Here is a 72089-nt window from a genome sequence, read left to right on the forward strand (position 1 = left end):
CAACAACAACAAACATCAGAAGTGGGATACGGGAGAGTAGTATGTACGCAGACTTTACCCCAATCTTCAAGAAAGCAGAAAGACTGTTTTCGAAGACCCTCGCTTAGGAAAGATAAAAGGAAGGGCAGCAGAATCACATCAATTATAAAATCGAAGCAAAAATTACAAAGATATAAAACTAAAATTGAGTATTATAATCAGAAGGCCGAAACGAAAACAACAATAAGTAGTCACATAAATCAAGGAATACATAAATAATGTTAACTCATGTACTAAAACTGCTGTTACAGACGAGGACAACGCTTGGGGACCTATTCTAATCATTTACCTTTATTCTCAACTTCTATACCTTCTTATCCATGGTCATGCTCTCGGTGAGCTGGAACAACGTCATATTTTATCTAATCACCTTTCCCTAATACTTTTTCGGCTTACCTCTACCTCTCACTAGGCCCTCCACGGCCAACCTCTCACACCTCCTCACTGGTGCATCAGCGTTTCTCCTCTTCACATGTCTGAACCATCTAAGTCTCGCCTCCCGCATCTTGTCCTTCACAGGGGTCACGCCCAACTTATCCCGAATAACTTCGTTTCTAATTCTATCCAACTCCCACATCCATCTCAACATCCTCATTTCAGTCACCTTCATATTTTGAATATGGAAATTCTTGACTGGTCAACACTAAGCCCCATATAACATGGTCAGTCGTGACCACCGCTCTATAACCAAGTAAACAGTTAATACTTATGTGGCCAGATGTCCCAACCTTTCTGAATCCCAGTATATTTTACACCTCTATTTGTCATTTCAAAAAAGTTACATATAGTATAACTAGATGTATTAGCATACAACTAGATTAGCAGCCGAGTTAAGCTGGGACCACAGACAGTTTCAGCAATTCATATTGTATAACGCTTTGCGATGCCGTGACATACACTGTACGTAGAACGTGAATCTTTCGAATAAGTTGACAAGAAACTAAGGCCAATATGTTTTTAATCCATGAAACATTGAATTTAAATTCAATTATTCAGACCTGAACTAACTAAGTGGATTTAATATCTCATTAAGAATATGTTGTGCATTTAACAATTCATATAAATCTGACATTTTATTACTGTATCCATTACCGATATAGATTCTCCCATCAACATCCACGAAAGAGCACTACCATTAGTTGCCTTTACCGTCAATCATCTTTAGCACCAGCCAACCAGTTTTTACTGCATAACCATAATCACAATAAGATCAGTATTTATCTCGAATTAGAACTTTTATTAAAAGCAAAAAAGAGAAAATAATAAAAGAGAAAAGAAAATTCTGGCGAATTCCAGATTTAAAAATTGTGATAGAGGTGTGCACCAATCATACTAATATAAACTTTTTCACTTGTTGTTTACACCAAACTATACTAATTTATTATAGTTGAGTGATAAACTAAGGTGAGAATGTGCATTAATTAAGTATTATTTGGTAATAACTATATTTGTAAAGACATATGCCATGTATTTATTAGGTCAGTAAAAACATGTACAGAGCAAATATTTACCCTACTTCAATGTAGACATATTATTGTTATTTCACAAAGTCTTGATAGAGTTGTGCATCCCATCAGTTCTGTCGATCTAAAATGAGTTTAGTTCAAATTAATCTATATTTATATCTATATTATTATAAAAGCACGAATATCGAAACGCTAAATATTGAACGACAAAAATATCCTTGAATTATTGACCGACTTTTATACCCTTTACAATTGAATTATTTCTTCAAAAAAAATTAGAATATGGGATAAAATTGCAATATTTAGCGCCTAAAATATAGGAGTTTGATACCAACTAATACTAGAAATTTTTAAACCATAAAATAACGTGAATTACGCTATAGTGCCTAAAATATAGGAGTTTTTTACCAACTAATAATAGAACTTCTGAAATGTCACAGGAAAAAAAAATTCACAAGCCATAATATAACGTAATACCAATGCCGTCCTAACTCCTTATTCAAACACACGAAAGAATATCTAAAAGATAACAAAAAAATTAGAGTAAGTTTAAAAGTGGAGAACATATAAGTAGCAGCCTGTTTTTTCGGTTTCAAAATCAGAGATAGTCTTAAACGTATCCTTCTAATCCAAATATTGAATGACTTTCATATATTCTTCATTTTTTGTTCTAATCCATTATGATATTCACATATATTTAGTAACAAGTAGTTTTCGAATATATACGCAAGTGAAAGTTTATAATTTTTGATACACATTTTTAATATTTGACACAAAATATTTCGTGTAACGCATGAACATAGAGATTAATTATTATAAAAACATGAATACCATGTTGGAAGACCAAAATAGCCTTAAACATTTAAGTTATATAAGGACGGAATCGTAATCACTTCTAATGTAATATTAAATTTTGGATGAGTTATATATAGGATAGGATGTATGATGAACCGAATATATATTTGCCACCAATTATGAAGTAAATTGAATCCAACTTTGACTAGAAAGGCATGTCTATAAAAAGTTTCTTTTTAAGAACAAAAAATTTTGCACCAAATCTTCCGGATTTTTTAGGAAAAATATTCCTATTCATATTAATCGTTCAACTTTTGCTTCTTCTCAATTTTTATCTACTAAATTTTTAAAAGCTAAAGTGTTATTTCAAACAGATAATTTTTGTTGGATAAAATTATACGTTTAGAATTTTACTTAAAATTAGAATTTTGAATTCCACTAACAATAATTCTTTCTTATCTATCTATATTACAAAAGTATGAATACAATGTCGGTTTATAAAAATACCCTTATAATATTAAGCATAATAAAAGGATATAACCGGAATTCTAAATATTAGTCTTATAATCTTATTAGTTTTAGGACATAATACTATATGTTAGGAATCTTACATAATTACCTTTAGGAATACTATTAGTATAATTACTTTCGGGCTGTCAACTTCATATAAAGTTGAACAAATAAATATCTTTTGTCATGTACTTCTACTACTTTCAAGATATAATTCTTAAAAATTCCTATTACTAATTTAATTTGAAAACATATTATATTGTCCTACTACTAATTTAATTTGAGAAGGTATTATATTGTCCAAATTCATTTAGAAAAAGGAGAGTCTGTATTATTATAAAAGCATAAATACAATATTAATATACCAAAATAGCCCTAAATTATTAAACGGAAGAACTCGTAGGAAGAGGACATAACTGCAATAGCCTATTTTCTAATATACCTTCTATGCTAATTTTTAATATTTAAGATTTTAAAATTAATAAAATTTTATCTATTAAATTCTTATTAAAAATATGTAGGAAGATTTAATAAAATCAATTTCATAAGAATCCTCCGTATTAGTAATACATTATTACTCCATAACGTCCAATACCAAGAAAAAATAAAAATAATATTAAATAGACTGCATAAAGAGTTGAAATTGAGGAAAAATACACCCACGATAATATATTATTATATTATATTTAAACTATTTTCCTACTAAAATAATATATTTTTAATTAATTTTTCGTGTAATATAGAAAAATACCTAATTATTAAATAACAACTAAGAAAATATTTAAGGATATAAATGTATGAGAAAGAGAAAAAAATGGTTGGTAAGAGTCAATACTACTAATGATTCTACAAATATAAAGATCTAAAAGTGAAATGTCATATCAATCTTTTACTCTTTAAAATTAAAATTTATAGTGGATAAAATTAGAATTAAGATTAATATTCAAAACAAGAGATGAACTAATATTAAGATCTGAATCAACATAGAATAAATTATTTTTTATGTTAAAATTGAATAATTAAATCTTTAATTAATTATTTAGCAAGAGAATCAAATTAAAAAATTTTTTAAATTCATCATATGAATAAAATTCTTATTCAAGTTAAAAAAAAATCTTAGGGTACATAAATGTATTTCATAAAAAGAGCGTTAGAACACAAAGTAAAAAGGTTGGTATATTATTAACAATCAAAATGACATACAAGTGTCTAAGGAATGGCTAAGTGTCAAACGGAGTTCTAGGGATATATTAAATATTAATGAACCGTTTGGTGAAAAATTAATGAATTGGGAGGTAATTTATGTCAAGTACTACCAGTAGTTCCAAAATCAATAAAAGCAGAGAGTGTAAAAACTAGCTTTCCAAAGTTATACTTCTGACCTCAAATGAAAAAGATTCAATTAATAAGAACTATAAAGTAAGAACAGATCCAGTATTCATTGTCTTCTTGCTTCGTGTTGGAAACGAATAAGAGAATCCAATAAAATATGATTTGGTTCTTCCTAAACACTTGATTGTCAATTCCAATGGTAATAGTAGTGCATTTAATAAGAGAAATATTTCTATCATTAGATTAAATCGCAATTTGTGCATATCACATGATAGAATTAAAAAGATATCTTAGTAGCAAAAATGAATATGTTGATCAACTAAATAAAAAGTTGATTGCAAAATTTTATATTAAAAACAAAATATTTTTCTATTTTGACTCACTAGAAAATGATACCAATAATTACTTCCAAGAACAATACTTAAATACTTTAATACCAAATGTCCTTTCTACCAAACATGTTTGTTGTCAAGTTGATTAATTCTTACGTATGTTAGTGTCACCATTTATATAATAGACTAAGTTAAAATTGATCTTCCATTGCATATAAGTTGATTTTGAAGAAAAATATGCTCGTCATGCTACTAAAAAACTTAGATGCGCCGAATAGATTATGTAATAGCACGCATATGTTATATAGAAGTTTTGACAATAATGTCATACATGCAAAAATTATGATATAGGTCAATGTGATTCTAAGTATATTCTTATCCCTGAATTCAACTTTCATCTTCCGAAACTAAGGAATATCCTTTTAAATTTGTGAAAATAATTTTTAGCATGTTTATGGTTTGCAAATATAATAAATAAAGCATAAGGACAAACATCCTAAACATTAGACTATATTTACCGCAATTTCTTGCACGAACAACTGTATGTTGCACTTTCAAGAGAGATATCAAGATGGACAACAAAAGTTCTGGTTAAGGCAGAGTAACCAAAGCATTGGGAGGAAACATACACACAAAAATATTGTCCACAAAGAAGTGTTCGTTAAGATATCATCACATTAAATACTTTTAAACTATAATACATAATTATCCAACTAACATGACAAAATTGATCATTTGTGTAAGTTTTATAATGTCCTTTTATTTTAAATTCATGTATTATGCTAATGTAATAATAATTTTCGGTATTTAGATAATTATTGTATTATTATACATAAAATTTCTCTCATTAATTAAATTTTTTTGTTCCTTCATATAAACACATGTTTAAATCATCACGCGCTATTATTAACGTGCAATGCACGTTCATACATATATATATATATATATATATATATATATATCTTATTTGTGAGAAGTTAAAACAATTTGTCCGCGAGAGAAAAGAATGCATTGAGATGAAATAAGAGGAAATGAGGAATAGATGATGGTTTCTCATCTCCATTCAGCCAGTGATAGTCCCGAGCTGATTATATTCAAAACACTGTACAAAACAAAATATTATTTCATGTAATGTGCCTATAAAGAAAAAAAGTTTAATTTTAACTCTCAAGAGAGAAAATGAATGTTCCTAATATTAAAATGGGAAAATTCATATTAGAACAACTGAGCTCCATACTTTTCAATTTTATAGCTCATATTTTAATTTACAACCAACTAGCCCAAAAATAATATGTTTAGATTCAACATCCAATTCCAATAGATTCTCAAAATTACTATTTAATTTTTAAAAAAGATTCCTTAAGTTTTTAAATTAATTTTCGAATCAGTAACATGACTCAAATATTAATTCAACAAACCAAATTCATTTGGGTGGTGAAAATTAGATTTTTAACAAACTTAAATATGTGGGTTTAAATTCCGAATTTGATTTTGTGAGAAATTTGGAGTGGGTGTTATTTAGACTTGTTAGAAATAGTATAAGGATGTGTATATAAAATTTGAAGTCATTTAATGGAAATTTGGACTGGTTTTGAACAAGAATTCTTGCTCAAATCTACTCCAAATCACTTCAAATTTAAATTTTGAACTCCTTTTGATATTTTCAATCAATTGGAACAACACCCAATCCAAACAACTAACAAATTCAAAAAAATCCATTTTCAAAAGCAAAGCTTTGAATGGTCTTCAATGGTGGACTTCTACTCTTCAATTTTCTTACATTACAAGCAGGTGACACAAAAGGAGAAGCAGAAAATACACGGCCCCTTGAAGCATATGCAGAAGATGTGAGAAGAAAAGAGAGTGAAAGCAATGGTTGTGAGAATAAAGAATTAACTCCATAGCTTTTAGAAGCAATGGTTGTAAGAACACCGATTTTGAATTTTCAAGTGCTTTCAAAATATGTACAATGTGGATTAGGTGGGGTAAAACTTAAAAACATGAGTCATTTTTTGTTATGGTGTGAAGTCATGTGTATTTTCTTGTAATTCTTTCTATTAAAATTTATATGAAGTTAATAACATCTTCCTAATAATACTAGTTAAGGAAAAAATCATCTTAGTTCTCAAATACTTGTAATAATTCTTACAAAACAAAAAGATTCAATTCTACTTCAGTCGCGCGTTTTCATAACTATCAGCAAATTTTTTCTTTAAAAGCAACTTGAATTTTATTTTTGCCATAAAAAGATCGGATCCTGATTCGGTGATGCCAATGGAATAATCCGATACACACCCTGGGTTATGTTTAAACAAACATTTGAAGCTAACACAAATATAATAAGAGTTTGACTTCAAGTGCACCAGAAAAGATTTAATTCATTTAAAAAAAAAAAAAGAAGATTCAAACTTAGCATGAGGAGAGAGAAATAAAGGAGTTCGTTTTTTACTTATTTATTCGATAGTCGAAATTAATTAATTCAATTAATCTAAATTCATGCCAATTAGTAGGCTCAGTACAAAAGTTAAATTATTTTCTATTCATTAGTTAAAAGTAATGACAACCATTTCATCGAGATCTTATTCGGGGAAGTTCGTATCTGATTGTGGGGCCCACTTGTCTTTTTTAATTACCCATTGATAAGAACAACACAACAACTTCAATAAGTCTGGGAACCAAACAAAAGGGACTAATTTATGGCTAGTGAAAGTATTTATTAAGATTCCATCAACTGCGGAAGTAACGAAGAGAAGAACTCAAGTAGAAAAGCCAAAATCCCATAAGTGGCTGTATTTTCACTGTTTTTATAGATGGGGTCAACTTTTCTTTGTTTTTCACTTTTTGTTACGTATCCGCTTTATCGAGTACTGGATTGAATTTGTGCTGAAAGTTGGGATAACGCACCTAACAAAGATAGATTTAGTTTAAATCTTGAATTCAAAATTTCTAATTAAAAATGAAAAAATATTTAGCACTCCAACACAACTTTTGATCAATAGAATAATTGAAAATTTCTAACTTTTTCACAATCAGGATATATTATCTCTTAAATTAGTTTTAAAAATATCAGAATAAATATGTAAATCGCCAATAGTTCGTGGTTGGGAAAAATGTGGATTACCTCCTAACCAATCATTGCATGTCTTATTCCTTGTTTTTAACTATCATTATTTTTTGCGTACTAGTAAGTGTCGAATTTTTACTTGCCAAAAGCTTCTCTATAGCTTTGCCAACTAATAACGACAACCACACTGTCAAAGCTTCCATATTGTAGCCAACCGATAAAAATACTTCTTCTAAAATAGAATTGACGTACTTTTGATTTCTAAAGTTTCAATATTTTGACATTTTGAGAAGGGGGTATGTAGAGATTTTATTTCATTTCATTGATATTTCTTGCGATCCATTTTTGCACTTATTGCATTAATCTTGCGTATACTGCCGAAAACAAAAGGGGTGATTACTAGTCAAAGTTTACAAAATTGGCCGTGTAAATTAGTAGAAAATTTCTGAATAATAAAACTTAAAATGACATTTTAAGGAAGTGCCTTTTATTTGATCAATCTTATTTAATTAAAATTTTGAAAATAAGTTATATGAAGTTATTAGCATTTTCCTAATAATACTGGTTAAGGAAATAATAAATCCCAGCTCATAAATACTAATAATAATTCTTACAAAATAAGGATTCAATTCTATTCACATCGTGGGTTTTCGCATATTTTCGAAATTTTAATTCTTCCCCTAATTTCAAAATTGTTAACTGGAATATATATTTAAATTACATTACTAGGAGCATATGCGCTCCGTGGTAGTTCTCTACTGTTTTCTACCAAATTACTATTAGTATAATTTACATTATTTGCAAACACGGAAGAAACTACCAGAATTTTAATACATTATACAATCAAAAATTTCTTCGTAGCTCCTTTAGGTTCTGCTAACGGAGAGAATTCGAGAGAAAAGGGAAACTTCGACTAAATAATAAGTGGCTCAACAGATTAATAGCATGTTTGGCCAAGCTGGAGAAAACATCTTATTTTGAGAAGTATTTTTTTCAAAATTGCTTTTGAAAAAAGTACTTTTGTAGAGAAGCATTTTGTGTTTGGCTAATCAGTCTGAAAAGCACTTTTGAGAAATAATTTGTGTTTGGCCAAACTTTTTAGAAAGTGCTTTTAAGTGTCAAATTACGAATAAGGACATGAATAGATTTACTTAATAATTAATATTATAAGTAAATAAATAATCTCAAAATTTTATTATTACATGCAATAATTAAAAAAAAAATCATTTTATTTAAGTAAAATATGAAAATAAAATTAAAAAGTACTTAATTCTTTTAATACAAGTTAAATATATTAAAATTCCTTCAACAAATATAAAAGCATTCACCCCTGAAGTCACTATATCTTAGAAAGGTTTCCTAAAAATAAGGAGAAATATTTATAAATTAATATCCTAAGTATTAGGTTTAAGGGTTATTTTGGTATATACTATATTTTGTTAAGGGTATTTTAGGTAAGAAGAAAAGCCAAAACTGTTTCTGCTTCTGCTTTTGGAAAGAAGCTACTTTTTTCTGTTTCTCTGAAACTGCTTCTGCTTCTTCCCAAAAGCACTTTTTTCCCCAAATAAGCTTGGCCAAACACCTCAAGTTAGGAAAAAAAAGTGCTTTTGGAAAAAAAAAAACACTTTTGGCCTCTTGAGAAGCTTTTTGTAAAAAATAATAAATGTGTTGAGCTATATATTTTTTGCAAAAAAAACAAAAAGGTAAGTTTAATTACTTTGAAGATTTCTAATATCAAATTTTCAAAATCTCAAAATTGAGTTTGTAAATTCATCATCTACGACTCTCCTTTCCTCTATTGGAGCATTGTCTTTTAATTAATTTCCTTTCTGTAGAATCTTTTTTCTTGCCAACATACTGACATAGTGACCCCTTACTTTCTCATAATCAAAATATATCAGTAGTTCTTAACAAAGGTTTAAAAATATGAGAATAAATATGTGTCAAGTCAGCTATATTGTTTAAATATATGAGTAAATACGTTTTAAGTCAGCTATATGTTTAAATATGAGGAAAAATATGTTTTAAGTCAGCTATATATATAGTTCGTGTTTGGCATGAAATTAAGCTCCCAATTTCAATCATTGCATGTCTTGTTCCTTGTCTTGCTTCTTCTTTAATGTCTATCATTTTGTCCCCATATTTGTGTACTAAATATATGCCTGCTCAGAATTTTTATTACATAACAAACCAAGTTTATATATTATTGACCAATAGTTTTACAAAAAAAAAAAAAAAAAAAAAACTTTTGAGTGCCAAATTATGAAAAATAACATACGAAAATACGCTTAACAATTATCACTATATAAATAGATTATTGATTTTAAATATTTATTATATGAAAGAGTAATTAATTTTTGTAAAAATAAAATCACAAAAACACTAAAAAAAAATCAAATCAATATTTATTTCTATACATATGTAAACCCCACCGCCCAAATCTAAGATTCTCGATACGCTTTGCTGTTAATTTGACATGGAAAACAAAACATATTCCCCCTTCGTACGTCCACTAACAAATATTATTCGCAAACATGAAACCTGTTTGCTTGGATTCATGAATCCAAAGAATATCTTTGATTATTTTGGCTAGTTTTTATTATTTGAAATATACATATTTAATGTATTGTTTATGTTCTTCATCAGATAAGCCAGGAATCTAACACTAAATATTAAACACAGCTGTTATTGTCCCCCCCTTGCATCTGGGTTGACCTCCGCAAAATTAAATCTACTTATCAATAAGCAACAACAATAATTAGGTCCTAATTCTAAATTAATTAATGTACTTTAGAAATTGAGTACATTCTAGTTCTAGTAGAAATAGATACCATTAAATGACCTGTAATTTACGAGGCATATATATATTTCAAAATTTTTGAATTTATGATGTCCTCCAATGTCTTGGAAAACAATCATAAATTTGTATTCCATTTTCCAAGAGTATTGGCATAAGTGGTACTGCAGTATGATAAGTAGTTTTATTTGGGGGGAACAAGAGTAGGATTCCTTGAACCTCTGAGTTTGAGTGTTGACCTTATCCACATTGTTGTTAGGAAATGGGAATATATAATTGACGGGCTTGTGTTTTTCAACTATGAAATTTTCTCTTTTGCCTACTTTAAAAATCTAAAAACAATTTTCACTTAGATTTTGTTGTATATCTATATCTATATCTATATCTATATCTATACTTATACTATATTATAGGTATGAAGACCTTTAGTAAAATATTATTTGTCTTTTTTATACTTTAAAATTATTTTTAAATTGAACAAAATTATCATTTAATTATTTTTCCTAATATTTAGGCCTTTGAAATCAACTAAAATTTTACATATTAAATCTTTCCTTATTTGAACTAATTAGTAAAAACATTATAAGAATCATTTCTTTATTTAAACTTCGTAACATAGCTATCACACTAATTTGTGAAGTTTAAATGAGTAGTGTATTGGGGAAAATGGAGTTAATATTTGAATTAATTATGTGGCTGACATGTCAAGATATGTGGATTAATAGAAGAGTGACAGCTGGCAAAGAGTACTCAAAGAGACACGAGTCTTAATAGGTACGGGCAAAGGGTCAAGAAAACAAGAAGGAACGGTTACTCGGGTCTCTTGATAATTTGAAGAGACACCAGTGGAATGAACCAAGACAACAAAAAGTACAGATACGTAATATCTGCTATTAATGAGCACAAATGATGGGGAACATTATAAAATCTTCACGAAACAATTACGATTGCCAATTATAACGTTTCATTAATGTCATTAATTGCTCATAATGGCTCTATTATGAGAGGAAAGAAACGTAGTACTTAGAAATAGCTATTAAATGGAGAGAAGTAACAATTGTATGGATACACTGATTATTATTGGAATATACTTATTTACATTGCTTTATATTGCTTACTCTGCTACTTCTCAGTCCAATTTTCCTTTCTTGTTACATAATTATTTTCTTATTTGATTATCAGTAACCCGAGTTCTTCTAAAATTACGCTTTGACCCGAATTCCTATTTTCTGGTTAAATAAATTGGTTCCGTTATCGAAAATCTAATAATCTTTTACTTTCTAAATCAATTCTTTTGTCAAAACAATCATGTCAAATGTCAACGACAACAACCAACAAAATTTACAACACCAAGAAAATCAGTAACATCAGGAGAATCAACAAGGTGATGAAACTCCAGTCCCCTCACAACGAAACTCTCCTCGACAATGTCGAGAGGGAACTCTTGACGGGTCTGAATCAAATATGAATGAGCAGTTTGAGAATGATTAGGCTATTGATGAAGCTTTGAAAAAATTAATCGCTCAACATGTCAGTAATGCTCTTCAGGATTTTGCTAGCCAGTTGCCAAATATACCACCGACACCACCTCCCAACAACAATGGAACAGTCGAAAATCTTCGCTCTGAACTCGTTAATTCAAGCAGCGGTGGAATTCCCAGTGAATCTTGTGATGGAGGGATAGGTAACCCAATTAATTTTGATTTACAAAGTTTAGTACTAACTTTGTAGAAACAACTCAAGAAGCAAAGTGATCGCATAGAGCAGATACCTGAGGTGCAAAAACTTTTAAAAATCGGGTCCATCCGCGAGGTAAAGTATCTAGATTGGTTGGCTAATACTGTAGTAGTGCCCAAAAAGAATGGTAAGTGGCGAGTTTGTGTAGATTATACTGATCTAAATAAAGCTTGCCCTAAAGATTCTTTTCCATTACCGTATATAGATCAACTAATTGATGCTACTGCATGGGACATGAATTATTATGTTTTTTAGATGCCTATTCAGGATATAATCAGATTAAAATGGATCCTCTAGATGAAGAAAAAACTTCCTTTATCACAGACAGGGGGACTTACTGTTACAAAGTTATACCGTTTGGTCTAAAGAATGCTGGGGTCACGTACCAAAGGCTAGTGACCAAAATGTTTCAAGAATATCTAGGAAAAACCATGGAGGTGCATATAGATGATATGCTGGTCAAATCATAACAAGCAGGGGTTCATATCCAACACCTGTCAGATACATTTCAGATTCTTTCTAAAATTTAATATGAAGTTAAATCCTGAGAAATGTGCATTTTGCGTGTCATCATGTAAGTTCTTGGGATTCATTGTTTCTAACCGTGGCATTGAAGTAAATCTAGCACAGATTAAAGCTATTGAGGAAATTTCGGATATACTTAGGAGCAAAAAAGAAGTACAGAGGTTGACAAGAAGAATAGCAACTTTGGGAAGGTTTATTTCCAAGTCAATGGAAAAGTGCCTCAAATTCTTTTCAGCCCTAAAAAAGCAAAATCAATTTGAATGGTCTGAAGAATGTCAACAAGCACTGGAAAATTTAAAAACGTACTTGTCAAATCCACCATTGCTAGCCAAACCAAAAGATGGGGAGAAACTACTCATCTACCTTGCTGTTTCAGAAGTAGCGGTAAGTGCCGTATTAGTTCGAGAGAACCAAGGTAAACAATCTCCGATTTATTATGTTAGCAAGTCTTTATTGGATGCTGAGACTCGATATCCTCATTTAGAAAAACTTTCACTAGCATTAATTATGGCATCTAGGAAATTAAGGCCTTATTTTCAATTGTAGACATGTAATTTTTGACCCGCACATTAGAATAACCTTTAATAGTCCTAGTATTTTTAGGATATTTATTTGAGTTTATTTCTATAAGATTTCATTTTATTTTCTATTCTTTAAGGCACAAAAATTAAAAAAAATACAAAAAAAAAGAGAAGAGAGAAATAGTGTCATGTTCTATCTTATTCTATTTAGTTTAGGTTGTTAATATTTTTATAGCAATATATTTTTGTTTTACCATGATTATCACTTTAATTTTAAATATAATAATTTATATAAAAAATGATACATAAGAAATATAGTTTCATAGTATGATATAGTTTATTTAATGAATTGGAATTAATTTTATTTCTTAATAGTTTAAAAGATTGGGTTTGTTATTTAATGGATGATCACGCCCAACTATGCCTTATAAAAAGGACAATGCGGACGTTGCAAATATAACCTGAGTATTCCGCCCAGGGTCGAATCCACAGAGAATTAACCTATCAATCACAATCTTTAGAACTACTAAACTCTTGAGAACCAACTTCCCCAGACGTTTGAATCACCGTTGATGGTTTCTTTACTAACTAAGATTGCAAGTAAATAACAAGCTGTAAACTAAAATGCTAAGGTTGTAAACAATAATGAGAAAATGCTAAGGTAATGACTTCCCCTATTGATGGAATCCCTTCTGTTTATGCTTGATACAAATTGACCAACACACCTCTATCAATCATGAACACTTTTCTTACCGTAAATCTCTCCCGAGTAATCACAGTAAAATACTATTACACTCTTCCGAGATACACCACCTAGCTTTAATTAACACAGTTCACTTAAGATTGCACTCAAGGCTTCGTTATCCCTAATCCCGCCTTTAAACCCGCAGTTATAGATCCCTCTTATACTTTGGGAGTAGTGTTGTTCAACAATAACCTAAATATGCACTCTCTCCCGAGTTATGCACACTAAATAGGCACAACTAATTGAGGATCCTGTCAATTAACTACAACAAGAACATAGTTGAACAAATAAAGATTGAAACTAGCAATTTGTATTCGCATAAACAAGAAGTTCATCCCCCAATAGGTTCCATCAAAACCTTAGACAAAAGATTTAGCTACTCATAACTATGGGTAAACAAACTAAGATAAGATTCATCATAAACTAGCAATAAAAATCAAAGAAAAGAAGAAAGATGTTTTGGGTGATCTCTCACAATTGTTCTTCTTGCAAAAAAAAATCTCCAAAACAATACATCCTCTCTTGGGCGGAGTCTAGTGTTTAAAATAGGGTTTTGGGCTAAAAATCCCGTATTTTGCACTTTAGTCCCTGAAATTTCCGCCTCCTGCCGCGGTTCTACCGCGGTCGCGGTCAAACCGCGGCCAAACATGGCCTCTGATTCTTCAATTGTCTGCGTCTGCACTCTGCCGCGGTTTTGCCGCGGTCGCGGTGAAACCGCGGTTTTTCATCCTGTTCCGTTCGGAATTTGGACAAATATAAAACATGAAATTTGTAGCCCTTTGAGTTATCTTTCCAACCATATATTATAGAGCCAACATGGAGTTTTGAGTAAAATGTTATGTGTATTTTACTAGACAGTGCGCAATATGCCTCATCGAGTCTTCGTTTGTTCTCAACTATCAAATTTGACTCCCGAACACGATCCCGGCTAAATTCCTTGAGCTTTTACTCAGATTTCAAAGCTTCAAATCACTTAAATTCATTCCATAACATCTATATGGCTTGGAATTATATCTACAAGGCATAAAACACATAATTAGGGCAAAACACTAGCGATTAAAGCGCAAACTCAACTAAAGTGCAGTAAATTAGAGTGTAATAATCAACTAAAACACGGAATTATAGCCTATCATCAACACCCCACACTTAAACTATTGCTCGTCCTCGAGTAGTCAAACTACACTTTATATAGACACGACCTTTTTAAAGCAATTTTCCTAACTCATGACACCAAGAATATTTAAAATAGACTAAGCACAAAAGCGTAACATCTTCACCTCAAGATTTGACTCACAAGTACCACACATTATTCACAACTCACCCACTTACTCTAATATAGAGGTCACTGACATTACCTTTCCTTCATGAATCAAGTGCCCTTACACACACAAAAAAAAGTGGTTCCACACAATAAAATTTAAGAACACTTAGGAACTCAAGATAGAAAGAATTTACTCACTCTCAGAAATAATATTCATATGCCACAAAAGATGCACCATAAGCTTGCCCGTAGTATACTACTCCACTAATCGAGCTCATTCAATCTAGGATCAATTAGGACTTTATTTGGTTGTAATGTAGGCTACGGGACGGGTAGGATACATTTAGATATAAGAGTGACTACACCTCCCTAAGCACTTTAATACATATAATTTAACATTCAAACCCCATACTTATATCAAACCAAACTCCACATTCACATCAATATACATCAACTCCCAAATTATTTAAGCACAATTATATCAAGAGTCACCACTATCAAAGAATATATTTTTTTTACAGCAATACAACTTTTTTTTTCTTTTTCAATTCAAGAGACTCTTGCTTTTCAAATCAGTGCACCCTTTCTCCTTATTTCATTAGTTCCACTCAAAAGCCAAACCAACCACCCCACACTTTAACTTTTACAAAGTTCATAACAATTCAAGTGCTCATGAGAGGTTACAATGGTTCAATAGATGGTTAATTCAAACAAATGGGTAAGGCTTGTAATGTGATTGCCAAAGAAATAAGATTATAGGCTCAAAGGGGTTAACTACGATACATAACAATTAGGTGGGTAAAATATACATATCTGGCTCAACAAAGATATGCCTATATCACTTCCTAGACTGAATAAAACTACTATTTCGCTTTGCAAACACACGGGGAAAGTTCTAGGCATCAAATGCAATGCACAGAATATAACAAACCTCACACACGCATGGCACATAACTCACTCAGGATTGGATTCATCAAGACACTCTAGTCAAAGCAGTTGAGCAAAGTTAAGATAATACAATTTAAGGTACTTCTACAAGAGTCAAAAACTGAGCCTAAGCGTCACAACCAAAGTACTCACTATTCTCAAGGCATAACAAAGTCAAGAGATATTGCTTCACTTCAAAACACAACACAATGGCTCCTACTCCCAAAAAAAACTAACTACAGCCGGTTCAAATAAAACCCTTGGAAAAGAACCGTGGTTTAAAGAAAACCAAGGGGGAATTATTACACTACCTAACAAAAGAAAATCTTTTTGTACTTTTTCTTTAGACTTAAATCCCTCAAGAAAATTGTCTAATAGATCCATCGTCGGGGAAAGTCCAATCTTTTCTATTTAAAAAAAATATTATTCAATTAAACTAACACAACTAAAATAGCATAGAAAGTCACCCAGACAATCTCCTCACCTCACACTTAAAATTGTGCATTGTCCCCAATGCACACCATACTAATAAGAGGGTAAAAGAAACTCCCTGGTAGGCCAAAGGCCGAAGCATTAACAGCTCATGGGGTACTCAGACTTCTCCCAAGCTTGGTCCTTTGTGCGGGTACCTCACACTTAGTTCCAACCATTTGGTTTGCTATTGCATCCTTCCAATACCTTTGCTTTCCATGCTCCTAGAAAATAAAAAAATTGACACTACAAAATAATACAATTAAAAAAAAATTAATACAAAAAATAAAAGAAAGTAGTAAAACTGGGTTGCCTCTCAACAAGCGCTTGGTTTAACGTCGCGACACGACGTGAATCACTTTCTGCCTCCACTTCGAACTTATGAATCACACCCCAAATTTTGCTTCAAGCTTATGATTATGCTCTTGGGGCGGTACAAATTCTTGCGAGCCAAAAATTAGATAGAGTCTTATACACTTTTTGGCTCTCAATCGAGGAGTGTCACCTTGCCTAGACGGCCTTGAGAATTTCAAAATATATGGCCCATCTACCTCTTCCTTGGACTCCTTTTTATGCTTGTAAAGATCCATTCCCATTTCACCGTCTGAACATAATGTAGAGAAGTGTTTGGAATGAGGTCCAACACGCTCCAATACATGAACTTCAAGATTTTCGACCTTCTCAACACCTAAAACACTAGAGTCAACTAAATTTGTATCTTCAACGTCCCTGGTTGACTCTAGTATTACTTCTTCAACATCGGCATCCTCAAATTCTAGATGGTTAGAGTGTTGGGGTTCTACTTTGGACCCCTCCATTGGCACCTCAATTTCCATCTCTAATGCAAACTGCTCCTGGCTACTATCCATAATATTGACATATTGAGCATTAAAAGCTTCAACTAATTAACTCACTTGAGCCTCTAAGTTGTAAATAGTTTCATCTTGCCTTTCTATCTGCAGCAGTATTTTACTTTGTTGTTCTATAAGACACTTTAACATATCTTCGATCTTCTTTAGGTCAGCTTCCTGAGGTTCTTTGTTCCTATTATCCTCATAAGAAAATATAGAATCATCATAATAAGGGGTTGGGGGAAGATAAGAAATATAAGCACAACCATGAAAGTGACCATCTTGACCACCACACATATCACACATATTCCACACATAAGATTGAGTTGGTGCACATAACTCGCTCTCGGGAATACTTTGATAATTTTGCCAAGGGTGGTTTTCATCACAATATAAGGAGGATTAAAAGTAGAATTACAAACATCAAAATTTTCATAATTCCATGATGCCATGTTTTTTTTAAATCAACAAGTAAAACAAAAAAAATATCAAATACAAAAATAAAAATAAAAATAAAAGTTCAAACTTGAAACCTAGCAATATGTACACCTACAGCTACATCGTTAGTTCCCCAGCAACGGCTCCAAAATTTGATTACGCCCAACTATGCCTTATAAAAAGGACAATGCGGACGTTGCAAATATAACCTGAGTATTCCGCCCAGGGTCGAATCCACAGAAAATTAACCTATCAATCACAATCTTTAGAACTACTAAACTCTTGAGAACCAACTTCCCCAGACGTTTGAATCACTGTTGATGGTTTCTTTACTAACTAAGATTGCAAGTAAATAACAAGCTGTAAACTAAAATGCTAAGGTTGTAAACAATAATGAGAAAATGCTAAGGTAATGACTTCCCCTATTGATGGAATCCCTTCTGTTTATGCTTGATACAAATTGACCAACACACCTCTATCAATCATGAACACTTTTCTTACCGTAAATCTCTCCCGAGTAATCACAGTAATATACTATTGCACTCTCCCGAGATACACTACCTAGCTTTAATTAACACAGTTCACTTAAGATTGCACTCAAGGCTTCGTTATCCTTAATCCTGCCTTTAAACCCGCAGTTATAGATCTCTCTTATACTTTGGGAGTAGTGTTGTTCAACAATAACCTAAATATGCACTCTCTCCCGAGTTATGCACACTAAATAGGCACAGCTAATTGAGAATCCTGTCAATTAACTACAACAAGAACATAATTGAACAAATAAAGATTGAAACTAGCAAATTGTATTCACATAAAAAGGAAGTTCATCCCCCAATAGGTTCCATCAAAACCTTCGACAAAGGATTTAGCTACTCATAACTATGGGTAAACAAACTAAGATAAGATTCATCATAAACTAGCAATAAAAATCAAAGAAAAGAAGAAAGATGTTTTGGGTGATCTCTCACAATTGTTCTTCTTGCAAAAAAAAATCTCCAAAACAATACATCCTCTCTTGGGCGGAGTCTAGTGTTTAAAATAGGGTTTTGGGCTAAAAATCCCGTATTTTGCACTTTAGTCCCTGAAATTTCCGCCTCCTGCCGCGGTTCTACCGCGGTCGCGGTCAAACCGCGGCCAAACATGGCCTCTGATTCTTCAATTGTCTGCGTCTGCAATCTGCCGCGGTTCTGCCGCGGTCGCGGTGAAACCGAGGTTTTTCATCCTGTTCCGTTTGGAATTTGGAAAAACGCAAAACATGAAAGTTGTATCCCTTTGAGTTATATTTCCAACCATATATTATGGAGCCAAAATGGAGTTTTGAGTAAAAAGTGATGTGCATTTGACTAGACAGTGTGCAATATACCTCATCGAGTCTTCGTTTGTTCTCAACTATCAAATTTGACCCCCGAACACGATCCCGGCTTAATTCCTTGAGCTTTTACTCAGATTTCCAAGCTTCAAATCACTTAAATTCATTCCATAACATCTATATAGCTCGGAATCACATCTACAATGCATAAAACACATAATTAGTGCAAAACACTAGCGATTAAAGTGCAAACTCAACTAAAGTGCAGCAAATTAGAGTGTAATAATCAACTAAAACACGCAATTATAGCCTATCATCAATGGACTTTATGAATTGTAGAAGTACAAATTTGAAGCCCCATTTTTACACATTTGGAAGCCCAAATCGGTAGCCACACCCCATCAGACCCATAAACCCGCCCCGCCCCGCCCCATTTTACCCTCTAATGTTGGCCATTCATTCACTTTGATCCAACAACCCCTATTCCTCCCCACCATAATATAAAAACCTAATATTCCCCAAAACCCTAACCTTAAACACTTAACTCCAAACGACGCTCCCTTTCTCCTCCACCTCTGCCCGCCCAAAACCCGCCGAAAATTCTAGAATCCGGCCAGTTCCACGTGTGTATGGTCCCCCCTCCCCTCATCTCTCACATCCACATTATCAAAATCTCAACAAACTCTGACAACAGAGAATATTCTCGTTCCCTCATGCGAATTTCTTTCATCTCTTGGACGAATTTTGGAAAGAATGGGAGCCGTAGGATTTGAATTACTAAAATCATATCCTTCCATTTTATCCGAAATTAGTCGAAAAAGAGCAAAAATCAGGAATTTTTCGGATTGGTTGGCTTGGAGAGCAAGCATGTAAGTTTCTAGAGCTTCTATATATTTGGAGCTCATTTTCAAACCAAAGGGTGTTTTTTGAGGGAGAAATTTCGAGAAAAATTGGGAAAAAGTTCTAGGGTTCTTTTTTGTTATTGAGGTTTTTTTTGTTTAGTTTTACTTTCCATAAAAATAAAATACAAAAAATTGTTTGAGTTTAGGTTTTGTTCGAATCCTGTTTTCATTTCAAAAATCAGAAAATACCCCAAAAATATTTTAATCTCTTCCTTTCAATTTCTGTTTACGAAGTTGGTTGAAGTTGCATGATTAAGCTGAGGTTTAGAGCCTATTCGAGTCTCTGCCAGTCATCCAAGAGGTTCTATCTGAGGATGGTGTCCGTCGTTCAATGCGTTCGAGTTTCTGGTTCTTGGCTGTCATCTGCTTTAAATTTTCATTGCCGTATTTCATTTGTATCTCGAGTTCAAGACAAATTAATCAGAAGTTTTACACATTCAGGTCTGTTCTCTCTTCTTTACTACTGTTGTTTTAGGTGGGTTAAAACATGATTTGACATTAGGATAAATGGGATTTCCGGCCTTGAAGTTGTTTAGCGGGGTGTTAAGCAATTGTAGTAAGTGTCACACCTCCTTTTTCCGCGCCCGGGGGGCGCAGGGGAGTTTTTTCCAATTAAAGGACAATCGAAACGGGATTCGTTTATTTATTTCAGAGTCGCCACTTGGGAGATTTGGGGTGTCCCAAGTCACCAATTTTAATCCCGAATCGAGGAAAATAATGACTCTATATTATAGTCTACGTACCAGAAATCCGGATAAGGAATTCTGTTAACCCGGGAGAAGGTGTTAGGCATTCCCGAGTTCCGTGGTTCTAGCACGGTCGCTCAATTGTTATATTCGGCTTGATTATCTGATTTTATACAAGTATGAACTTATGTGCAAATTTTAACTTTTAACCGCTTTATTATTATTGTTTTTACAAGAATGTGAACATCGCTTAAAACACGTCTTTGGACTGCGTCACATGAAATGCACCCACAATCCGGAACGCATTTTATTTGATGTTTTGAGATTTGGATTTGGGTCGCATGAAATGCACACCCGAGCTTAAGAAAGTAATCATTAAACACGCGCCTAAAGAGACTATCGCGTTATTATTTTGCGGAGGTCGTGAAATTCGCTAAACGGCCCTCCTGAATTCTAAGTAATTTAAAACAAGTATTTACTGAGGGCCCCACAATTTATGTTTTTATTTGGCGAGGCTCATCTCATTCTTAGTTTCTAAAAAGAATTTGCAACGTCATGGAAATGCATCTCGGGCCACGCCACAATCAATGCGCCCGTGACTAAAGACATATTTCGACTCCGTTGAGATTTGGATTTGGGTCACATAAATGTGCACCCGAGTTTAGGGAGATAACATTATTAAAGGCGCGCCTAAAGCAACTAGCGCCTTATTATTTTTGGGGAGGGCCGTGAAATTTGTTAAACGGTCCATCCCGGAATCTAAGTATTTAATACATATATTTTGTGAGGGCCCCGCAATTTTTCCCTTTTATTTGGCGAGGCTCGTCTCATTTTATTCTTTATTCTTTATTTTTATATATATTTTTTCTTTAAAAGAAGAGGTAAACTTAAGGTTACTACATTTTTACTTTATCTATTTAAAGGGTTAATTCAAAGTTAAAAATATATTGCAAGCCATGCTGTACGCAACGCACTAGTGGTTCACGACAAGTTCCATTTAACTATGTTCCGAATTGGAGCCGGGTCACATGAGATGCACCCCCGGTTCCTTTAATCTAATTACATGCAAACCAACAATATTGCCACAAATTACTAATTTGACGCTATTTATAAACTATCATTTTTTTCTCTAAATCTAGTTTAATGAAATATAAGCTACTAAGCTAACAATAAATGGCAAGCATCTAACAATTAGTGATAAACAAAAATATAAAACTAACAGCAGAACATAACATTGACAAACAACGATAAACTAACATGCCGAGATAAACTTCACAATACGGCAAATGTACTACTAATAACTCAAATTCATCGAAACAAGACATGGAAGCAAAGAACACACCGAGACGAAAATAACATGAATACTCACGTTTAACAGCAGCGTCGAGTTTCAACATCTCGACCTCGCCAAAATGGACAGCAACAACCTCGGCGTACCGGACCTCGACGAACCGAAGTCGACCTCGACGGAACTCATCCGGACAGAACTACTGGGCTGTTTTGTTGAACGTTTTCGTTTGGTTTCAGCTTGTGCGTATGTGTGTTTTCTTGGTCAGTCATGGCAAGGAGGAAAGGTTGTTCATGGCTGGACGTTGTAGGCAACCGTTTGAACGCGGGGGGGTGCGACTGGATGGTCGCCTTGGCGTGGTATTACAGGTTGGTTGCCGGGGCTGCTAGGGGTCGTCTGGGCAGTGGCGTTTGGTGGTGGTGCTGAGCTGGGTTGTTTGGCGATGGGAAGGTAGCGGACTGGAGCTGGATGGGTTTTGCTGGGTAGGTTTTGACGAGGTGGAGGGTGATGGTTTGGTCGTCAATGGTGGAAGGCGATGAGGAGTTGGGCTGTAGGGTTTTTGCAGTGGAGGCGACAGGTGGTGTTGGGTGCTTGGTCGACAGAGGTGGTGCTGGTGGTTATGGCGTTGGTTTGGACAATGACGACGCAAGAGCTCGCTAGCCGGGGGAGAGGGTGGTGCGACTGTGATGGTGTTTGGGTCCTTTTGCTGGGTTCCGGCGTCGGGGGGGGGGGGGTGACGCTTGGTGGTGTTGGGTTTGGACGCGGGGAGGTCGTGGTTGTTTGACGATGGTTGAGGGGGTTAGGAGGAGGAGGAGGGTGGTCCGTTGCTGGTGGTGATGGAGGAGGAGGGTGGTTTAATGGTTTTGACCTGCGTATTTGCTTCTTCTTCTTCTTGAAGAAGAAGCCTCAACAGTAGTCACTTTTTCTCAAAATCAAAAATCTCCCAAGTCTGTTTCGTTCTCTTTTTTTTTTCTCCAGGTTTCCCTTTCTTTCTTCTTTTTTGAAGAAGAAAGAGGAACAGTAGTTACTTTTTTTCAATTTTCCAAAAGTCCCCACGTTCGTTCCTTTCACCCGTGTATTTAGCATGGGTTTTGCCCAGAAAAATGAGCCCACGCGTGGTGGGGTTCAAGGAATATGTCCCCCACGCGTGGTGGGGTTCCCCATGTGTCCTGGACACGGTTTATTACGGGCTAGGTCCGAAAATTAGGCCTAAAACCGGGTAATTTGAACCCGAATATTATTCTTTTGCCCGGGCCCGAGAAATAGGAACACGTTGCTTAACTAGTCCTATGTAAGTAAAATAACTACCAAAAATAAGACTAGTATTTAAACAAAACTATATCTTTTTAAATATTTTTCAAGATTTAAAATAGCTACAAAATATTAATGAAACTATTTTTTTTGTAATTTTCGTTCTTTAATAAAGACAAAAATATGAAGTAACATTTTTGTATTTTTCAAAATTATAATGACTGCAAACATTAATAGAACTATATATTTTTTGTAATTTTCGAATTTATATAAAGTACAAATTTTTTTTTGTATTTTTCAAATTTATGAGAGATACATAAACAAAAATTTATATATATATTTTTTGAAATTTTCTTTTTGCACCGAAATAAAGTAAAAATAGTTAAAATGGCTATATTAGTCCTAAATTAGATATTTTAAGCTAAGAGCGTAAAAATTCCCGGGGAGGGTCAAAAATCACGTGCTTACAGCTGCCCCTCTTTGACTGGAAACACGAAGAGTTTTCCGACAAAGAACGACTAGACGTGTTTTTGACCCAACCATTACTTGGACGGACTACACTTAAGGAAAGGGAGGGAATGTGACCGAGCCCTGGTATCTGAGCTGCCTACATATCCTTGGTTATACAGGAATCAGGCCACGTGTAGTTCGGGTATGAGAGAGATAGTGAAGTGTACCGAGGTGGAGAGCCAATCGAGGTGCCGTTCCGTTGAGGTTCCGGTCCGCGGTCCTGTCATTACAACAAAAATGAAAACTGAAAAAGACTAACTAAGCCTATCAGCTACTAGTTACAAGGATTCCTATCTCTTAAGTCTTCTGAAACTTGGTCTTGAGTCTTGAATGGTGCTTCATGCAGACTTTGGATCTGAACCTTGATACTTGCTAGTTGTAGGTGCTAGTTCTTGAGCAGACCACATTTGTTCTCCACTTCCGTAATTTGGGTTCTTTTTCTTTTTTTTCTTTTTTTTTTTCTCTTTTTCTTCTTGTTTTTTGTTTTTTGTTTTTTGGTGACCAGCTTCTGTTGATCATCCCAGACTGTGGACTTGCATTCTTGGGGCGAGCTTCTTGTTGCTTCTATCTTGGATTGAGTGCTGGGGATTTTTGTTGTAACCTTCTGCTTTCCAGTGGGTCACTGCTTGATCTTGAAAAATGTTCCCCGTTCTACAAGCGGACTCCTGACTTCTTCTATCTTCGACACGCAACAACCTCCGTTCTACAGGCGGGTCCCTGACAATCAAAACAAACAAAACAAACAAAATTTCCTAACCCAGTTTGTACTGGGAAGATTTGTGAGTCGTTAGCAAAATAGTAACTCACTTACACTACTGATGCGATGATGAGAGTAAACTAAAGACTAGGCTAGGATGTGCATCTCCTATGAGTAAAACCAAAACTCTTGCTAGCAAATGTGTCTGCTAAAATAAAAACCTCAACGACTCAAACTAGAAAATGTGTCTTCTATGGTTGAATCAGAATGAGCTAAACTAGGAAGTGCGTCTCCTAAGGGTGAAAACTTCAGTGACCAGAACTAGGAAGTGCGTCTCCTATGAATAAAATCTCGATTAGGAAGTGCGTCTCCTACGGGTAAACTTCAAAAACTGGACTAGGAATGGTGTCTCCTATGGTCGAACTTAAAATGAATCGAATTAGGAAGTGCGTCTCCTACTGGTGAAGCTTGCTTAGGAAGTGCGTCTCCTATTGGAAAAACTGTTCTTAGGGAGTGCGTCTCCTACTGGGTAAAACTTGCTTAGGAAGTGCGTCTCCTATTGGTGAAAATGAACCTAGGAAGTGCGTCTCCTACTGGTGAAACTTGCTTAGGAAGTGCGTCTCCTATTGGTGAAATAAACTTAGGAAGTGCGTCTCCTATCGGTGAAATTAACTTAGGAAGTGTGTCTCCTATTGGTGAAACTTACTTAGGAAGTGCGTCTCCTATTGGTGAAACTTGCTTAGGAAGTGCGTCTCCTATTGGTGAAACTGAACCTAGGAAGTGCGTCTCCTATTGGTGAAATAAACTTAGGAAGTGCGTCTCCTATCGGTGAAATTATCTTAGGAAGTGCGTCTCCTATTGGTGAAACTTGCTTAGGAAGTGCGTCTCCTATTGGTGAAACTTGCTTAGGAAGTGCGTCTCCTATTGGTGAAACTGACTTAGGAAGTGCGTCTCCTACTGGTGAAACTTATCTTAGGAAGTGCGTCTCCTATTGGTGAAACTGAAACTTAGGAAGTGCGTCTCCTATTGGTGAAATAAACTTAGGAAGTGCGTCTTCTATTGGTGAAACTTGCTTAGGAAGTGCGTCTCCTATTGGTGAAACTTGCTTTAGGAAGTGCGTCTCCTATGGTGAAACTGAACATTAGGAAGTGCGTCTCCTATGGTGAAACTGACTTAGGAAGTGCGTCTCCTATGGTGAAACTGACTTAGGAAGTGCGTCTCCTATGGTTAAACTGACTTAGGAAGTGCGTCTCCTATTGATGAAACTTGCTTAGGAAGTGCGTCTCCTATTGGTGGAACTTGCTTTAGGAAGTGCGTCTCCTACTGGTGAAATATTTTTAGGAAGTGCGTCTCCTACTTGTGAAACATTTTAGGAAGTGCGTCTCCTACTTGTGAAACTTTTTAGGAAGTGCGTCTCCTACTTGTGAAACTTTTTAGGAAGTGCGTCTCCTATTGGTACAATGGACTTAGGAAGTGCGTCTCCTATTGGTGAAACTGAACTTAGGAAGTGCGTCTCCTATTGGTGAACCTATTCTTAGGAAGTGCGTCTCCTACTGGTAAAACTTTTTAGGAAGTGCGTCTCCTACTGGTACAATGGATTTAGGAAGTGCGTCTCCTATTGGTAGAACTGAATTTAGGAAGTGCGTCTCCTATGGTAAAACTGAACTTAGGAGGAAATGCATCTCCTATGGGTAAAACTAAAACTTAGGAGGAAATGCATCTCCTATAGGTAAAACTAAAACTTAGGAGGAAATGCATCTCCTATGGGTAAAGACGTGGAATGTATGCCTCTGTTATCTGGGCGGGCTCCCAATTTCAACACTTAAAAGTAAAGACTGAATGTATTCCTCTGTTATTATGGGCGGGCTCCCAACTTCAACACTTAAAAGTAAAAAAAAAACTGAATGTATGCCTCTGTTATCTAGGCGGGCTCCCACCTTCAACACTTAAAAGTAAAAACTGAATGTATGCCTCTATTATCTGGGCGGGCTCCCAATTTCAACACTTAAAAGTAAAAACTGAAATGTATTCCTCTCGTTATACAGGTGGGCGCCTGGAACATGAAATGCAAATACTGAAATGTATTCCTCTCGTTATTCAGGTGGGCGCCTGGTGGTAAAGATATGAAAAATGATATGCCCGCATTATACTGGTGGGTGACCTAGAACAGAAATGAAAAGACAAAAATGTATTCCCGCATTATACTGGTGGGTGACCTAGAACATAAATGAAAAGACAAAAATGTATTCCCGCATTATACTGGTGGGTGACCTAGAAAAGAAATGAAAAGACAAAAATGTATTCCTCTCGTTATTCAGGTGGGCGCCTGTCTTCAATAATAATTTTGAAAATAAGATCCTATTTGAGGGCGGATGATCCCAACATATCCTATTTGAGGGCGGATGAACCCAACATATCCTATTTGAGGGCGGATGAACCCAACATATCCTATTTGAGGGCGGATGAACCCAAACATATCCTGTTTGAGGGCGGATGAACCCGACATATCCTGTTTGAGGGCGGATGAACCCGACATATCCTATTTGAGGGCGTATGAACCCAACATATCTTTAAGACTTGAAAATGTCTTACCTCGAATACTTGCTGGGGATTGGGATGAATTTTCCTTTTCTTCCTTCCCCAAATTTTTATTATTATTCTTTTTTTTTTTTTTTGCATAGCTTCTTCCTTCAAAGACTACCTCCCTTGATTTACTTACCTGTTGGGGGGTAAAATGTTATCAGCTGGGGGTACCTGACTTCCAGAAAATTTTCTAAATGGAAGGAAAATTTTCTGCCCCAGTTTGATAATATCCCTTGTGGCACGCAGCTCTGGCATCAATGCCCTTCCTTTACCTGTTTCAAATCAAACAAAATTGTTAGTTTAAAACATGGCGGTTGGTTGTGATACTCCTACTGGGATGGCTTTTCCCTTTCTCCTTCCTTGCTCTGCGTTCAACAACTTGTTGGGGATGATCTTATGTGCTGGGGATAATCCCTTCCTGCTGGGGGATATCCCTCTTCTTTTGTGGCATAGCTTGGAAACTGGCATTTCCCCGACCTTTTAGTCTAGTATGGATTTCGCCAAATTATGCTCACTGCTCTCCTTGCTCTGTTCATGGGCCTTGGCCTTTGAGGTTTATAACCTTGGGATTGGCAAGGATATCTCTCTTGACGCTCGTCAATCCTTTTGTCAGTTCCCTTTGCTGGGGATATCTTTTTTGACACTGGCCTCGCGCTTGTTCCTCGCTGACTATACCTTTGGATATACTAGTCAGATCTCATTTTGGAAAGCTGATGGTATATTTTGAAGTCATTTCATACTTGTTCTGACCGGACAGACTCTATTGGGGAAATTTTTATGAAAGGAGAAAGATAAAAGAAACAAAATAAAAGACAAAGGAAACGAATGACTCTTTTACAAAAGAAACTATAAATAAAAATTTGTCAAACGCAGATACCGACTCTAATGGCCATGACATGCGTATGTGGCCTATCCTCTGCCGTCAATCATCTTTTAAGATCTTCAATTGGCGATTCCCCCTCTGATTCTCAATCTTATTCGACTTGTAGTGCCCGAAGGGTTTTCACTATCAAGTCTCTCTCATTTTTGGGTTCTTCTCTCAGCCTTCGTCTCCTTATGGTGCCTGTGAAGGTTTTCACCGATAAGACTCTCTCATTTGTATCACTTTCCAGCTGGGGATTTGGAGTGTCGCCGGTACGACTCTTTCTGCTGGAAATTAGAGTCATTTCTGCTGTGGAACAGAATGTTATGTTCGCCGGTAAGACTCTTCATTTGTCTGACTTGGCATCTTTTGAAGACTGATCGGAAGGTCTTTCTTTGGACCGTAATGTGGGTTTTGGATAGGGCTAGAAAAAAAGGTATTAAAGGCTCAAAAATGCATTAATTTTGGGTTATTAATTACAACCTTCGGAATTAGATTTATTTACAACAAACGCAACTTTTGCCCCAGTTTCTTGCTTGGGGGATATTTTAATTGATTTTTTTCATTTTTCAAAACTATGACCGAGCCGTGAAGCGCCTACGTATCCTCTTTGAGGAATCAGGTCAAACGTAGTTCCCAATTCCTCTTTTTCATCTGACTTTTCCCTTTTTTCTTTTTTGTTATCACTTTTCTTTTCTTTTTTTCTTTTTTTTTCGTTGTTGTTTTCTTTCTTTCTTTCTTTTTTTTTCTTTTTTTTTCGTTGCTACTGATTCCGAACGAGGGGTATGAAAGAAAAATAAATAAGGCTCAAAAGGGGTTAACGAAGGATAAAGTGTTTGGGTAGCAGAACAAAATGCCTTCGTCATTCCAGTCTTCAAAACATGCCAAGTGCGAACAACACAATCAAACAATAGATTTATAGTCTCTTCCGATGGTGCTGGATTCAACATATGTTTGTTCATTTGTCGCTTCTAAAGCACCGTTGGGCGACACTCTCATTCTCATTATTATGAACAACCCTCATGCCAATTTAGGCGAATCTTTCTTTAACGGTTTTCTTTGTGTTTAACTTGCCCCAGTTCCATATGACTCGGGCTTTGAATAATCTCAAACCGTCTTTATTTCCTTTAAATGGTTTGACCGCCTTTCTGGGGTTTCATGATTAACTTTAAAGACTAGGCCCAAACTGTGTGTGCATGTCATGTCACTAGAATTGGTGCTGAATAAAAATGACATAATGACTAAACAGAAAGATGACTGGGAATAATCAAAGACTGAATTTTTTGCATTGGACTGAACAAATGGTTTTAAAAACAAAGCAAACCGGAATAAAATCCTAAACAACTTGGACAAAACTTAAACAAAACTGCTATGACAAAACGGAAAGATAAGCGTAAAGACATTGACACAAAACAAATCCGAATTACAATCCTAATAATCCGAACAACGGAAATGACAACAAAATAGACCATCACAGATCCTTTCCGGTTGACCCAAAATGGAGTGTCTTTCCAACTATCCAAGCACGGCATCTCCGGCTGACCCAAAATGGAGTATCTTCCAACTGCAAAGCATGACATTTTAGCCATTGAGCTCTATATCAACATTGCCAAGACCATCCCCAACTTCAGTATTATCAACATCAATCAACAAGTTCTCAAGATGATTCGCCTGCTCCCTGTCACTGTCGTCGATCACAATTGCCCCTTCCTGAATCATTCTTTCGATTTCCTTTTTCAAAGAACGACAATCTTCAATGCTATGTCCTTGGACATTAGAGTGGTACATGCATCGTACAGCAGGATTGAACCCTTTTGCATATGGATCTGGAGTATAGCCAAGGAGCGGCTCAATCAGTCCTGAAAGCTTTAGCTTTTCAAACAAACTTGCGTAGGACTCCCCAATTGGCGTGAAATTGTTTCCTTGCCTTTGTTTTCCCCCATGCCCCTGTTTTCTAGGGTCGTTGGGTGCTTGAAAACGTTGTGAAGGCAAGAATGCATTATGTGGTGCTGGCTCTCGCCAGCGGGGGTGACCTGATAGTTGACCCTGCGACCGGACCTTGTTCGGAGGATAATATTGAGGCGGATTATATAGAGCTCGGGGGCAGGCTTGGGCATGATGGTCTGAAAAGAGTGGCTCTGATGGTGGATAGTAGGGTTGTGGAAGGTTGTATGGAGTGTGGGGCCTGGGCTGGTAGTGAGGGGAAGGACCTCTGAATTTGGACCCAGTACCTGCTTCGACTGATGCGACCTCGAGCACACCTCCCGCGCCGCTCTGAATAGCTTGGGTCGTTGCCTTGAGCGCTGAGTAATTTAGGATTTTGTCAGACCTTAGGCCCTCCTCTATCATGACCCCTATCTTTACCACTTCATTGAAGGATTTCCCAACCGTTGTCACCAAGTGACCAAAGTAAGTTGGATCAAGTGTTTGCAAGAAGTAGTCCACCATTTCTCCCTCTTTCATGGGAGGATCAACTCTGGCCGCTTGTTCTCTCCAGCGGAAACCAAACTCACGAAAACTTTCCCCGGGCTTCTTTTCAGTCCTCAGCAATGTGAGACGGTCAGGGACTATCTCGAGATTGTACTGGAAATGACCTGCGAAAGCCTGTGCCAGATCATCCCAAGTATACCACCTACTGGAATCCTGCCTGGTATACCATTCTAGCGCAGATCCGCTCAGACTCTGGCCGAAATAAGCTATTAGCAGCTCATCCTTGCCGCCTGCCCCTCTCATTTTGCTACAGAATCCCCGCAAATGTGCCATGGGATCACCGTGCCCTTCATATAAATCAAACTTAGGCATCTTGAACCCAGCCGGGAGTTGGACGTCTGGGAAAGGGCATAGATCTTTGTATGCTACGCTGACCTGGTTGCCCAAACCGTGCAGGTTCCTGAAGGACTGCTCCAGGCTTTTGAACTTTCTCAACACCTCATCCTGTTCAGGGGTTTTAACCGGCTTCTTGATCTCTGCCGGTACCTCCAAGTGTGGATTGTGAGCATGTGGTTCGAGGGCATGGAATGTAGGCTCAGGGGGATAGTATTGCGTATCGTGAGCCTGGAACAATGGCTCGCTGGTCGTTCTATGCAAGGTGGCTGATGTGGGTCCCACAAAAGTGGGAACATTTGGTGTTGGGAGAGGTTGATGGGATGGTGGAGCTTGGGAATCATGGGGGCTTCTCTTCTGAAGACAACGGTGATTTGGGAGGCTTGTTGAAGGGCCGGAGTGGGGGTATTCGGGCACGTGCCCTAGTGGCTCAGGGCTCTTTTGTGCTTTGGCTAGAGCTAGCTGCATTGCATTCATCTCTAGTCCCATCCTTTCTATCTTTCCCATCGCTTCCTTTAACAAATGGCTCATCGGCCTTTCTTCCTCGGTACTATTCTCTGAAGTAGTCATGCTTGTTGTTATCGGTCCTTTGGATCTAGTTTGGTAAGGGTGGGTTGCCAGAATTCTTTAACAACTAACTGTTTGAGATTCGGAAAACAACAAACTTGTTAGTGTTTAGAGTTTAACAGATTTGATAACAACACATTGAGGATGCAATGCTCCTAGGCAGTTAACCGTTTCTAACATGCTTTGCTTCAAACAACATGTGTCATCCCGGCTTGCTTATTTGCCCCTTTGAAGTACTTTGGGAACCCCTGTATTTTATTCTATTTTGTATTTTCTTTTTCTTTCGATTTTTCATTTTTTTTTTCTTTTCTCTTTTTCGATTTTTTTTCATTTTTCCTTTTTTGATTTTTTTTCATTTTTCCTTTTTTGATTTTTCCATTTTTTTTGTTGTTGTGGTCGAATCTTATGGAGATTGCCTACGTATCATGACCCCGCATGAATCAGACCTTGCGTAGTTCGGACCAATAAAAGATAAACAATACTAATCATTTTTTCAATTTACATATTAAAATAAACTGAAAAAAATCAAACAAACCACATATTCTAATTAAAGATTTATCAACTCAAAAACAAAAGGCTAGCTCCCTTTCTCTGTTCGACAAATGCAACCAAATGGTTATTTTTGCAAATGTGGCCCCTTCCAAATTTTACATGAATTTTGAGGCCGGGGAGGGTTATTTTATAACACTTTACAAACTTGTCCGTTCTTTTACGAAAATAACCTTTCGACAACTGAAAGATACTCTAAGGCTATTTCGGCATGACTAAACATCCAAACGGCATTCACCCGACCGTTGACTCTTTGTTTTTTTTTTCAAGTTATGATAAAAAACTTGGTGTTGCAAACACGGCCCTTCAGCGCCTCGGGGACGAAGATTTATAAGGCTGTGTGGGTCCATATCTCAAAATGACCCAAAGGTGGCTGTTTATGCCAAGTCAGCCTTCCGGCGTCCCTTTCGGGAACATTCGGCCCTTTTTATGACAAAACAGCATCACCTGACTTATTTATAACTCTTTTTATCGTTTTTCAAATGAGAAAAGTCAATATTGCAAACACGGCCTTTCAATGTCTCGGGGACGAAGATTTTTAGGCTGTGGGGGTCAACTGGACCAAGTCTTAAAAATGACCCAAAAGTGGCTGTTTATGCAAAGTCAGCCTTCCGGCGTCCCTTTCGGGAACATTCGGCTATGTCTTGATAAAACAGCGTCACCTGACTTTCTTTATGACAAAATTAAAATTTGACATATATTTTTTATTTATTTGTTTTTTGGCTATTTAAGCAAAAGGTGGGTTGGACATCACCCGACTTATTTATGACAAGATTAAAATTTTTGATTTTTAGCTATTTTAGCAAAAGTGGGGTTGGACCCGATGAGGGTTGCCTACGTATCTCACATCCGGTGAGAATCAAACCCGCGTAGTTCGGGCGAATAAACTATTTTTGAGATGACCCTTTTCCATTTTCTGTTTTTATTGTTTTTATTATTTTTCTCACAACAATCAAATAGACTATTATTCTATTATTTTCATTTATAACAAACAAACGAATTAACGAAAAACATAAAACATTCCTTCTTTTTGAGAAGGTGGGGTTGGACCCGATGAGGGTTGCCTACGTATCTCACATCCGGTGAGAATCAAACCCGCGTAGTTCGGTCCAATAAAACTACTTTAAACAAATAATGATAAGCAGATGAACTAACTCTTTTTTTGAATTTTCGTTTAAAAGAACTACTTTAAAAGCAGCAAGGAAATATTATTTTTTGATTGATTTTCTTTTTAAAAGAAACACTTCTAAGATATATTTTGAATTTTCATTTGCTCTTTTTTCTTTATTCTAGAGAAGAAGAAGAAAATATTTTTCGGAATTTTGCTTTTAATAAAAGAAATGCTTCTCAAAATGTTTTTTTTTTGAAATTTTGAATTTTCTTTTCAATTTCGAAAAAAGAATCAAAATATTTTCGGATTTGTTTTTCTATTTTATCTTTTTGAATTTTGAATTTTTTTTTGGATTATATATATGCTTATTTTTGGAACAAATAATAAAATCACATTCAACGCCGGACTCTTTTTATTTTTATTTCTGGCATTTTCATAGACAAACAAAATAAAATAAAATAAAACATTTTTTTTAAAAAAAACAAACTCTTTTTCATTTTCATTTAATGACAAAACAAACTATTTTCTTTAATATTTTAAAAAAACCAGACAGAACAATGATGATTTTTTTTTATTTTCCCTTTGCTTTTAATATAACAAACTAACAAGACATTTTTTCATTTCAAAATTTCGGCAGAGTTTCGACTCTACTCGGACTTCTATGCTGTTATTTTCTCCTTTTTTCACGATTTTCTTATATGTGGAAAATGATGACAACATACAAAATCTTTTGAATTTTCATGCTTTGTTTTTATTTGTATTTTTATTTTTTATATTTATTATTTCTTTCAAAAATGTGGCATGGGAGACATAATGATTTCCAAGACTTCTTGGATTCCGCAAATGCTCCCCATGCGCTTTTCCCAACATATGAAGCGTGGGGGACATATGGGAATTCCAAGACTTCTTGGATTCCACAAATGTTCCCCATGTGCTTTCCCAAAAAGCAAGCGTGGGGGACATAGGGAATTCCAAGGCTTCTTGGATTCCACAAATGTTCCTCATGCTTTGATTAAAATAACATCATGCTGGAAATGACCAAATGACCCATACGCCCTTGACTAAATACAACATGTAGCACATAGGATGCCGAAAGATTGTCTATTATTTTCAGGTTGCTTGTCCTAGACGGACCCAACCCCTATGTTGAGTCCCCTAAGTCAAATGCACATGATGCAAATAAACGTTCCTACTAGGGATCCGGCATGTGGCTTTGTTATACTAGGTTCAAAAAACCTGGGTCGGTGTTCTAGACAGTGTACCCGAGCGGACAACTCGAGCTGAGGAAGGAGCTCCTTTCCGGGAACCAAAAGGCCAGCCGGCTTAGAAACTTTCCGAGCCTCTTTTATTTAGGGTATGACACTAACAGAATAGGGAGTCTCAACCAGTAAGCACATCCCCGGAGGTAAGAAGAGAAGGGTTTCGGCACAGTTTATATACAGTTCAAATAATATCAAAGCGGTAAAAGCAGCATTTAGCACATTTGGCTCAAAACATGTAATAATCAGATAATAAATAAAGCCAAATAATAACAATTATTCTAAGCTCGAATTCTTAATCCTGACGTCCCCAGCAGAGTCGCCAGAGCTGTCACACCTCCTTTTTCCGCGCCCGGGGGGCGCAGGGGAGTTTTTTCCAATTAAAGGACAATCGAAACGGGATTCGTTTATTTATTTCAGAGTCGCCACTTGGGAGATTTGGGGTGTCCCAAGTCACCAATTTTAATCCCGAATCGAGGAAAATAATGACTCTATATTATAGTCTACGTACCAGAAATCCGGATAAGGAATTCTGTTAACCCGGGAGAAGGTGTTAGGCATTCCCGAGTTCCGTGGTTCTAGCACGGTCGCTCAATTGTTATATTCGGCTTGATTATCTGATTTTATACAAGTATGAACTTATGTGCAAATTTTAACTTTTAACCGCTTTATTATTATTGTTTTTACAAGAATGTGAACATCGCTTAAAACACGTCTTTGGACTGCGTCACATGAAATGCACCCACAATCCGGAACGCATTTTATTTGATGTTTTGAGATTTGGATTTGGGTCGCATGAAATGCACACCCGAGCTTAAGAAAGTAATCATTAAACACGCGCCTAAAGAGACTATCGCGTTATTATTTTGCGGAGGTCGTGAAATTCGCTAAACGGCCCTCCTGAATTCTAAGTAATTTAAAACAAGTATTTACTGAGGGCCCCACAATTTATGTTTTTATTTGGCGAGGCTCATCTCATTCTTAGTTTCTAAAAAGAATTTGCAACGTCATGGAAATGCATCTCGGGCCACGCCACAATCAATGCGCCCGTGACTAAAGACATATTTCGACTCCGTTGAGATTTGGATTTGGGTCACATAAATGTGCACCCGAGTTTAGGGAGATAACATTATTAAAGGCGCGCCTAAAGCAACTAGCGCCTTATTATTTTTGGGGAGGGCCGTGAAATTTGTTAAACGGTCCATCCCGGAATCTAAGTATTTAATACATATATTTTGTGAGGGCCCTGCAATTTTTCCCTTTTATTTGGCGAGGCTCGTCTCATTTTATTCTTTATTATTTATTTTTATATATATTTTTTCTTTAAAAGAAGAGGTAAACTTAAGGTTACTACATTTTTACTTTATCTATTTAAAGGGTTAATTCAAAGTTAAAAATATATTGCAAGCCATGCTGTACGCAACGCACTAGTGGTTCACGACAAGTTCCATTTAACTATGTTCCGAATTGGAGCCGGGTCACATGAGATGCACCCCCGGTTCCTTTAATCTAATTACATGCAAACCAACAATATTGCCACAAATTACTAATTTGACGCTATTTATAAACTATCATTTTTTTCTCTAAATCTAGTTTAATGAAATATAAGCTACTAAGCTAACAATAAATGGCAAGCATCTAACAATTAGTGATAAACAAAAATATAAAACTAACAGCAGAACATAACATTGACAAACAACGATAAACTAACATGCCGAGATAAACTTCACAATACGGCAAATGTACTACTAATAACTCAAATTCATCGAAACAAGACATGGAAGCAAAGAACACACCGAGACGAAAATAACATGAATACTCACGTTTAACAGCAGCGTCGAGTTTCAACATCTCGACCTCGCCAAAATGGACAGCAACAACCTCGGCGTACCGGACCTCGACGAACCGAAGTCGACCTCGACGGAACTCATCCGGACAGAACTACTGGGCTGTTTTGTTGAACGTTTTCGTTTGGTTTCAGCTTGTGCGTATGTGTGTTTTCTTGGTCAGTCATGACAAGGAGGAAAGGTTGTTCATGGCTGGACGTTGTAGGCAACCGTTTGAACGCGGGGGGGTGCGACTGGATGGTCGCCTTGGCGTGGTATTACAGGTTGGTTGCCGGGGCTGCTAGGGGTCGTCTGGGCAGTGGCGTTTGGTGGTGGTGCTGAGCTGGGTTGTTTGGCGATGGGAAGGTAGCGGACTGGAGCTGGATGGGTTTTGCTGGGTAGGTTTTGACGAGGTGGAGGGTGATGGTTTGGTCGTCAATGGTGGAAGGCGATGAAGAGTTGGGCTGTAGGGTTTTTGCAGTGGAGGCGACAGGTGGTGTTGGGTGCTTGGTCGACGGAGGTGGTGCTGGTGGTTATGGCGTTGGTTTGGACAATGACGACGCAAGAGCTCGCTAGCCGGGGGAGAGGGTGGTGCGACTGTGATGGTGTTTGGGTCTTTTTGGTAGGTTCCGGCGTCGGGGGGGGGGGGGTGACGCTTGGTGGTGTTGGGTTTGGACGCGGGGAGGTCGTGGTTGTTTGACGATGGTTGAGGGGGTTAGGAGGAGGAAGAGGGTGGTCCGTTGCTGGTGGTGATGGAGGAGGAGGGTGGTTTAATGGTTTTGACCTGCGTATTTGCTTCTTCTTCTTCTTGAAGAAGAAGCCTCAACAGTAGTCACTTTTTCTCAAAATCAAAAATCTCCCAAGTCTGTTTCGTTCTCTTTTTTTTTCTCCAGGTTTCCCTTTCTTTCTTCTTTTTTGAAGAAGAAAGAGGAACAGTAGTTCCTTTTTTTCAATTTTCCAAAAGTCCCCACGTTCGTTCCTTTCACCCGTGTATTTAGCATGGGTTTTGCCCAGAAAAATGAGCCCACGCGTGGTGGGGTTCAAGGAATATGTCCCCCACGCGTGGTGGGGTTCTCCATGTGTCCTGGACACGGTTTATTACGGGCTAGGTCCGAAAATTAGGCCTAAAACCGGGTAGTTTGAACCCGAATATTATTCTTTTGTCCGGGCCTGAGAAATAGGAACACGTTGCTTAACTAGTCCTATGTAAGTAAAATAACTACCAAAAATAAAACTAGTATTTAAACAAAACTATATCTTTTTAAATATTTTTCAAGATTTAAAATAGCTACAAAATATTAATGAAACTATTTTTTTTGTAATTTTCGTTCTTTAATAAAGACAAAAATATGAAGTAACATTTTTGTATTTTTCAAAATTATAATGACTGCAAACATTAATAGAACTATATATTTTTTGTAATTTTCGAATTTATATAAAGTACAAATTTTTTTTTGTATTTTTCAAATTTATGAGAGATACATAAACAAAAATTTATATATATATTTTTTGAAATTTTCTTTTTGCACCGAAATAAAGTAAAAATAGTTAAAATGGCTATATTAGTCCTAAATTAGATATTTTAAGCTAAGAGCGTAAAAATTCCCGGGGAGGGTCAAAAATCACGTGCTTACAGTAAGCTTAGTCAGTTAATGATTTGTTTGGGTCTGCATACATTCAGAGATTTTTGAATCTAATTAAGAGATTCAGTTTTGATTGAGCTGAGATTTATGCGGTGTTGATGTTTTAAATTGCATTTTGATGAACTATATGGCTGTTAATAAAGCATGAACCTGCAACGCATCTTATCCTCTGATTCTTGCTGTTTTATTTTATCAGTTTTTGCTTTGTTTGACTAAAGCCTGGCTAGTTGTGAAGCTGTTAGTTGAATTCCATTTTATTGATATGCTCTTCCACGATCTTTCATGAATATTTAGTTCGCTCTTTTTAATTGGAACCCGAAAGACTGTTGGCAATAAGCGTTAAGTTTCCCGCCTGTTGATGATCTAGTTTACACGCCTAATACTCTAAGTTTGCTACTGTTTTTCGCTCTGTTTGTGCCCCTGTGCTAACTGATGATTCTACTTGATCACTTTCTTTCTTTGAATAGAACCTGTTAGCATCTCTTCCAAAGCTCGATTAGATTAGTCTTCTTTTGTTTGTGATTTGGGTTTTGCAACTGTAAAAGAAGAAAACAATCGCTGGTAGAACTCTTGTGTCAAAAGCTTAGATAGAACTGTGAACGCCAGCTGCTTGATGTGAATTCTATGTGCTTGGATAGTTAATTGTATTAAATCTGAAAGCTTAAGTTTCAAGTTATGTTTAACATTCGATGATGGAATGCATCTGCACGAGCCTGTTTGACTGCTTCTACAAATCTAAAATGTGCATTTGTGTTAACCTTGTTCAATCGCACATGTGCTGGTATTCTGATTCAACTCCGGTTCTTTTTTTGGATTCTTTTAAAAATTATTAGTGCTAATCAAGCCTCATATGAACTCTATCTCAAAAAGTCTTCGTCGATTACTGAATCATATGATGATAATGCATTGAATCTATTTGGATCTTTAGATTCTTTGGTATATGCTCATATACTGAAATGTGTGTAAATAAAAATATGTCTTTAAAGTTGAGTCTTGCAGAGTGAATCATTCTTTGTCTGCTTTGGCGGGAATTAGGCATGAAGGTAGAACGTATTGATACAGTTGAAGGAATTTTGATGGGCAGTAAGCTTGGATGATCTTGTTGGTTTGTAAGAGTAGTTATTATAATATTTAGTTTAGTGAGGTTAAGAGGTGATGTACAGGGGTGAGGACTGGTCAATAATTTATAGGCTCTTATCATGTATTATCTTTTAACCCACCTTTCTTTTACTCTGTTTTGTCTGAGTCCTCAAAATATTTAGAAGCTATGTTTGTTTAAATTTTTGGTTTGTCTGGACAATATATGCATGAATGAATTGGGTCGTGGGAAGTGATAGAAAGGCCAAATCCCATTAACAATTAATTTGTTCCATGCTTTAGGTATCGGGCTTGGCCTAATAAAAAATAAAAAGTTAAAAACAAAACATGAGCATGAATTGAATTGTTCTTTTACTTAGTTCTTTTATTTAGTTCCTTTCATTTTATTTATTGATGATATTGTTCGTTAGGAGCATGTTTAGGCCGACCACATTTGGGTAGGCAAGCCTTAGGACTTTTGTTAATTTTGAGGCGAGAGGTCGTTCCTTTAGTAAAATTTATCCGGGGAATGCCCCGAAGGATTTGTATATATTTTATTCTGGGGAATGCCTCGAAGTATTTGTATTTGGAGGCCGATAGTAGAACTCGTAGTATTTTTGTTTCTATTTTTATTTTTATTTTATTAGGTGAGGACGACCTCAAGCCTCATATGTGTTTTTTGCTTTTCTATATTTTTACCTCAACTTGAATATTTTAAAAGCCAACTAGATCGAGTACACAACCGTACTAGTTGTCACACCTCCTTTTACACACTCCCGAAAGGGTATAAGGGAGTTTTTTCCAACTTAAAGTGACAATCGAAACGAGATTATTATTTAAAATTCAGAGTCACCACTTGGGATAATTTATGGTGTCCCAAGTCACCGGTTTTAAATCCCGAATCAAGAAAAGATTGACTCTATTTTGCAGTCCACGAACACAGAAATCCGGGTAAGGAATTCTGTTAACCCGGGAGAAGGTGTTAGGCATTCCCGGGTTCCGTGGTTCTAGCACGGTCGCTCAACTGTTATTATTGGCCTATTTATCTGATTTTAAAATATTTTTAAACCTATGCGCATTTTATTCCTTTTAAACCGCTTTTAATAATCCAATTGTTATACAACTAATTATTTGCTTACATATTGCGAATCATGTCACGGGAACCGTACCCACGATCCACAACATGTTTATTTTATTAACAAGATTAAATTGTGACCGGGTCACATAAATGTACTCCCCGGATTTTAGAAATTAAGCGCCACAACTACATCACAGGAACCGTACCCGTAGCTATGACAATTTATTTAATTAACGCGCCTAAAGCAAACTACGAGAGTTCGAGGCATTTTCTACACTAGTTAAGATAACTGATGTGAGGGCCATAGACTAGGTGATTATATGGCAAACCTCAATTTTATTAAAGGAAAGACATTCAATTAAGTGAACTACGGATATTCATATTTAAAACTAAGTTGAAATTAAGTATCACAACTACGTCACGGGAATCGTACCCGTAGCTATAAAAATTATTTAATTAAACGTGCCCAGAGATTCGTCTACCCGGGTGTGGGCGGCCTAAGCATGCTCCTAACGAATATAGGAAAGTAGCAAAGCAATAGACAATTCCTCTATCGTACACGCACACTCTACTCCACTTAACCATTAGGACATAGACATGACATAGATCCTAGGGAAAACCTTATGAACCTGCTCAAAGCTTAAATAATCAATTTTGGACTTCAACACGATCATCCTTTTCTTGAGGTCCAATAAAGAAACTCTAGATACGATCGCAAATGACTCTTCTTTTTACACAAAAAAGTTCTTTCACCAATGACTTGCACAAAATATGCATGACCCAAATAGATATTGGCCATCAATTTCACCTTTAAGACAATAGGAAGGAAGTTGCAATGCCATGACTAAGAAGCTAACAGAGTTAATTGGATGAACTTAAACAGATGTGCTCAGTCAAATCTCTACCTAAATACATGGAACGTATGTAATAAGCAGTGACTCAAATTCATACAAGAAAGTTAGCTCAAAGGTTGCTAGCAACTTGTGTAAGAAGCTCTCAAAACAGAATAATGCAACTCATGGAAAACTAAAGACAATAAGCTGGCTATTTCACTTCCCATAACATATGATCACTCTTGATAGCAAAAGAATCTAAGCACAAATTGCTATATGTTTTCAAAGAAAAGCAGAATAATTCAGGCACTGACGGTCAGACGTACGACCCCAACAGAAAAGATATCAAATCGTTCATCATAAACTCATTTCAAATAGAGGAAGACAAATGACACTTTCTGAAAATTGAACATGAATGCACCAGGTCTAGTAGACAATTACCAAATCAAACAACCTTAGCTAGACATGTAGACTACCCAGCTAATCAAAACCAACGTGAGCCAAAAGTACAGAATTTTCACTAAAAAGAACTAGGCAGATTTGCTTCTTAAATAATGCAAAACAGAGCAAATGTTAAATAGCCTAACAATTCTGACAACTGCCCAAATTCAGAAGATATGGATATTAGAAATGCGATTAAATGCAGTAACGTACACTCGATACCTTCACAAATATATGCGATGAACATAGAATCACATGCAAGTTGTAGGAAAACCAACTGAACTGTGTTAACCACAGATCTTATACCTTCGTGTCAACACTAAACAATTAACAAGAAACTTGTTTCCAAACTTAAATGGATAAGGGTTTGATTTATTCCATCAATGATCTTAGCATCAGAACCTCAAACACTAGAACCTTAACAGGTCATTGACATTAAAATGATGAGGACAACTTTAAACACTAAATCACTTTGAGCACAAAAGATAGACTTTAGCATACTCAAGTTAATCAACTAATGAACAGAGGACTCCGAAATTCTTCTCATGAGAGCCTATTAAAATGGAAACTAATAACACCTCAAATGCAATGCTTCATACTAATACTGTCATGTTCAGAATCAAGCGAACCCATGATTCAACCTCCAAGTTTCAATAAACAAGAGCAGCTTTACGATAACAGACCAACTAACCATAACAGGGAAACCTTACGAATATTAGGAGAACTAGTCTACCTAAAACTAACTGTAATGAGATACCCTTAAAGAATCCACACGATCACAAAGCTGAACGTAATCGTTCATTTTAAAATGACAAAATCTTGACTCAAATGATAACCCAACCACAAAATAAAAGTTACAACACACAGGGAATATAAGACGAACACTCAAACCAGCTCTTACTGACTGAACGTACTCGAGCACATCAATCTAGTGAAAAGAGATTCATCAGCAAGAAACAATGTATCAAACATCACTTTCGGGTACGAGTCGAAACTAAATGATAATTCCAAGTTTGACTCCTATATGAAATTTGATCAAAGAAAACGCCATTCTAGAAACACCCCATAGCTTAAGAACACCTTAAAACAGAGGTACATAGGAGAAGAAATCGAACCTGAAATTGCAAACTTTCTTTATAATAATTACAGAATCAGCGAACACACCTTTTGATTCCAAAATCCTAGCGAGGTTCAGCAGCAAATCAGTAAGACAACAGTAGAAACGAAATCGACGAATTTGAACCTCATGAATATTCAATAAACCTTAGTTGATTTCCATCTTTTGGAACCCCCTCTCTCAAAATCGGATCAGGTCCCTTTTGAAAACGAGCCTCTGATGAATGTGGGGCTTGGATTGAGTGAAATCAATCCAATGCCTCACACTCATCCAACGAATCGTTCTCTAGAACCTTCCAATCGCGTGCTATATTTCAAAATCGGGCGGAGTGAGAGGAGAGATAATCTTTGGTGTCAGAAACCGTTAGAAATGGCAAGAGGAAAGAAGGAGGGAACGCATGGTTGTGAGTTTGGATTCACTCGCCATGAGATTTGGTGAGTTTGGACGCGGATCTAAGGTGAAGAGGATGATGAACAGTGCGCCGTTTCTGAGTCTTATGAGATTAGGGCTCTGTGAGTCTGTATTCGCGTGTGTATATTTGGGAATGGGTCGGGTCAGCCAGACAGGTTGGGTAAGGTTGGAATTGAGTTGAACGGATCTGGGATTTAGTTGTTTGGGCTAACAAATTGGCCTAAAGTTAAAACAGCCTTTTTATTTAATTTCCTTTCTTTTCAATTTTCAATTGTTTTCTTTTCTCTCCTTTTTTTCAAATTAATTTAAATCCTAAATTAACTCTTAAACTAAATTAATTTCCTAAATTAAACTAATTACTCAACATAATATTTACAACAATTAATTAATTCCCAAATTAAAGAAACTACAAAATTTGAAGTTAAAAATGCAAAAATGAGTCATTTTTTGTGATTTTAATCATTTTTATGAGACAACTAAATTGCTAATTAACATAAAAATATAGAATTAAATCCTAAATGCAAATTCAATGTATTTTGGTATTTTTCATGAGTTAGAATTAAATTAAACATGTACAGCCAAATGCAAACAATTAAAATGCTATAAAAATCTACGAAATTGCCCATAATGGAAAAAATTTATTTTGAATTTATGGGAGTAATTCACATAGGGCAAAAATCACGTGCTCACAACTGCCCCTCTTTTCCCGAAAATGCGAAGAGTTTTCGCGCAAAGATAAAGTGAGCGGATAATAGCGATTTTTGCCCGTTTGAATACTCTGTGGGAAGCATTTTTGAAAGATTTGACCGCACCCTGCTTCTGAGGTTGCCTACATATCCTTGGTTATAAAGGAATCAGGTCAGTGTAGTTCGGGAAGTTTCGGTAGCTGGGACTACCAGGAAGCTGTGATTTCACTGTTGCTGCTACTGCTCGCTAGACTCCTTATTACACCAAGACAAAATAAAAGAAGCTAAACTAAACTATGATCTATGAATTACAAGAATCCTATCTATACTTCTTCAAACTTGATCTTGCAATTTCCACTGCTCTGTTGACTTGTACTCTCCAAGTGAGATTCCTTTGTTGTTGTCTTTAATTGTATTATGAGGTGCTTTCCCTTTTTCTCCAGGCAGACGCCTAATTGCTGAACTTGAATTGTCTTCCTTCGAATATTGCTGCTTTCCCTTTGTTCTTCCAGGTAGGCTTCTGATTACCAACACTTGCACAACTTCCCTTTGTTCTCCAGGTGGACTCCTGATTACCAACACTTAAATTGCTGCTTCCCTTTATTCTTCAGGTGGGCTCCTGATTACTAACACTTGAACTTCTTCCTTTCGTTCTCCAGGTGGGCTCCTAATTACCAACACTTAAATTGCTACTTCCTTTCGTTCTTTGGGCGGGCTCCTGATTACCAACACTTGAATTGCTACTTCCTTTCGTTATCTAGGCGGGCTCCTGATTACCAACACTTGAATTGCTGCTTCCCTTCGTTCTTCAGGCGGGCTCCTGATTACCAACACTTGAATTGCTGCTTCACTTTGTTCTTCAGGTGGGCTCCTGATTACCAACACTTGAATTGCTTCCCTTCGTTCTCCAGGTGGGCTCCTGATTACCAACACTTGAATTGTTTCCCTTCATTCTCCAGGTGGGCTCCTGATTACCAACACTTGAACTGCTTCCCTTCGTTCTTCAGGTGGGCTCCTGATTACCAACACTTGAACTGCTTCCCTTCATTCTCTAGGTGGGCTCCTGATTACCAACACTTGAACTGCTTCCCTTCGTTCTTCAGGTGGGCTCCTGGTTGCTGAACTTGAACTACTTCCTCTTGTGTCTGTTTTTCCTTTGAACTATCTTTCCTTGTTTCCCCAAATGGGTGCCTGATTGCTTAACCCCGAACTGCTTTCTATCCTTAAAACTCGTGTTGTTCTCCCTTGCTCTCCAGGTGGGTGCCTGATTTCAACAAAATAGACAAAACAAAGAAAATTTCTGCCCCAGTTTGGTAGCTGGGCACATCTGTGAGTGTTAATTGAATCATGTTACCAAATGTCTCTAAGAATTTTAAATCTAGATCCCATTATCGAGGAGGGTCCTAAAAACTCCTAGTTAAATGACAGTTTTAAAGCTAAATTATATCTTCTACAGGTATGACTTCTGCTAAATCTTGTTATCTAATGGAAGTCTTAAAGCTAGGTCCCATTATTCAGGAGGGTCCTGAAAATTTCGCATTAAATCCTATCCTAAGAACGAAAACTTCAAAGCCAACTTATATTTCTTTGGGGTAAGACTTATGCTAGATCTTGTTACTCATGCATGTTTGAATTTTAAACTAGGTCCCATTATCCAGGCGGGTCTTGAGAATTTATGGTCAAACCTGTCTGGTACTTGCTTTCCCTTACGGAAGGTTTCTCCAAAACAAACGAAATCTTCCCCCCTGTTTCAAATCAAAGAAAAATCTTGTCAGTTTTAAAAATGTGGTGGTTAGTTTGTGGCATTCTTGCTGAAAGTGGCCTCTCCGCTGCCATGATTTGCTTTGACTGGTTTCCTTGAACTGGCCAAGAATTGTTTGACTTTCCGATTGATCCTCAACCACAGGACCTTGGATGACCCGAGTGCTCTATACCAAAACCGTTGTTTTACATTTCTGACCCTTCTATCTGAACCTCTGCATCTCCCATAAAATTACTAAACCATTCCACCGATGGAACTTTTACTGACACTTGATATCCCACTTTACATCATACTATCTCTGGCATGCTTTGGCCACACTGTGCTTTGTGCAATTTTGGAAGTTGGTAGTGAGTTTTGAAGTCCTTTCTTATTTTCTTAAACAAAACCGACATTGGAAACATCTTAGCGAAATAAACCTAAAAGAAATGCAATGCAATGACTTTGAGAATTAGGAATAAGGAAGTGAAATCCAAAACTGGATGATTGTTTGAAGAAGAAAAAGAAAAGAGACTTATCTGAGTGGAGCATCTGGTGCCAATGATCATGACATGCATTTTGGATTAATTAGCTCAGTCTATTCAACCAATCAACTTTCAGCTGTCATACTTTATGCCCTGAGATCTTCAAGACCCAATTTCTTCACCAAATCAGTGACCTTGTTCGGCCTGCGGTGCCCTGAAATGTTTTCACCTACAAACTTCTCTCATTTGTTCATCTATCAACTCACTGCCGCCTTACGGTGCCCGTGAGGGTTTTCACCAATAAGACTTTCTCATTTTAATTTCTCTCATCTTTCGTCGCCTTACGGTGCCCGCAAGGGTTTTCACTAATAAGACTCTCTCATTTTTCATTCTTCCTGCTTAGACCGCAGTGTTGCCCCTGATATGAATCACCTCTACTTGCTTGACATGGCATCTTTCGAAGACTGATCAGAAGGTCTTTCTTTGGACCGTAATGTGGGCTTTTGGATAGGGTTAGAAAGAAAAGATATCAAAAAGGCTCAAAATAATTCAAATGGGTTTCAAATTACAACTTTTGGAATCACAACTTCTGCCCTAGTTTCTTTACTTGGGGACTTTTGAATTTTTTATTTTGATGGGACCGAACTGTGAGGCTGCCTATGTATTCTTAAAAGGAATCAGGTCGAACGTAGTTCATGTCATAGAAATTACTTTTTTATTGTGATTTTTCTCTTTCTTTTCTTTTCCCTTTTTTTTTGTTGTTGTTTTTTTCCTTTTCTTCTTTTTTTTCCCACTCTTTTTCATTCTTTTCTTTCTCTTTTTCTCTCTTTTCCTTTACTTATCTTTTGCGCTCGCATTTTTGAACTTTGCTACTAATTCCAAAAGAGGGGTATGAAAGAAAATAAATAAGGCTCAAAGGGGTAACAAAGGATAAAGTGTTTAAATAGTAGAACAAAATGCCTTCGTCATTCCAATCTTCAAAACACGCTAAATACAAACGAACACAATTTAAGCCAAAGAAATCATACATAATATCTTTTGACTGCATCAGAATTGATAGCCATATCTATACATTTGCCTTCTATATCTGTTAAATACAAAGCACCATTGGACAACACTCTCGTTACGATGAACGACCCCTGCCAATTTGGGGCGAACTTGCCTTTTGCTTCAGTATGATGTGGAAAGATACGTTTCAATACTTGCTAACCCACTTCGAATTTTCGGGGACGCACCTTCTTGTTGTATGCTCTTACCATTGTCTTTGATACAACTGAGCATGACACACTGCCGCCAACCTCTTCTCATCAATCAAACTCAATTTCTCCAGACGGGTTTTGACCCACTCGTCATCATCAATTTCGGCTTCTGGAACAATCCGGAGGGATGAGATTTCAACTTCCGCGGCTATCACTGATTCAGTGCCATATACCAACAAATAAGGAGTTGCCCCTATTGAAGTGCGAACAGTAGTGCGATAACCCAACAACGCAAAGGGCAACTTTTCATGCCATTGCCTGGAAACTTCCACCATTTTCCGAAGTATCTTCTTTATGTTCTTGTTGGCTGCCTCGACTGCTCCATTCACCTTGGGGTGGTATGGAGTGGAATTGCGATGCGTAATCTTAAACTATTGACATACCTCTTTCATCAAATGACTGTTGAGATTAGCACCATTATCTGTGATGATTACCTTTAGGATCCCGAACCGACAAATGATATTTGAGTGAACAAAATCGACCACTGCTTTCTTGATCACAAACTTGAAAGTTTTAGCTTCAACCCACTTGGTGAAATGATCAATGGACACCAGGATAGATCTGTGCCCATTGGATGATGCTGGATCAATAGGTCCAATGACATCCATACCCCAAGCAACAAAGGGCCATGGTGCAGACATTGTGTGCAATTCAGATGGCGGAGAATGGATCAAATCTCTGTGCACTTGACATTGATGACACTTGCACACAAAACTGATACAATCTTGCTCCATGGTGAGCCAATAATAACCTGCTCAAAGAATTTTCTTTGCCAGAACATACCCACTCATATGCGGTCCGCAGACTCCGGAATGTACTTCGGTCATGATAGCCGTGGCATGTCTAGCATCTATGCATCTTAGCAATTCGAGATCTGGGTTTCTTTTGTATAAAACTCCTCCGCTGAAGAAAAATCCACTTGCCAACCGTCGAATTGTTCTGTTTTGATCCCCCGTGGCTTGCACCGGATATACCCTCATTCTGATGTACTCCCTGATGTCGTCGAACCATGGCTCACCATCAAGTTCTTCTTCCACCATGTTACAGTAAGCATGCTGATTGTAGACTTGAATATGCAAAGGGTCAACATAAGCTTTGTCCGGATGGTGCAACATTGATGCCAAGGTAGCCAAAGCATCGACAACCTCATTATGGATCCTTGGAATATGCCTGAACTCTACTGACCAAAATCGTTGACAAAGATCGTGCAAACATTGTCGGTATGGTATGAGCTTTATATCCCGTGTTTCCCATTCTCCTTGAATTTGGTACACCAAAAGGTCCGAGTCTCCCAAGACTAAGACTTCCTGGACACCTATGTCTACAACTAACCTCAAACCCAAAATGCATGCCTTGTACTCAACCATGTTGTTGGTATAGTAGAAACAAAGTTGAGCCGTAACAGGGTAGTGATGCCCTATTTCAGAAATAAGCGCGACCCCTATTCCGACTCCTTTCATATTTGCAACCCCATCAAAGAAAAGTTTCCAACCTGGTTTTTCAGTCTGCTCCAGCTTGTCAATATGCATCACCTCTTCATCGGGAAAATAAGTTCTCAACGGTTCATATTCTTCATCAACCGGGTTCTCGGCCAAATGATCAGCCAATGCTTGGGCTTTCATCGCAGTCCGAGTCACATAGATAATGTCAAATTCCATGAGCAAAATCTGCCACTTCGCAGGTCTCCTTGTGGGCATCGACTTCTGAAAGATATACTTTAACGGATCCAGGCGAGAAATGAGGTAAGTAGTGTAAGATGACAAATAATGCTTCAACTTCTGTGCTACCCAAGTTAGGGCACAACATGTCCTTTCAAGGTGAGTGTACTTAACCTCATAAGATGTGAACTTCTTGCTGAGATAGTAGATGGCTTGCTCCTTCTTGCCAGTGATGTCATGCTGACCCAACACACAACCAAATGATTATCCAAGACCGTCAAATACAGAATCAAAGGTCTCTCCGGTTCTGGTGGGACCAACATAGGTGGGTTTGACAAGTACCCCTTTATCTTATCAAATGCTCCCTAACACTCATCAGTCCACTTGAGCGCAACATCCTTCTTCAGTAACTTGAAGATAGGCTCACAAATTGTCGTGAGCTGAGCAACAAACCTGCTGATATAGTTTAGCCTTCCTAACAGGATCATCACCTTAGTCTTGTTCCTTGGCGGTGGTAACTCTTGGATAGCTTTGATCTTTTATGGATCCAATTCAATGCCCCGCCGGCTGACTATGAACCCCAATAGTTTCCCCGATAGGACACCAAATACGCGCTTCGCAGGATTTAACTTAAGATTGTACCAGCGGAGCCTCTAAAAAAACTTTCTCAAATCTCTGACGTGGTCAGACTGCTTCCTGGACTTTATGATCATATCATCCACGTAGACCTCGATCTCCTTGTGTATCATGTCATGGAATATGGTCGTCATTGCCCTCATGTAAGTTGCCCCAACATTTTTCAAACCAAAAGGCATGACCCGGTAGCAATATGTCCCCCATGGAATGATGAATGCTGTCTTTTCCACATCTTCCTCATCCATTAAGATCTGATGATAACCCGCATAGCAATCCACAAAAGACCCAATCTCATGTTTGGCACAATTATCAATCAAAATGTGAATATTTGGTAATGGAAAGTTGTCCTTTGGACTTGCCTTGTTGAGATCACGGTAATATACACACACTCTGGTCTTACCATACTTCTTTGGCACAAGCACAACATTGGCTAACCATGTAGGATACCGCGTGACCCGAATGACCTTTGCATCAAGTTGCTTTGTGACCTCTTCTTTAATTTTCACACTCATGTCAGTTTTGAACTTTCTTAACTTCTACTTAACGGGAGGAAATACCGGGTCAGTGAGCAATTTATGAACCACCAAGTCAGTGCTTAGACCCGACATGTCGTCATATGACCATGCAAAAATATCTTTATATTCAAATAATGCTTTGATTATTTCTTCCCTGATTTGCGATTCAAGATGGACACTTATCTTAGTTTCTCTAACATTATCTGGGTCCTCTAAATCGATTGCTTCCGTATCATTCAGTTTAGGCTTAGGTTTTTCCTCAAAATGACTTAGTTCTTTACTAATTTCTTCAAAGGCCTCATCCTCATCATATTCGGATTCATCATCACACTCTATTTCTTGGATTATTATTTCAGAATTAGATTGACTTTTAAGACTGGGACGAAGATTCCTCATGCATGTAATGTCATTGAAACCAACATAAAAAGAGCTGTACAGGGAAGAAAAGAAAAACAAAAATAAAACTATCAGGAATGATGGAAAAGGAAAATTGCATTTCATTGAAAATAACAGATAACAGGGTTTAGACATCCAAACGGATGAAACATAGAATCTGAATTACAACCCTGGAATAATCCAGATAAACTGAAAGAAAATCAAAGCAAACTACCAAAATTCCTTCCGGGTAGGGAGAGGAGTAGCCTCCCAATTGTTAAGCTTTGTATTCGGCCTGACAAACTGTACATCTGCCTTGCTAAAACCTTCTCCAACTTCCACCATGTTCACACCATCGAACAACTCTGTAACCTTTCAATTAACTCTTCATCAACGTCGACCACAGAGCTTAGAACTATTGTCACCGGGCGTTTCCTAGCACCAGGCTTGACAAAAGATCTGGAGAGATGTGGGATAGGCTTTGGAAGTGCCCACGCCCTCTGTTTTAGCTTTCTAGCCCTTTTCACATCTGCCGCTGTAGGTTTGAACCCTAGACCAAACGTACCCAAGTTTTTAGGGAGGGACACTGGCTGTATAATACCCTGTAGAGATGCGCCAAGACCGTTACCAGGTACAAAGCCATTTTTCAGCTTTTCAAAAGCCACCATGATTGATGCGGCGGCCACCTTTGGAGTTGGAGCGCATTTCCCTTCTGGAATTTGCTCGACCGTCACTGTTTCAGAAACCTGATAGACCTAGGGCCCTTTGTCATCTTCAACCTCAATGAACAGGACAATGGCATCACTGTGAGCACACAAATTATGCTCTCCATGTACGACGATCTCTTGTCTATCCCATTCGAACTTGACCATCTGGTGCAGAGTGGACAATACTGCTTTGGCAGCATGAATCCAAGGTCGACCTAACAGCAAATTGTAGGAGACAGCAACGTCCAACACCTGAAACTCCATGGTGAATTCCACCGGTCCTATTGTCAACTGAAGCACTATATCACTAACTGAATCTTTCCCTCTACCATCAAAACCCCGAACGCAGATGCTGTTCTTGTGAATCCTCTCATCATCCACTTTCAACTTGTTCAGAGTAGAGAGAGGGTAGATGTTTGCACTAGAACCATTGTCAACTAATACCCTGGTAACCACAGAATCTTCACATTTTACCGTAAGGTAGAGAGCTCTGTTGTGTTCAGTACCCTCCACATGCAACTCATCATCAGAGAAAGTGACCCTGTTCACCTAAAATATTTTGTTGGCGATCTTTTCCAGATAGTTTACTGAAATTTTGTCGGGAACGTGAGCTTCATTCAGAATTTTCATCAAGGCCTGACGATGCTCGTGTGGGTGGATTAACAATGACAACAATGAAATCTGAGCAGATGTCTTTCTCAACTGCTCCATGATGGAATAGTCTTGTACTTTCATTTTTCTCAGAAACTCCTCCGTTTCTTCTTCAGTCATTGCTTTTTTCACTAGAATTGGGTTATCTCTGGATGTTTTAGATTTCTTTAACTCTTCCGGAGCAAATCATCTCCCCGAGCGAGTTAATCCGTGGGCCTCATCGACTTCTTTTTTCACTTCCTTACCCTTGTAAGTTACTATCACCCGTTCATAGTTCCACGAGATAGCCTTGCTGTTGACTATCGACAACTGGGTTACAGGCTTGATGATGATAGGATTCGTATGGGCACCCTCTACAATTATGATAGGCTTGTTTGCCACTCCTGACACAACCACTTTTGGCTTCTCTTGTTTTGCTGCAACATCACTTGGGGACCCTTTCTTGACTGCTACAGTGGTTCACCGTTTGCCCCACTCAACATGTTTACTAATTTTTTAACTGTTGGTTTTTTAGCTGGTTTGACCTCACTGGACCGAATCATCATGACGGTCTGTGAAGGCTTTTTGGGCTCCGCTCCCTTATGTACTATCTCGATCATGTTTGTCTCCTGATGGGTTTGTAGTGGGTTCTGGTTGATATTGGGTGCCTTTAGAGTTTGGACCTCAATCCGGTTTGTGTCAATGAGCTCCTAAATAGCATTTTTCAAGTGCTAGCACTTCTTCGTATCATGACCCGGAGTACCAGAACAATATTTACAGCTTACAGAGTAATCAAGGTTCTTTGGAGGAGGGTTTGGCAATTTCGACTCAATTGGCCTCAGCATATCCAATTGCCTCAATCTGTGAAACAAACTTGTAGAGGGCTCTCCCAACGGGGTGAAGGTTTTATTCTGCTATAACCTCTCATTTTTAAATGCTTGATTGGGCCGGAAACTTGGGCCGACAGGGTTTCGGTAGGTTCGTGGGCGTGGGTGAGCATTTTGTGGAGCTGGGTTGCTATTTTGTGGGGCTGGTGCATGCCATTGTGTGTAGGCAGAAGGTTGGGTGTATGTTTGGGCATGGTGGACAGAAAAATGAGGGTTCGGTGATGGGAAGTAATGCTGGGGTGGATTATACGGGGTTTGGGTGTGGTTTTGGTGGTAGGGTCGAGGTTGAGTATAATGGTGTGACGGGCCCCTAGGTCCAAACCATGATCCTGAATCAATTGTTGCCACATCTTCTTTCTTCTTCTTTCCGATTACTCCCCCAGTACCGTTTTGGATGGCTTGGGTAGTTGCCTTAATAGCCGAGTAACTCAGGATTTTGTTTGATTTAAGCCCTTCTTCCATCTTCACTACCTCGTTGAAGGACTTGCCTATGGCCGATACCAGATGGCCGTAATAAGTGGGCTCTCGGGCCTGCAAAAAGTAGTCCACCATTTCGCTCTCTTTCATCGGCGGGTCAACCCTTGCCGCTTGTTCTCTCTAGCGAAAACCATACTTCCTAAAACTTTCACTAGGCTTCTTCTCAATCTTAGTCAGAGGCAAACGATCTGGAACAATCTCGAGGTTGTATTGGAAATGACAAGCGAATGCTTGGGTCAAATCATCCCATGTATACCATCTGTTGTGATCCTGATGAGTGTACCACTCCAAGGCCGCACCGCTCAGACTCAGGCTAAAGTATGCCATCAACATATCTTCCTTCCCACCGGCTCCTCTCATTTTACTGCAGAATCCTCTCAAATGGTCCACCAGGTCTCCTTGCCCATCATATAGATCAAATTTAGGCATCTTAAATCCCACTGGCAGTTATACACCGGGAATTAGACACAAATCTTTGTAGGCCACGCTCACCTGGCCTCCCAATCTCTACATGTTTTTGAATGACTGTTCCAAGCTCTTAACCTTCCTGAACATCTCCTCCTGTTCTGGATTTTTAGGTGTTTTCTCAGTTTCAACAGGGAGGTCGAAACGAGGAGTGTAGGAGCAAGGTTCCGGGGCCTTGAAAGTAGGCTCCGGGGGATAGTATTGGTTATCCTGGGTCTAGAATAAAGGCTTACTAGAGGATTGATAGAGTGTAGCGGGTGGGGGTGCCACGAAAACAGGGGTGGCTGGTGGATGAGGGTATGGAACTAGTTTGGCTGGTGGAGCTGGTGGTGTTTGGAAGTGGTGCCTTGGTAGTGGGGGTAAATGGGAAAGCCTGGAGGTGAATTAGCAGTGGGAGGTTCCTCGGATTGAGCCAACGGCGGGATGAAAGTAGGGTTGGCGGGGTAGGATGGTGGTGGATGCCCTTTCACCCATGCCTGTACATCTCTGCCATCTGTTGTTTCAGCTTATACAACTCCTCTTTCAGATTAACATCAGACTCTTCCCCCTCTCTTGACGGATCAATAACACTTGCATCTTGTTCTTGGTTAGCCATGATCAACTTGTCTTTGGACTTGGTGTTGTACGGATGAGTTGCCAGAATGCCAAACAAACTAACCACCTACCTATACTAATTTCAGCAACAAACTTGTTAGCTATTAGAGCTTAACGGATAGGCAACCGCATGTTGGGGATGCAATGCACCTAAGCAGTTAACCATTTCTATTATGCATTTGATCAGTTGCTTGCATCATCCCGGCTTTCCCTAATGTCCATTTTGCAACTTCTCTCTTTTTCACTCCTTCCTTTCTTTGCTTGATTTCTCATTGTTCTTTATTCTCCCATTTTCTCTCTTTTTTTGCCATTGTTTCCTTCCCACAGTTTCTTGTTTTCTCTCTCTCCTTTTTTTTTTTCTGGTTATGATCGAATCCTATGGGGATTGCCTACGTATCATGACGCCGTATGAATCAGACCAAGCGTAGTTCTGGAGGATAAGTGTAAAAATAAATAATAAAAAAACATTTTTGAATTTTCAAATTTTCCATAAAATAAAAATGTCTTGATTACAACGACTCATCCTACCGAATTTAATCATAAAAACTAACAAACTCGAAAAGCGGGACTAACAGATTCCAACAGAAAGATGAAAATACAGACTCAAAAACAGACTAACAGACTCCAACAAAGAAAGTGAAAAATACAGACTCGAACGAAAATCATGAATACATCAATGCCTCAATTACTACGGGGGCCCGTGGGACATCAATCGGTCTTGCCACGGGCCTACGCGCCAGATCCCCTTGGTGGTGATAGAGATCCTCCATTATCTGGCGGACAAAGGTCATTACAGTGGCGAAGAACATGGATCTGGTCATGTCCTCACACTCACTGCATTTCATTGTGATGTAGTCGGCAATCCTTCTGACCCTTTACCTTATGATGCCTTTATCTTGCAAGAAACGCCCAATCTGCTGGGTCCTAGCTTCCAAAGTTTGTCAAGCTGTATGATTTTGTTCTTGAAGTTGTTGCAGATCTCTTTCTAACTGTGCCATTGCTGCATAACAGTGTTCTCTTTCTGCTTTAAAGTCTTTTGCCTGCTTGATCATTTTGTTCTCAAGGATGGTGATCTTTTTCTTCAACCCCACAACCTCATTGTCATATTTCTCTTTAAACTGTTTAACCAGCGCGCTCGTTCCTCCGCATTTTTAGCCAATTTTGTTCGAGCCCTTGCTAGTTCACCCTCTGCTTTGTTCAGATCAAAACCATACTCACTCACCTTCCGCCTAATGTTGTCCATAAGCTTTCCATCCTTTGCACTTCTGGCGGGGTTTTCGGCTACTATTTTCATTTCCCCAATTTGGGCTCGAAGGGCGTCATTTTCTCGGGCTAGCTTTTTCTTCTCGCCCTCATCCGTGGCGGCTTGCAAACCATTCTCAAATTGAAGATCCTTGACTTGCTTTTCCAGCTTGCTTATGGTGGCCCTATACACATTTTCTTTGGCCAACCAATTCCATTGTTCCTGTGATGCCTCAACGAATTCTTGAAGATGAGGTCTTTTGGCTGGTCTTCCAAACTCAACACTTCTTTTGTACCATGCGAGGTAACCGAGTGAGACTTCACCCTTGGATAGATCACGCACTTGGGTGCTTGCTGTCAAGTACTGACACTCCCTCCTGATCTGGCGAATTGATGCTTCATGAAACTGACCATTAGAACCGATCTCGACTACCTGCGTACTAAGGTCTTCATCCTTTGGAACTATTTGACATCTCTCCAGCTGTCTCAAAACCCGGTATGAGGCATAAGGTTGTATATTTTTGAGACCCATCAAGAAGAAGTGGGGACCGGTAGCAGGCATGTATATGATTTCATCAGCAGGGAGCCAACCCAACTTCCATTCTATTTGATCGGCCGTGACAGAGCGGAGGCGAGATATCCATTTTGCGACCCCTTCTGGCATGTTGAACCCATCGACCCTTGTATAAAACTTCTCTATGCAGCTTTCTCCCGTTAACCCATGGTTCAGGTACTGGGGATGATGACATAGATGCTCAGTCATCCATATTTGTAGCAACAAGTTACACCCTTCGAAAAAGTCTACCCTGGCCCTGCAGGCTGTGAGAGCTCGGAATATTTCGGACACTATCATGGGTGCGAGGGTGCTTTTGGCCTAGGTAAGCAAAGTGTTGACAACTCCGACTACACATAAATCGATATTTCCGTCCCTCCTGGGAAACACTAAAAGACCCAGAAATACTACCATGAAAGAGAAGCTTCTATGCTCTTCACATTTTAGTCGATTCCCTTTGCTGCAAATTTTGCTCGCCAGGTTTTCGAATCCCCCTATGTGTCTGTACCGCTGATATATGAACTATGGAGTAGAAACCCAACCGCCAAATCTGCATATTCGACCCCCTGCTTATTTTTAGCAAATCAAGAACCTTGTGAGAGGTGACGACTCTCGGGGAAACCAGATATTTATGTCTCAAAGCTTCGGTACTCCCAACATCACCGACTATCTCTTCTAAAGTGGGTGTGAGTTCAAAGTCCGAGAAATGAAACACGTTGTGCGCTGGATCCCAAAATGTAACCAATGCTTTTATATGTTTCCTCTAGGCCTGATCTTCAATAACCCAGTGAGACCCCCAAGTACTGGTTGACCACATCTCGTCCTGACTTTCCCAGATCTTCCAACCACATGTACAGTTCCAAAGGAATCTTGGTCATGACCTTCATTGGAAAATTTTGACTCGTGCTCATTCTGCACATTTAGGTTAGGGTGATTGGTTTACACACAAAGTGAATCTCATTTGAAAACTGACAAAAGGGGTTATTTTTGCAAAAATTAAGAAATTAGGGCTACTTTTGCGAATACGGCCCTTCAACACTTTAAATGGAAGTTTTTTAGGGCTGTGCTCACTAAGTGGCCAAACTTAGGCAAACACAGTCAGCGGCTATTCTTGCAAAAACAGCCTTTCGGCGCCCCGTCTGGACATTCGACTATTTAGATGAGAACGACATGACCCATTTTATTTACGACAGAATGAATACGCCTCATATATTTGTTTTTCAAAATTTTCAAAAAGCGGGGCTGGACCCGATGAGGGTTTCCTATGTATCCCACATCCGGTGAGAATCAAACCCGCGTAGCTCAGCCAATTTTGACACAACTGAAAATAAAACACTTTGAAATGATTTTTCTACTCATTTTATTTTTTTTAAAAATTTTCGGTAGAGTTTCGGGATGTTTTGGATACCAGAGTTTGGGCAACGGAGGAAATTTTCTCTCATTCTCCACACTTGTTTTTTTTCCTCTGATAATTTTTTTGTTTTTTCTCACTTAATCTAGAAGCCGATCAACATGCAGTCCGAAACAAATTAAATGCACAAGTAGCACATAAAAATGCATCAGGTTGGTCTTTTATTTTCGGGTACGCCTGTCTTAAACGGACCCAACCCCTGTGTTGAGTCCCCAAAGTCAAATGCATATGATGCAAACAAGCGTTCCTACTAGGGATACGACATGAGGATGAGTTATTCTAAGTTCAAAACCTGGGTATGTTGTTCTAGACTTGTGTACCCGAGCAGACAACTCGAGCCGGGGGGGGGGGGCTACGTACCGGGAACCAAAAGGCCATACAGCTTTGTAACTTGTCCGAGCCTCTTCCTAAGTTATGGTATGACACTAACAGAAGAGGAGTTACGCCAGCGTGCACATCCCTGAAGATGAGAAGAGAAGGGTTTCGTAGCAGTTTATATACAGTTAAGATAATATCAAAGCGGTAAAAAGCGGCATTTAGCACATTAGGCCCAAACATGTAATAAAACCAGATAATAAATAAAACCAAATATAACAATTATTCTAAGCTCGAATTCTTGAACCCTAAACCAGAGATTCTGGGTTCGATCCCCAGCAGAGTCGCTAGAGCTGTCACACCTCCTTTTGCACACCCCCAAAAAGGTATAAGGGAGTTTTTTCCAACTTAAAGTGACAATCAAAACGGGATTATTATTTAAAATTCAGAGTCGCCACTTGGGATAATTTATGGTCTCCCAAGTCACCGGATTTAAATCGCGAATCGAGGAAAGATTGACTCTATTTTGCATTCTGCGAACACATAAATTTGGGTAAGGAATTCTGTTAACCTGGGAGAAGGTGTTAGGCATTCCTGGGTTCCGTGGTTCTAGCACGGTCGCTCAACTGTTATTATTGGCCTATTTATCTGATTTTAAAATATTTTTAAACCTATGCGCATTTTATTCCTTTTAAACCGCTTTTAATAATCCAATTATTATACAACTAATTATTTGGTTACACGTTGCGAATCATGTCACGGGAACCGTACCCACGATCCACAACATGTTTAATTTATTAACAAGATTAAATTGTGGTCGGGTCAAATAAATGTACTCCCCGAATTTTAGAAATTAAGCGTCACAACTACGTCACGGGAACCGTACCCGTAGCTATGACAATTTATTTAATTAACGCGCCTAAAGCAAACTACAAGATTTTGAGGCATTTTCTACACTAGTTAAGATAACTGATGTGAGGGCCATAGACTAGGTGATTATATGGCACACCTCAATTTTATTAAAGGAAAGGCATTTAATTAAGTGAACTACGGATATTCTTATTTAAAACTAAGTAGAAATTAAGTATCACAACTATGTCATAGGAACCGTACTCGTAGCTACAAAAGTTTTTAAATTAAACGTGCCCAGAGGTTCGTCTACCCGGGTGTAGGCGGCCTAAGCATGCTCCTAACGAATATAGGCAAGTGGCAAAGCAATAGACAATTCCTCTATCGTACACGCACACTCTACTCCACTTAACCATTAGGACATAGACATGACACAGATCCTAGGGAAAACCTTATGAACCTGCTCAAAGCTTAAATAATCAATTTTGGACTTCAACACGATCTTCCTTTTCTTGAGGTCCAATAAAGAAACTCTAGAGACGATCGCAAATGACTCTTCTTTTTACACAAAAAAGTTCTTTTACCAATGACTTGCACAAAATATGCATGACCCAAATAGATATTAGCCATCAATTTCACCTTTAAGACAATAGGAAGGAAGCTGCAATTCCATGACTAAGAAGCTAACAGAGTTAATTGGATGAACTTAAACAGATGTGCTTAGTCAAATCTCTACCTAAATACATGGAACGTATGTAATAAGCAGTGACTCAAGTTCATACAAGAAAGTTAGCTCAAAGGTTGCTAGCAACTTGTGTAAGAAGCTCTCAAAACAGAATAATGCAACTCATGGAAAACTAAAGACAATAAGCTGGCTATTTCACTTCCCAGAACATATGATCACTCTTGATAGGAAAAGAATATAAGCACAAATTGCTATATGTTTTCAAAGAAAAGAAGAACAATTCAGGTACTGACGGTCAGACGTATGACCCCAACAGAAAAGATATCAAATCGTTCCATCATAAACTCATTTCAAAGAGAGGAAGACAAATGACACTTTCTGAAAATTGAACATGAATGCATCAGGTCTGGTAGACAATTACCAAATCAAACAACCTTAGCTAGATATGTAGACTACCCAGCTAATCAAAACCAACGTGAGCCAAAAGTACAGAATTTTCACTAAAAAGAACTGGGCTGATTTTCTTCTTAAATAATGCAAAACAGAGCAAATGCTAAATAGCCTAATAATTCTGACAACTGCCCAAATTCAGAAGATATCGACATTGGAAATGCGACTAAATGCAGTAACATACACTAGATACCTTCGCAAACATATGCGATGAACACAGAATCACATGCAAGTTGTAGGAAAACCAACTGAATTGTGTTAACCACAGATGTTATACCTTCGCGTCAACACCAAACAATTAACAAGAAACTTGTTTCCAAACTTAAATGGATAAGAGTCTGATTTATTCCATCAATGATCTTAGCATCAGAACCTCAAACACTAGAACCTTAACAGGTCATTGACATTAAAATGATGAGGACAACTTTAAACATTAAATCACTTTAAGCACGCAAGATAGACTTTAGCATACTCAAGCTAATCAACTAATGAACAGAGGATTCCGAAATTCTTCTCATGAGAGCCTATTCAAACAGAAACTAATAACACCTCATGCAATGCTTCATACTCATACTATCATGTTTAGAATCAAGCAAACCTATGATTCAACCTCCAAGTTTCAACAAACAAGAGAAGTTTTATGTTAACAGACCAACTAACCATAACAGGAAAACCTTACGAATATTAGGAGAACTAGCCAACCTAAAACTAACAGTAATGTGACACCCTTCAGGAATCCACACGATCACAAAGCTGAACGTAATCGTTCATTTTAAAATGACAAAATCTTGACTCAAATGATAACCCGACCACAAAATAACAATTACAGCACACAGGGAATATAAGACGAACACTCAAACCAACTCTTACTGACTGAACGTACTCGAGCACATCATACTAATGAAAGGTGATTCATCAGCAAGAAACAATGTATCAAACATTACTTTCGGGTACGAGTCGAAACTAAATGATAATTACAAGTTCGACTCCTACATGAAATTTGATCAAAGAAAATGCCATTCTAGAAACACCCTATAGCTTAAGAACACCTAAAAACAGAGGTACATAGGAGAAGAAATCGAACTTGAAATTGCAAACTTTCTTTATTATAATTGCAGAATCAGCGAACACACCTTTTGATTCCAAAATCCTAGCGAGGTTCAACAGCAAATCAGTAAGATAACAGTAGAAACAAAATCGACGAATTTGAACCTCATGAATATTCAATAAACCTCAGTTGTTTTTTTCAATTTTCAAAGAAGCTTTCCAGAAGAAAATGAGAAGCCCCAAAAAATCCTTAAACCTTTTCCTTTTAGTTTTTTACTCCCGAATCCTCTCTCTCTCAAAATCGGATCAGGTCCCTTTTGAAAACGAGCCTCTGATGAATGTGGGGCTTGGATTGAGTGAAATCGATCCAACACCTCACACTCATCCAAAGAATCGTTCTCTCTTCCAATCATGTGCTATATTTCAAAAGTGGACAAGTTAGAGGAGAGGGAATCTTTGGTGTCAGAAACCGTTAGAAATGGTAAAAGGAGAGAAGGAGGGAACGCGTGGTTGTGAGTTTGGATTCACTCGCCATGAGATTTGGAGAGTGTGGACGCGGATCTAAGGTGAAGAGGATGATGAACAGTGCACCATTTCTGAGTCTTAGGGGATTAGGGCTCTGTGAGTTTGTATTCGCGTGTGTATATTTGGGAATGGGTCGGGTCAGCTAGGCGAGTTAGGTAAGGCTGGAATTGAGTTGAACGGATCTGGGATTTACTTGTTTGGGCTAACAAAACTGGCCCAAAGTTAAAACAACCTTTTTATTTAATTTCCTTTCTTTTCAATTTTCCATTTTTTTCTTTTCTCTTTTTTTTTCAAATTAATTTAAATCCTAAATTAAATCTTAAACTAAATTAATTTTCCAAATTAAACTAATTACTCAACATAATATTTACTATAATTAATTAATTCCCAAATTAAAGAAACTACAAATTTGAAGTTAAAAATGCAAAAATGAGTCATTTTTTGTGATTTTAATCAGTTTTATGAGACAAACTAAATTGCTAATTAACCTAAAAATGTAGAATTAAATCCTAAATGCAAATGCAATGTATTTTTGTATTTTTCATGAATTAGAATTAAATTAAACATGCACAGCCAAATGCAAACAATTAAAATGCTACAAAAATCTACGAAATTGCCCATAATGGGAAAAATTTATTTTGATTTATGGGAGCAATTCACATAGGGCAAAAATCACGTGCTCACACTAGTTACAGGACTCGGGGAATGTCTAACACCTTAAATAAACCCCCTTACCCGATCTCTGGTGCAGACTTAGTTTTGGAGTCTAAAGTGTTTTTAAAGGAAAATCATTTTTAAAAACGGTGACCTGGCACACAAAAACAAATGTTAGGTGGCGACTCTGAGTTTTTCCTTTTGAACACAATTTTTTGTCACTTTTAAATTTAAAACCCTTTTAAACTTCACAAATCTTTTTAATATTTTTAAGAGGGTTAGTGAGCAAGTAGGAAAAAGGGGTGTGACAGTTCTGGCGACTCCGTTGGGGAGTTGCAGGTTCGAGCTGATACTTGATTTTGTTGGCTTTTTAGAATATTCGGTTGAGTTTTTTATGTTTTCTTTAATTTCTTTATTTGATTTACTTTTGTTTATGTCGCTTTATTTGCTAGTTGTTTTATGTGTTTACACTTTTTTATTTATGTGTTACTGCTTTACAACTGTCATCATATGCATTACCCGGTCAATTCTTCTGCAACAAGTCTCGGAGTACGTGTCGCGTACACAAACTCTTTGTTGAGTCACCCTTATTTTAGGAGGGGGGCCGTCGGATATATGGAGTGGGTGGAAAGCTTGAATAGCCACCATCGACCATAAGCTCCCCTGAATTGCCTTATCTGTGAACCCCAAACTTAGTTCAGCCTTTAGGTCATTCTTATTTGCCTCATGTCATTTAAACCTAGTAGGGCTCGGTCCCAGGCACAGTGTCCCGTCGTAGGAGGCCTATCCAAATTATGTCAAAATGAGCCCGTGGCCCAAAATGACATTTAATCATCCTATGTGCTAAATGTTGCATCTACGAGGGTAGAAAGGTCATTTGGCGGATCGATGTTTTGGAAAGAAGGGTGAAAATGAAGCAAGCAGGGCCCAATTATATTTTCCTTTCACAACTTTTTCAAGAAAAAACCAAAAAAAAATTGAAAATGAAAAATCCAAAAAGATTTTGCATCATTTTCCAAAAAAAAAATAAAAAAAGAGAAAGAAAACGAAAATACAAAAAGATGTTACATTCTTCATCACTTTTCCAAAAAACAAAAAATATAGTTTCTCCAAATTAGTTGCATTTTTTTAAAGGCTTTCTCCCATGTCTAATCTTCCCGAACTACGCGAACCTGATCCTCGTCTTCTAGGGCGGGATACGTAGGCAACCCATATAGGGTCCGGTCTTCCTAATAAGTCTTAGGTTCTTGGCTTTCGGGGTCGTAGCCAAATCTTGCATGTATAGCCATATTTGGCCACATCGGCCATTTTTGCAAAATAGGATTAATTTCTCAAAGTAGTTTGTTATCTCCTGTCTTAGAGCCCTGAATCTACAATAAAGTGCCCTCTCAATTCTAAGGTCGGCCATTCCTGTTAAATTTGCATGTCTAGCCACTTTTGGCCACATCGGCCATTCTTGCAAAATGGAGTCATTTTCGCAGAAGTGGTTCAATTGCCCATGTCTTAGGATCTTGAGTCCAGAACTCGGTGTCATATCACTTTAAGGTCCATCCTTGTCTTGTTTGCGTCCCTAGCCACATTTGGCCATATCGGCCATTTTTGCAAAATAGGCCATTTCTGCAAAGTATTTTTTAAGGCCATGATTGTTGGGATGTTGGAGCCGTGTAAACTTTAAATGGAGTATTTTCATGCATTAGGGGTCAACTTTGTCAAGTTTGCACTAATAGCCACTTTCAGCCACTTTGGCCATTTTGTAAAATATAGCCAAATCGTGTCTTGCATCTGTCCACTAGGAAATGTTGTGGTGTCACGTAGTGTCCCAAGTCGCTAACCATGTTCTCTTCATTCAGGTATGGACCTGCTAATTCAATCCAAAGTGCTGATGGTAGTAAAGATTCCTAGGAAGTTGATCAAGTGATGGAAAATGTTTTCATTATTAGAGCAGCATGAGTTAATACAGAAATTGGGCACCCTCACTTCCCTTCTTGATATCACACCTCGCCCAGACTTAGTGGAGGCGACGCTGACTTATTGGGATCCGTAAAATTTGATTTTCAGATTTGAAGAGTGTGAGATGACTCATACCTTGGCGGAAATGGCTGGTCTCACTCATTTAAGCTATATAGGCAAGGACATGATACTTTCCCGAGACCACTCTAGGACAAGATTCCTCAGCGACCTGGGCCTGAAAGATAATAAGCATTTAAAATGTCTCGAGCAGTCCTGGATATCATTGGATTATTTGTTTGCTAGATTTGGACCACAGGATAGTTTTGACGTCTTTTGGGACGAGTTCTGCACAACCAAGGCAATGTGGCAAAAACATCGCCTCGAAGCTTTCAGCCTTGCTTTGTTGGGATTATTGGTTTTTCCATTAGGTAAGAGGCACATTAGCACCCGTCTACAGTTAGTGGTAATGGCACTATTTCACGAGAAGCAACGCAAAACTGTTACCGTTGTGCCGATAATCTTAGCAGAGTTGTATCGGGCCTTGAGTGAGGTTAGGGGAGGTGTCAGGTATTTTGAAAGAAGTAACCTTTTGCTGCAATTGTGGATGATGGAGCATTTACACACCGCTTCCTTACTTTTGTCCCATCGACTGTGCCTTGAGGGATCGGGTGGTATGCATCGAGCGTAGGATGAAATCTCCTAAGTTTACATACCCAGTAGGCGTCGCAACTTGGATTGAGTTCCTTGGGTTGAGGACAAATGGGAATGTTTTGTGGGCTTACCTTTGGCTACCTTTAGATGGGATCTTGGTAGGATGTCGCATGCAGCCTTTCTTGGTATTGATAGGACTTAAATGTGTCAGGCCATACACTCCCATTAGGGTGATGCGTCAGTTGGGAATGAGACAAGAGGAGCCTCCAACTTTGAATCTTCGGAGGCACATCTTAAATTTTAGCAGAAAGACGGCTGACGAAATCAAGTACGTGTAATACTGGAACAATGCAAAGAGGATGAAGAAAAATACATTAGTAGAGGACGTTGGCAGGCCCGAGTGTACTTAGGAGTACTTGATCTTGTTGCAGTCTATCACACCAGGGGTCAGCACCCCATTGCCAGCATAGCTTAGGGGTCGGGCAGTTCAGACAGATGATTTTGAGGAGGCATCGGACCAAGATCCTTGGGATAAGTTTGAGTTGATAAAGTCTCAGTTAGCGGTATTGGTAGCAAATGTGGAGAAGCATGGCTAGTATTTGTTTAGGGTTCGCCTTCAGGATGTGGGGGCACACGCTAGGGTCTTTATTCCCAGCATCGGTGTTTCTTTACGAGGCATGTTACAGAGTTTGAGCATGACGGACAACCCAGGACCATCCCAGCCGGGGGCATCATATCCAGGAGTTGATTGAGGAAGATTTCTGTTATTATTAACATGTTTTGAGTCTGTTTATGTCGTCTTTTATTTTTGTCTAGTAGTACTGAAGGTAGTGTCAGAGTTTGTCGTAGTGTAGTTGAGTCAATCAGTCTTTCATTCTCGTACTTTCCATTTTGTAAACCGAAACTTTTTAAATGAAAATCCAAAAAAAGATTTCTAGTTTATTTTCCAGAACTACGCTTGGTCTGATTCATGAGGGACATGATACGTAGGCAACCTACATCGGGTTTGATCGAATTATTTTTTAAAAAAACCTAGAGAAAAGAAAAGAAAAGAGTGAAAAAAAGAAGAAGAGAGAAAGAATGGGAAGAAAATGATAAGAGGTGTTATAAAAGAAAGAGAAGGAAGGATTGAAATAAGCAAATTGGGATGATGCCATATGACCCTGCTGATACTAGGGATTTTGATACATTTTATAATCCTTCTTGCTTATGTTTTGATTAGACATGTGTACAAAATAGTCCCAAAGGCTCACAAGTTGTGCTTGATTGCAGGTTTGATCAACAAAGTGACAAGAGGTCAACTATCAACTCAAAAAGAGTGAAACTTGCACAAGTATCAAGACAAAGCTCAGGCAAAATAAGGCCAGTGCGGCTGCACACCATTCTGTGCAGTCCGCACTGTGAGGTTCAGAGAGCATGACATTCAGGCATAAAGGCAATGCGACCGCACTAGGTTTTGTGCGGTCCGCACTAAGATCAATGCGTCCGCACTCGATTTAGTGCGGTCCAAAGTAAGGAGGATCAGAGAGTTGCCAAATTCTGAGTTCAAGCCAATGTGGTCCGCGCTCCATTTTATGCGGACCGCACTAGAAGCCTCCGCGGCCGCAGTCCATTCTCTGCGGTCCGCAGTGCCCGAGTTCAGAGAGTTAGATTTTCAAGCTCAGAGCCCTAGTGTGGTCGCACACCATTTTGTGCAGTCCGCACTAGCCCCGCAGGGGTATTTTTGTCCAAATTTTTCAGCTTAGTATAAATAACTTCTTTTCTCATTTTTAGGGTATCAGATAGTTTTTAGCTGTAGTTGCGCTCGTGGGTTCGAATATTTTAGCCATTTTCGGCAATTTTATCTACATTTCATCATTAAATCTTATTGTTTATCTTAGTAATTAATTAATATGAGTTGTTCTTCATCTATTTCTTGCTTTTCTTCTTTAATTATGCGTAGCTAACCCATAAGCTAGGGTTGTGGCTCAACCCTAGTGTGGGTAATTGATGGGGCTTGTGTTTTAGGGCTAGATTGACTATGGGTATTTGATATTTGGGTTAATTTCATGTTTAATTGTTGAATTAGTGGTTGCAAACACTAGTTTGTGTTTAGTTGACTTGAGCTCTTCTTGAGAAAAAGAGCTTGAGTCTTTGAAATTGGTCCAACAAAGAATTGGGGTGTACTCAAGAGATTAATTGCTCCAATTAAAGGGTTAAACCTCGAGAGAGTAATACCCGACTTGAACCTTGATTGCTTGCGCAAATTTGCATACCCAATTGGTCTTGAGAAAGTCAATTCGGGCAAAATCACTTGAACCACCAAGAGGTGTAGAGTGGGTAAAATCATGCAACGGTTATATCATACTCCCCAAATATGTCAATCATGCCTTAGAATCAAGTATCCGTTAATTGACCACCTAGGTGGAAGTCACTACCCTAGTGCCTTTTAAACCATTTGAACAACCCGTTTTAGTTTAACTCTTAGTTTAATCTAGTTTCATTTTCCATTGTAATTTGATAAAAGTAGAAGTAAAACAAAAACTCCAAAAATGTATAGAAATGTAATTTGGAACACATACGCAACTCTAAACTAGATAGATACCCGACTCCAAATTCTAGCTCTCTGTGAAAATCGATCCCGACCCTAAATCGGGTAAAAGCTCTTCGACCCTCTCTTGCTACTTAATAGTAGTGTAGAGTAGGCTTCGATCAACTTTTTGGCATCGCTGCCGGGGAGCTAATGATTTTGGCTATCTATTTAGCTAGTTTTGTGTTTTGTTCTTCTTTCCTTCTTTGTTACTAATCTGTTTGTGTCACAACTCAGGTACCAAATGGCAGCGAACAACGCAAATGACCCTCTTGGAAATGTGATTGCAGGGGAGGAGGTAGATGATATCGAAGATGATGAGGTGCCTGTTGTACCTCAAGGACAACGTAGAGGCCGCCAGGCTAATGCTAATGTCAATGACAATATCCTAGACCCTTATCCGCCACCTCCAAGAGTGGCTCCTAGAGTACTTTCGAACCAAGGCTATGCGAGTGCTATTGTCCCACCCCGAATCTGGGCGGGCAATTTCAAATAACCAATGTGATGTTGACCTTGCTTGAGCCGCGTAGGTATTTCACGGGCGCTGCAAATCAAAATGCTTACAAACATCTCAAGGGGTTCGTGGATACATGTTGGGGGATAAAACAGACTAATATGTCCGAGGATGCTCTTAGGTTGAGACTTTTCCCATTCTCACTTAGGGGGAAGGCTTTGGATTGGCTCGAGCGTCTTCCCAACCATTCCATTACAACTTGGGATGAGTTGGCGAATAAGTTCATTGCTAAATTTTTCTCACCGGGACATATGTAAGCATTGCGAGATGAGATATTGGCCTTCAAGCAAGAGCCCACGGAACCTTTGCATGAGATTTGGGAGTGTTATAGAACAATGGTGAAAGAATGCCCCAACAATGATATGACCGAGGCTATGATCCAACAAACTTTCTACCGGGGCATTAATACCACAAACCAATGCATAGTGAACCAACTTGCCGGGGGAAACTTTATGAAACTGTCATATGATGAGGCATGTGATATACTTGATGAGATGGCTGACACTTCTTCTACATGGCAAAGTAGAGCCAATGTGCCTCAAGGTGACCCCACGGTCACTAATTTGCACAAGGAATTACATGATCACGGGCAAGCTATAGCTGAGCTGACAACAATTATGAACCAATTGGCAAAGGTTGCAGCAAGTCCAAAATCCTCGCTAAGTGAATACCATGGAGGGAGTCAATATGCTTGTCAACAAAAGAAGGCAACAACACCAAGAGAATTTTGAGCAATTTGATGATGACTGTGATGGATTTCAAAATGATGGTTATGATGAACAAAGTGAAGAGGTTCAATACGTGAATAATTATCAAGGCCAATGGGGCAACTCTTCCAACCAACAACAATAGAGACCTCAAGGCAATTGGGGCAATCAACAACAGAACAATGGGAATTGGGGCAATCAACAACAAAACAATGGTAATTGGGGGAACAACAACCAAAACAACAACTGGGCAATCAGAACAACAATCAGAGCAACCAAGGGAATTGGAATGGTAATAACAACAATTGGGGTGGCAATAACAATTAAGGTGGATGGAACAACGGAAACCAAGGAAACCGGGGGCAAGGCTTTCAAAGGCCCCCAATGTACCAACAACCGAACAATCCACCCCCATTTCCATCCCAAGGTCCTAGTTCTTCTAGTAATGATATGGGTAGAATTGAAATGATATTCGAACAGATGATGAAGAAGAATGCGGACTCGGATGCTCAGTTGGTTTCCCACAATACCTCTATCAGAACTTGGAGGTGCAGTTAGGCCAAATCTCATAGTCTTTAAATACTTGCTCTACCAAGTGATACGGTAGTGAACCCAAAGGGTGGGAACAACCATGTTATGGTGGTTACAACAAGAAGTGGGAGAGGCAGTGATGTGAATGCCTCCAAACAAAAGCAAATCTTGGATGATGATTTTGAGTTGCAAGAAGATGAAGTCCCTTTGGTAGTTGAAGATGTGGTTGATGAAAATGTGAACAAAGAAGTGAGGATTGATATTCAAGATGTCGAGGTGGAAACTCAAATGATGTGAACCCATCTAGGGAACACATAATAGACATGCCAGAGCCGGTTGTGACAAAAGACAAGGCTCATTTGCCAAGGCCACCTCCACCTTATCCTCAAAGGCTCGCGAAGCAGAAAAGTGAGAATCAATTTAAAAAGTTCATTGACATGATGAAGAGCTTGTCCATTAATGCACCTTTGGTGGAGGCTCTTGAACAAATGCCGGGCTATGCAAAATTCATGAAAGACTTGGTCACAAAGAATCGTTCTATGGATTGTGAAACTATAAAGATGACTCACCAAGTTAGTGCTATAGTGCATTCGATGGCCCCAAAGCTTGAAGATCCCGGTGCTTTCACCATTCCTTGCACCATTGGGAGTGCGGATTTTGCTAAAGCTCTATGTGATTTAATGGCTAGTATCAATTTGATGCCCTATTCTGTTTTCAAGACTTTGGGTGTCGAGTAGCAGAGGTTGACTTCTATGAGATTACAAATGGTAGATAAAACGATGAAGAGACTATTGGGTATTATTGATGATGTGCTTGTCCGGGTGGACAAATTTATCTTGCCAGCTGACTTTGTGATCTTGTATTGTGAAGTAGATTATGAAGTTCCTATCATTTTGGGAAGACCTTTCCTTGTTACGGGGAAGGCCTTGGTTGATGTGGAAGCAAGAGAACTCACCTGGTCTTTCATGTGTGCAAATCAATGAAGCAGCCTAATAGTACCGATGTGTGCTCTTTTGTTAACCTCGTCACAACAATAATAATTGATGACACCAGTGCAATGATCAATGTGGAGGACCCATTTGAGGTCGTACTATTGAATCTTGATTTCAATGAGGATGCAAGCCGGGTAGAGTGCGTGAATGCTTTACATGGAATGTGCTCTTATTCTTATGAGCCTAGGAAATTATCTTTGGACCTCGAGTATACAAAGACTTCACTAACAAAACCTTCAATTGAGGAGCCTCCGGTGTTGGAGTTGAAACCACTGCCTCCACACCTCAGGTATGAGTTCTTAGGTTCAAATTCTACTTTGCCAGTTATTCTTTCTTTTTGTCTTACTAACCTGCAGGTTGATGCCACACTGGCGGTGCTTCAAAAGTGGAAAAAGACAATTGGATAGACTTTAGCTGATATTTGGGGGATAAGCCCCGCATTCTGTATGCACAAGATTATTTTGGAAGATGATGCAAAGCCTTCCTTGGAGTATCAAAGGAGGTTGAACGAGGCAATGCAAAAACTTATGAAAAAGGAGGTGATCAAGTGGTTGGATGCTGGGGTTGTGTACTCCATCTTTGATAGCTCTTGGACTTCACCGGTGCAATGTGTACCGAAGAAGGGTGGCATGACCGTGGTTGCAAATTCACAAAATGAGTTGATTCCTACCAGAACCGTCACCGGTTGGAGGGTATGCATGGATTACCGCAAGTTGAATAAAGTGACCCGCAAGGATCACTTTCCTTTGCCTTTTTTTGATCAGATGTTAGATCGACTTGCTGGGCGTGCCTTCTATTGTTTCTTGGATGGGTATTCTGGGTACAACCAAATCTTGATTGCTCCGGAAGATCAGGAGAAGACCACATTCACTTGTCCATATGGCACTTTTGCCTTCTCTAGGATGCCTTTTGGGTTGTGTAATACACCAGCTATATTTTAGCGGTGTATGATGGCCATTTTCACCGATATTGTGGAAGACATTTTGGAGGTGTTCATGGACTACTTTAGTGTTGTGGGGGATTCATTTGATGAGTTCTTGAAGAATCTTGATAGAGTTTTGGCCCGTTGTGAAGAAACCAATCTTGTCCTCAATTGGGAGAAATGCCACTTTATGGTGGAAGAAGGAATTGTTCTTGGGCATAAAATTTTGAAGCATGGCATTGAGGTGGATAAAGCAAAGATCTAAGTGATTTCAAGGATCCCTCCCCTACATCTGTCAAGGGAGTTCGAAGTTTTCCTGGGCATGCAGGGTTCTGCTGAAGATTTATCAAAGACTTTTCGAAGGTAGTGAATCCCTTGTGCAGGTTGTTGGAAAAAGATGCTAAGTTCGTGTTTGATGAAAAATGTATGCAAGCCTTTGAACTTCTCAAGCATAAGTTAACCACCACTCCTATCATTACCGTGCCTAATTGGAGCTTACCCTTTGAGCTCATGTATGATGCTAGCGATGTTGCCGTTGGGGCAGTTTTGTGTCAAAGAGTGAACAAAATGTTTCATCCGGTGTACTATGTGAGCAAGATAATGAATGGTGCTCAAATGAACTACACGGTGACCGAGAAAGAACTTTTAGCTATTGTGTTCGCAATGGAAAAATTTCGATCGTATCTTATGGGTGCTAAGGTTATTATTCATACCGACCATGCCGCACTTAGGTACTTGATGATGAAGAAGGATTCCAAAGCTAGACTGATGCGATAGGTCTTGTTACTTCAAGAGTTTGATTTGGAGATTGTGGACCGGAAGGGTAGTGAGAACCAAGTGGCAGACCACTTGTCCCACTTGGAGGAGGAGGGGAGACCTCGTGACGGCCTAGAGATCAATGATTCATTTCCCGACGAACAACTCATTTCGGTATCGATGAACGATATGCCATGGTTTGCCGATGTTTCTAATTTCCTTATGACTGGTATAATCCCGTGTGAGCTCTCTTCTAACCAAAGGAAGAAACTCAAGCGGGATAGTTTGGATTTCTATTGGGATGAGCCGTACTTGTTCAAGATTTGCACGGATGGTATGATCCGAAGGTGTTTCCCGGAGGAAGAGCAATTGAGTATCTAGGAGGCTTGTCATTCCTCTCCCTATGGTGGCCATCATGGCGGGGCGAAGACGGCTTCTAAAGTTCTTAGTTGTGGGTTTTATTGGCCAACTTCGTTCAAAGATGCAGGTGATTTTGTGAAGATATGCGACGAATGCCAAAGAGCGGATGGAATTTCAAAGAAAGATGAGATGCGTCTCAATACCATCCTTGAGGTTGATATTTTGGATGTGTGGGGCATTGATTTCATGGGCCCATTTGTTTGCTCTTGTGGGAACACTTAAATTCTTGTGGCGGTGCACTATGTTTCAAAGTGGGTTGAAACCGTGGTTTTGCCCAACAATGAGGCCCAGAGTGTTGTTGCATTTCTCAAGAAAAGCATTTTTACAAGGTTTGGTACTCCGCGTGCAATCATAAGTGATGGGGGGTCTCATTTTTGCAATAGAGCTTTCGACACTTTGCTTTCAAAGTATGGTGTCAATCACAAAGTTTATACTACCTATCATCCTCAATCAAGTAGTCAAGTTGAAGTCTCAAACAGGGAAATCAAAAGCATATTGTCAAAAAACGGTTAATGCAAATAGGACCGATTGGTCAAAAAAGTTGGATGACGCTCTATGGGCTTATAGGACTGCTTACAAGACTCCGATTGGTATGTCTCC

General features: G+C 38.1%; 1 protein-coding gene across 1 annotated transcript; it reads right to left on the minus strand.

Annotated features, from left to right (window-relative positions):
• Positions 1 to 18681: 18681 nt before the first annotated feature.
• On the minus strand, positions 18682 to 32038 carry LOC142170721 (uncharacterized). Its single transcript, XM_075233005.1, has 2 exons — positions 22078 to 32038; positions 18682 to 19318 (listed from the first exon to the last, which is right to left on the minus strand). Exon 1 carries the CDS (start codon positions 31290 to 31292, stop codon positions 29481 to 29483), a length of 1812 nt encoding a protein of 603 aa, XP_075089106.1. The 5' UTR covers positions 31293 to 32038; the 3' UTR covers positions 18682 to 19318; positions 22078 to 29480.
• Positions 32039 to 72089: the final 40051 nt, after the last annotated feature.

This window comes from Nicotiana tabacum, chromosome 16 (genome assembly GCF_000715075.1).
Source record: "Nicotiana tabacum cultivar K326 chromosome 16, ASM71507v2, whole genome shotgun sequence".
Lineage (NCBI taxonomy): Eukaryota > Viridiplantae > Streptophyta > Magnoliopsida > Solanales > Solanaceae > Nicotiana > Nicotiana tabacum.

What these genes read in the sequence shown, in the direction of transcription:
- LOC142170721 (XM_075233005.1), bottom strand. Translation starts at nt 31,292, where the DNA reads ATGACTACTTCAGAGAATAGTACCGAGGAAGAAAGGCCGATGAGCCAT.